We start from the raw sequence: 72,089 nt of genomic DNA, 5'->3' as shown, positions 1-72,089 counted from the left end.
GGGCTTTGTATTGCTGACACTGCTCACTCAGAATCAAAGCTCCAGTCTCGACAGGCAAACCTTTGATAGAACTGGAGCGAAGCCGCTCCGAGGTTTACGTCCAGGAAAGAGAAAAAACCTCCGAATGGAGTAAAACACGCTAACAATTGTTTCAAGACTCATCGGTTTATGACAACGTTATGAATAAAGTTTAAAAGGATTCAGTACAGCTTCTGTAGAATTAGTAACACTTGTACTTTATTACAAGTCACATAAAGATGTCCGCTACAGAAGGTGTAACGACTTTATAAACTCAAACAGAAAAACAAAGCGGTGACTTTAATGTGATCCAGGACGTGCTGACAGTTTGAACAGTCACAACATCAGAGTCATGTTGCATCATTCCGTCCAGTCGATGTTTGATGCAGACGTCAGAGTCCTCAGCGCTTCCCAGTCTTGCCTCTCCTCTTCCCCCCCACTACTGCTTTCCCTCCTGATTTCCCTCCTTTTGCAGTCTTTCCTTTGGCTTTTCCTGGCATGCTTCCTTTGCGTCCTTTCTTCCCTGCTCTCTTCTTGTACTTGGCTGCGGCCTCCTCTCGGTCCTCCTCTCTCATCTGCTTGTTGACGGCCTTGGTGACGTTCAGCTTGGGCCTCTTGCCGTCCATGAGCTTCAGGAGCTCCAGCTGCTTCTGCTTCTCGGTGGAGAAGTTCCCGATGAGCGGCTCGAACTTCCTCTTCTTGCCTGTGTTCTTCAGGGGCTTCTCTTTGGGCAGGCGGTCCTGGAACCTGCCGGCGGAAGCCGTGGAGGTCCTGGCCACGCTGGCGGCTCTGGCCAGGTCTTCTTTGGACTGTTGGGGTGTCGGGGTCAGACCCACACCTACAGAGAGACGTTTGATTACACTTCAGATATGCATTACAGCAGCAACATGTTACATCACTCTTCAGAGGTAATTGTCTATTTTCAGAGGGAATATTGTACTTTTTACTACATTTATCTGACAGCTTTAAATGATTAATACTAAACAAATAAATGATGGATTAAACTACCCAGCAGTATATAAAGTAATACAATATATATTATTCTGCATGATGAATACTTTTAGTACATTTTATGCCAATACTTTTGTACTTTCCCTGAAGTAACTTTTTGAATGCAGGACTTTTCCGGTCACAGTATTTATACTTTTACTGGATTTATATCGGCTTTAATATTAATATATTAATATCTGTGGACAGCTGTTTAGACCCCCACCTGGCAATTTGACTTTCTGCGCCCTCGCGATGTTCTTCAGCCGGTTGAACTCGTTCTTCGCGACCCTCTCCGTCTTCGCTTTGGAGCGCTTAGCGAACTGGTCCTCGTGCGGGTCCGCGGTCTCCGGGACCTCGATCAGCCACTCCTTGGTGTCGTCCCCGGCCCTCTTGTAGCCCCAGCGCCTCTTCCAGTCCTTGGCCGTCTCGTCCCACACCAGGTTGGTCTTCTTCTTCTTCTGGATGCCCTTCAGTTTGGCGAACTCTTCCCATTTGGTGGGCGCTCTGGGCTTCGGCGCGGGCTTCTCCCGGGGCAGCGCGGTGATCGGCTCCGGGAGTTTGGTCACTATCGCCTCCTCGAGCCTCTCCGTGGGCCGCTTCCAGATCTCGTTGATGAGCAGCTGCGTGTTGTCACGAGCTAACGAACGCAGGAAGTCTTCTTTCTTCTGCTCCCTGAAGTCCCGGACCTCCACGCGGTTCGTGTCGCACGCCAACAGGTTCCCGATGTCAAAGTGCAGCTCGAGCTCCTTCTGCACCGAGATGCTCTTCAGCTTCTCGGCCTCATCCTGCGCAGCTCTCACCAGCAGCTCCTCCACACTGCACGCGGCCATGTTGGTGAGTGCTGTTGAAAGTTCACTCCACGTGGGGAAAGAGAAAAATACGTTAACAGTACTTCCGGGTCACGCTCAGCGTGGAGAAACCACATGCAGCCACAAGAGGGCGACACAGCTCTATTTAATCTGTCCTGTCGTAAGAGTGACGGATATAAATATAAAAACATCCAAATATAAAATGTGCAAATATAAAAGTGAAAATATAAACAATGCACATATAATAAAATGCAAATATAACAATGCACATATAATAAAATGCAAATATAAACAATGCACATATGATAAAATGCAAATATAACAATGCACATATAATACAATGCAAATATAAACAATGCACATATAATAAAATGCAAATATAACAATGTACATATAATAAAATGCAAATATAACAATGCACATATAATACAATGCACATATGATAAAATGCAAATATGAAAACATGTAAATATAAAAGTGTAAATATAAACAATGCACATATGATAAAATGCAAATATAAACAATGCACATTTGATAAAATGCAAATATAAACAATGCACATATGATAAAATGCAAATATAAACAATGCACATATAATAAAATGCAAAAATAAAAACATGTAAATGGACAAATATAAAAGTGTAAATATCAACAGTGCACATATAATACAATGAAAATATAAAAACATGTAAATACATCATTTGCAAATATAAAATGTGAAGATACAGTGTAAATATCAACAGTGCACATATAATAAAATGTGAATATAAAAGTGTACAAAAAAAGACAACATAAGGTACAAATCCAAAACATGTATACTAAAAATCAGGTTAACAGTATGGATCATAAAAATATGTATTCTTTTCATTTAATTTTAAAGTAACATTTTAACAGCAAACCGACATTGCATCTGTAATAGCAGTGAGCTATATATATAATTTATTATCACTTTACCTTTTATGTACTTTTACAAACTGCTTACATCACTGTGTACTATACTTCTCATTATGCATAAAGCCAACATGTATTACATTCCTGTTTACATTCAGTTTATTAATTTTCAATTAGTCTCCTGCCCAATTTATATAACTTTATTTTATATAGTAGTTGCTTTGTATTTGTGTCTTTAGTGTTCGGCTGAAACAAGAGTTTTCTTCTCATAATATATTCAGTCTTTGGGTTGAATGTTTTTTCTGCATATTTTATTATATTTGAGGATAAAAAGACTAAATATACTATAATAAGAAAATGGCTGTATCTCAGCAACAATGAAGCAGTTATCTGTGAACTCATAACAAGTTGAATATCAATATCAATATCATATTTAATATGTAAGACATTTAATAAGCATCGTGTCTTGTCTCATGTTGTGCAACTGCATCTCGTTGTGCGGCTGCATCTCGTTGTGCGGCTGCATCTCGTTGTGCGGCTGCATCTCGTTGTGCGGCTGTATCTCGTTGTGCAATATAGTTTTTAGGCAAATTGATTCATAGAGCTTGAAAGAACGAAAGTGAAAGAAAAAGATTATATCTGTGACAAAACACGACAGTGAGGCCTGAAAAATAAACGTAAACAAGTGTCGGTTTTAATGGCTGCACATCATGTGAAAGTCATGGAGTTGTAATAATAGGATTACTATGGAGATTAGGTTCCCTGCAATATTATTATCCTTCCTTGTAATGTATGTGTTTCCTCAGAGATCCAGGGCTCTAATAACTCTATTTCTGTCCTCGTGTCCACTAATTTGGAGGAGGACGTGTGTGTGTGTGTGTGTGTGTGTGTGTGTGGGGGGGGGGGGGGGGGGGGGGTCCTATTACAATTGAGTGGCTGCCGGTGGCTCAAAGACGACGGTGTTATTATTTTGGTCTCCAGTAATTACATTCATCACCACACTCGCCATGAGAAGCTGGCGCTGTGACAGGCGCAGAGATAAGGTCACGAGTGATGCTGTGTTTGTGGAGGAGGGGGCGAGTCATTAGTGGCCCAAAGTCCCCGCCGTGATTTAGAGAAGGCTATAAGGTCCTCTGTGACGTGAATGTATATAGTCTAAAATCCCCCAATTTAAACACAGCTGCTCCCCCCCCAGTGTTGAAGTCTTTCTGTAAACTTCTGATCCGCCCTGAATTCAGCCAAACCAGATTACGCTCCGTGGTGTTTCTTTGATGTAGGCCGGATGTGAGGCCACGGAGAAGAAGTCATTCCCACCCTCAGTGTCTGAAATGTGCTTAAAGGATCCGATTCACAACCAGTTATCTCCACCTGTCATGTGCAAACCCTCCTCACAGGTTTCCACTTTTCTTTTTGGAGCTCAGAGTAGATTCTTTGACTCTTTTTTTATTCCAAGTTCCTGAAAATATTGAGATTTTGGACTCGCAGGAGGGTTTTAATCCGGCATTATGAGATCACAGCGTAGCTAATGCAGAGTGTTATCATCATCATAATGATACAAAACTTTATTTATAACAGCTTTCATACAGGGGAGAATAAACACAAACAGATACTGCTCCATAAAGCCAAGCGATGAAGCAAAGGAACGAGTTTGGTCGTCTCTTCGTGACTTCCCAAAAACAAATGTTGGCAGCAACTTCTGACAGGGTTCTGTCCGACCCGCAGGACCGCTGCGTCAGAGCCCAGTAGTCCTGTTCAGTAATCAGCTGCACCTGCAACAGGCGATGCCCTCGCAGTGTTTGCACGTCCTCTTTGAATGATACTATAAATATGTCTCCACACGGGGACAACATGCAAGAGAAACAAAGCCAAACGTCATCTAATCTTCAGTGAAGGAGATCCTGAAATATCTGAGACATACTGAAGACTTTAAGCACCTTTGCACATTTTTATGAATGAAAACAAGTTGGTGATGGTTCAGTAAGCAGGGACAAACCCTCTAACAGGATCAGCGCTTTGACTACAAAGACCATTCATGCCACAGATCGTATCCTATTTATAGAGTTCATGTGCAGTTACAATATTGCATTTTCCGCTTGATTTGAAGCTTTTCACGCTGCTTTTCCAGCCCACAGTATATTAAACGTATGAATCTGAATCTCTTCACAGAGAAATATGAAGATCTGCGTGCTTCACTTTTTGTTGTCTTCCTCTTTAAATACCTCCTGACTGGTGACCATCAGGATCCATGAATCACAGGGGGAAAGAAAGGACATTCATCCATGCAAACACTAGCCAGAGGCTTCAGACTTCCTTCTCCTTCAAAATAAAGTCGACCTGTTAGCATCAAAGACGAGGTGAGAGCACTGGAGGGACACATAAATGAAAGGAGGGCAAAATATTCCCCTCAGCAGCCTCCAGCATAAATCACACGTGATTAGCTGCTGACAGTTTGCTCCTGTATTTATAGTCGTTGTATTATTACGTCAAATCTACTTGGCTGGAGGACAAAAGTTGCTTTTGCTTTCAGGATTTTGTGGAATATTTTCTGTAAATTGTCTTCAAAGAATATATTTTTGTGTGCTCAAGGTGAAGCCTGCTGTTCTGCAGGAGAATAAGTGTGTGAGCATGCAGAGGAGGCGTACAGGCGTACACATATTTCCTGAACACATACAGGAGGAATCAATACAAAATGTCTGTACAAGTCAACCCTAAACCTGCTCATGCAAAACAAAAGAAATCCACATGAATGAGCTGTTAGCTGAGAGGCTTAGGCACTTTGTAGATTACATCCACTACTTCCTGTTTGCACGGCCACAGGCAGCTGCGCGTCCCCGGTGTTGAGTTGAGTTGTCTGACAGTCGAGGTCAGAGCCTCCATTGATCTGCTGGTCGGGACAGAAACAGCATTTGTCTCTGAGTGTCGTCTGCCCTGCGTGGCGTCTGGCGCTCTGACGAGCTGCAACATAAATTGCATCAGTAGATAAAGAAGCGTCTACGAGGGCTCGCAGCGTCTGCCTCCACTGCTGCGCCTCTCATGTTAATTTCAAATTGCTACAAACATGAGAGGCAAAAAGTAACTCTGTGTTTCCCCCGTACAGCGCTGAGCGGGAACAACCCGTCTCCTAGAATCACCTTCACGTGCAACTAAACTGCTTTCTCAGTTATATTTCGAGGGAAGGTCACAACGCGTCTTAAACACGCAGTAAGAAAACGATCACGGTAAAGACAATAAAGATCACGGTTTGGCTTAAAATAAGTATTTTTGTTTTACGTAATTTAAGTTGCGTTAAATTCAAATAAGTCAACGTTGACTTTAAGTTTCACACGGGACGGCTCCACCCTGAACTCGCCGCTGCGTAGACTTACGGTACGCGCCCACAGGATCCGCCATTTCCACGCTTCCCATTCATTATCTATGCCGGCAGCTGTGCAATGCATTTTGGTCGAGAGACCGGCGTCACGTTGGCCTCTCCTCATTTGCATAACGTTGAGGTCGAGGCTACGTTATCAGGCGTACAGCACGACTAGCCGCCTCTGGAAACTCTTAAAACTACTGCACCACTTATTCTCGCTTCAAAAGTTAACTGTTTTCATAATATGACAGAAAAAAGTTTCCAAACAAGCCACCATGTTGGTCCGGTCTGTCAGCAGACGGCCGAAGAGTGAAAGCGTCCAGCGAGAAGATGCGATGCATGACAGGGAACAGCTGTGGACTCCCAGAAGCGTCCAGGTGACGCAGGTGAAGCAGTTCAGCTGCTCCCAAAAAACAAGTCCTGGCCGGGTTCCTGGAAACAGCACGGCATGGAGAGTCCTTGAGATACCATTCTGAATTTTGGCCACTGATAGCTTCATGAATTGTGAATCACTTGCAATTATCTGCTCCGTCTCAAGGTCCCACTCACGAATGACATGGAGAGAACGTGTGTGTGTGTGTGTGTGTGTGTGTGTGCGTGTGTGCGTGTGAGCGTGTGTGTGTGTGTACAGAGGTCATCCCTCAGTTTGGTATTCTGCAGTTTATCGGTGACACCATGAAACTGAGAGATGATGATGAAATGATGAATCTCGTGGCTCCTTCATGAACAGCTGCTTCCTGTCTTCACATCATCATCATCTTATAATTATATCTAAAACAACTATCAGTGTAAAGCGACTGGTGACCCGCCTACAACATCTTTAGTGTATTTGATCTCTTTCTCTGTTTCTTCACTGTTGCAGAACCTTGCTTATATTTTATTATCTGCTCCAAACACTGAGAAGTCTCTTTGCTCTGATTCATTAGTGGGTTTTCTTCCCCTTTGAACAGCCATGTTCTCTGTTTCCAGTCTCTGTGCTACGTGACGGCGGTAGCTTCATGTTCAGACAGATTTGAGACCAAACCTGGTCTCTCCTTGCGTCAACTGAGAAACCCTCTTTAAGAAGCAGAAGATAAAGAGGAGGGTCTGAGGTGAGGGTCTGAGGTGAGGGGCTACTATTGGTCCCCTACTCTTCAGTCCACAGGTGCACCTCAGCGTGATTAAACTGAGCTGAATGAACGCAGACAGATTGTTCACTGACGTAGAATTCAGACATTATTTATTACAGATGAAGATGTTCAGATGTCACGTTTAACGTTTAATGTGAGCAGCCTGTGAAGATGTGTCTTATAAAACCAAAGCGAGACCCCTGATGACGCCCCCCCCCCTTCACAAGAGGGCTTTTAGCCACTAAGTGCTACTCAATTTGACGACGACTGATTTGATTGCGATGGACGACGGGGAAAGTAAGAAGAAAGAAATAGTTTCAGACCAAATATACGTCCTGACAAATGGAAGACACGTGGACACGTGGACGTGCTGCTGTCTCCTCGTGTGACAGACGTGAGACAGATGTGCAGACGTGAGACAAACGTGAGACAGACGTGCAGACGTGAGACAGACGTGCAGACGTGAGACAGACATGCAGACGTGAGACAGACGTACAGACGTGAGACAAACGTCCAGACGTGAGACAGACGTGCAGACGTGAGACAGACATGCAGACATGCAGACGTGAGACAGACATGCAGACGTGAGACAGACGTGAGACAGACGTGAGACAGACGTGAGACAGACGTGAGACAGACGTGCAGACGTGAGACAGACGTGCAGACGTGAGACAGACGTGCAGACGTGCAGACGTGAGACAGACATGCAGACGTGAGACAGACATGCAGACGTGAGACAGACGTGAGACAGACGTGAGACAGACGTGCAGACGTGAGACAGACGTGCAGACGTGAGACAGACATGCAGACGTGAGACAGACGTGAGACAGACGTGCAGACGTGAGACAGACGTGCAGACGTGAGACAGACGTGCAGAAGTGAGACAGACGTGCAGACGTGAGACAGACATGCAGACGTGAGACAGATGTGAGACAGACGTGCAGACGTGAGACAGACGTGCAGACGTGAGACAGACATGCAGACGTGCAGACGTGAGACAGACATGCAGACGTGAGACAGACGTGAGACAGACGTGAGACAGACGTGCAGACGTGAGACAGACGTGCAGACGTGAGACAGACATGCAGATGTGAGACAGACGTGAGACAGACGTGCAGACGTGAGACAGACGTGCAGACGTGAGACAGACATGCAGACGTGCAGACGTGAGACAGACATGCAGACGTGAGACAGACGTGAGACAGACGTGAGACAGACGTGAGACAGACGTGCAGACGTGAGACAGACGTGCAGACGTGAGACAGACGTGCAGAAGTGAGGCAGACGTGAGACAGACGTGCAGACGTTTGAGCTGTCTGTTGAAAGTGATGATCAGACGTCAACGTTACAGATTTGTCTTTTTTCGAAGCATTTTGTTTTATTGTGATGTTTCTTTCATCATCTTCCAGGTGAATGTTCACTTCAGTCCTCTGCATATTTTTATAATTATTATTATATTATATATATATTTATGCCAGTTACATGTTTTATTGCAAGTCTTGCACTATATTGTAATAATTTGTTATTTTACAGTCTGTCTCTGTATCAGGGGTTTAGTTTACGTGTATTTAGTTTCCACGTCTGTCTCACCTGCTTCATGACGTCACACAACATGTTAAAGATGTCCGCCGATATTATAAGTCCTCCTAAATTAATACCCAAAATTATTTCTGATTTCAAAGGTTCTTTTTACTCAAAAATATACTTTAGACTTTTTACTCAAGCTCGTCCTAAAAAGGCATCAATATCTAAATCTGCTGAATGATCTGACCAGCAACAGGTGAGGCAGCTGCAGTGTGTGTGTGTGTGTGTGTGTGTGTGTGTGTGTGTGTGTGTGTGTGTGTGTGTGTGTGTGTGTGTGTGTGTGTGAGTGTGTGCTGCACTGTGTGTGCTGCACTGTGTGTGTGTGCTGCACTGTGTGTGTGTGTGTGCTGCACTGTGTGTGTGTGTGTGCTGCACTGTGTGTGTGCTGCATTGTGTGTGTGTGCTGCATTGTGTGTGTGCTGCACATTGTGTGTGTGCTGCATTGTGTGTGTGTGTGTGTGTGTGTGTGTGTGCTGCACTCTGTGTGTGCTGCATTGTGTGCGTGTGCTGCATTGTGTGTATGCTGCACTGTGTGTGTGTGTGTGTTTGTGTGTGTGTGTGTGTGTGTGTGTGTGTGTGTGTGTGTGTGTGTGCTGCACTGTGTGTGTGCTGCATTGTGTGTGTGTGCTGCATTGTGTGTGTGTGCTGCATTGTGTGTGAGCAGGCTGATATTGCACCTGGTCCCCGGGGAAGCGTTCAGCAGGAGCGTCTGCTGTATCAGTCAGCGGCGCTGCATGAGTCAGAGCAGGGCTCATTAGTAAAAGGGCAGAAGTCACCTTGCCCGGCTCGTCCTCAGGGCTGATGTCACTTATCGCTAACGGAGTGTCGGTGTGTCACTGGCATGCTAAACATCGTGCCGAGCATCAGCAACAGGCAGGCCTTCTCTCACTCTCATGACGCGTCCCTCAAAGTCACTCCTGTCAGCCCTTTTCACTTTGTTCTCCAAAAAGTTGTGTGATCAATGTGGTGATTACATGTGGGTCACGCTGCACGCGGCCCTTTGGTCTGACGTGATGCAACAGTCACTAATTGCGAGCTACACTCACCCAACTATTCTCTCTCGTGGCATGACAGACGCCGAACAGCATCCGGGTCCCAGGGGACGTTCTGGAGCTATAAATAATATGGATCACATACATCTATGCAGGGACCCTCGAGCATCGGTATGCTCGCTTTGATATGTAAATTTAATCTGCGTTTCCTCCTCTCCGTGCCCTGGAGTTTGAGTAAGTGAAACAATTTAGAAGAATTTCGTCTCAGGTTCAGAATACCAACCATGTTGGGATGTTGAAGTTAAAGCATCAGAACTGTGTTGAAGTGATCAGGAACAACTCAAGTGACAGTTCAGAGTTATGATTATGATTTAAGACTGAGGTCCTTCTCCTCCTGGACAGAAACCCACTAACATCCGTCCTTTGTCTCAGTGCAGCTTTTACTCTCCTAGAAATGTCTCTTTGTTGTCACGGTATTCATCGGCTCCAGCTCCGATCAGCAGTGATGGTGGACACACACTCCTCACTTTAGTGGTCACGTGGTCAGTGACTCCGAGGTCAAGTTGGATAAAACCGCAGGTCGTGACCTTCAGCATGCAAAGCTCCAACGTATGGACAGACTTCCTTTCAGAAAGAGCTTTTCTAATCTTTGCAGTCAGTGCACAAAGAAGCATGAAGCTGCCGTCAGCAGCATGAAGCCTGCCCCCTGAGAAACGGAGATCTGAACATCAATGAACCTTTATGGGGAGGTTTGGATCTCAGCGTGCAAAGCACATCTCCACCTGCTCAGTCCTCCAAAGATTCTTTTCTGTTCAATAAACACAGTTTCAGGCTGTGACAGCATCTAAAGAAGGTTGGAATGTGTGTTCAAAGCAAAGTGTGACGCTGCTCCTCTCAGTTGCTTCTGCTAGTTTGTCCACACTTGCTCTTTTAGATGTGAGGTTTTGAAATGTGGGACTCCTGCTGCTCTTTTGTCAAGTTGGACTCAGCAGGACTTTGAATTATTGAAGAAAACTTTGCTTTTCTTACATACCTGCACGGTGAACATAGAATAAACTAACACGAGGAAAGTCTTGATGAATGAAAGTAAATATGTTTCTCCGGGAGGCATGAGAGGAAACACGGGCAAGTAACTGGCACACACGCACGCACGCACACACACACATATATATATTCACTCAAACACACACCTCAAAGTGGAACCAAACGTCACCACGTGAGTTTCTTTTACAGTTCAGTGATTTATTTGCAGTATAATTCTGAAGCTTCAGAGCTGATTTCAGATCCAAGTCGTGAGTCTTTACATGCAGTTGCAGGCATGTGTGTGTGTGTGTGTGTGTGTGTGTGTGTGTGTGTGTGTGTGTGTGTGTGTGTGTGTGTGTGTGTGTGTGTGTGTGTGTGTATAATCGTGTGGATCTCCGCAGGCTGTGTATGACCTACTCACTCCTGTTCCTTCTGCCCTGATTGGAAGTCATTGCCAACCGAAGTTCAACTAAACTCCACCCCCCACACCACCCCTCCCGGCGCTCTGTTAACTCGCCGCTCACTCAGGCGGATGGCTGCACACACTTGCTCTCAGCTCAGCTTTATTAGTGTCAAGTCTGTATTGTTGTGAGCACGAGAATGTTTACATGCACCGGAGTACAGAGAACAGCTGCAGCGATGACTTTCAGCTCGATGCAGAGAAACAGATTTCTGTGCCAATATCCAAATCCCTCATCTCATTAAAGTTATGTAACTCTGGCCCATGATGAGAGGGTCAATGCGCTTGGGGAAGCCCACCTGAGTGAGACGCACCGCCCAGTGAACTGGACACTTCAGGAGCGTCGACTCTTAATTACAAAACTCAGGTTTCAAAGAGCTGCACAACTTTGGATCTGCTGCGTCGGATTGGAAGAAGCCGTTGTTGTCATGATATTTAAAAATGTTTAGATTAATCATTTTTCTTGATCGTTTCTCGTCCAGCGGTGACACAACTGTAACTTAATGTGTCCGTGTGTCTTACTCTGACCACCAACATCACATTATGAAATATAAATACTAATTAGGGATCCTACATATTTAAAATTATTATGAATTTAAACTATTATTATTTTTTGGGCGGACCAATTAGAACCTTATGGCGGCCTAACTTTAGCCCATGGGCCACACTTTGTGCAGCCCTGCTGGAGTCAATGGTTGTTGTTTTATATAGTATTACTCTCCGTGTTTTCTGAGTTTATACATTTCTGACTATGATCAATAAATATCTCCGCACGAAGAAGAAACAACAATTAGCGATGTAAATGCAGGTACTCAAATATAATAACATTAATTTCTCATATTTACAGGATCCTGCAGCAGAACAACTCTGAAGCACTTAGCGAGCTTTTAAAAGGCGCTATGAGTCGTGAAAGCTCATCTAAATTCCTGTTTCGACGGGTGAGACTCACTGCCGTATAATATTAAAATCATTAAGGGACATAATGAAGAAGACTCTCAGGACTCTTCACTTCATCAATATTCACTGAATACAGAGAAACAATCTTTGATTCAGAATAACACAAAGAGCCAGAAGACGTTCAACAACTTACTTCCATATTTATAACATTAATGACGTAATCAGCAAATATGTATCACACTTGTTATATACAATATATATAAATATATAATATATATAAATATATAATATATATAAAAATATATATAATATATATATAAATATATTATATATATATATATATATATATATATATATATATATATATATATATATATATATATACAATATATATATATTATATATATATATATATATTGTATATATATATATATATAGTCTTGAAAGTTGATGAATTATGTAATCTTTGTTTTATTCTTTATCTTTTCTAAGTATTGATATCTAAAAGGGTAAGACATCTCTCTAACATTTGTGTGTGTGTGTGTGTGTGTGTGTGTGTGTGTGTGTGTGTGTGTGTGTGTGTGTGTGTGTGTGTGTGTGCGAGGGGAACATTTAAATCACCTGCGTACCTGTTGATCATCAGAGAGCGAGGAGACGTTATGTCTGTATGTCTGCTCCATTATCTGAGCGCATCATGTGATCATGTTTGACGGACTCACACTCGCTGTGAAGTGAAGGAGTTCAAGTACCTCGGGGTCTTGTTCGCGAGTGAGGGGACGGTGGAGCGAGAGATTGGCCGGAGAATCGGAGCAGCGGGGGCGGTATTACAGTCACTTTACCGCACCGTTGTGACGAAAAGAGAGCTGAGCCAGAAGGCAAAGCTCTCAATATACCGGTCGATCTTCGTTCCTACCCTCACCTATGGTCATGAAGGCTGGGTCATGACCGAAAGAACGAAAGAACGAGATCACGGGTACAAGCGGCCAAAATGGGTTTTCTCAGACGGGTGGCTGGCGTCTCCCTTAGAGATAGGGTGAGAAGCTCAGCCATCCGTGAGAGACTCGGAGTAGAGCCGCTGCTCCTTTACGTTGAAAGGAGCCAGTTGAGGTGGTTCGGGCATCTAGTAAGGATGCCACCTGGGCGCCTCCCTAGGGAGGTGTTCCAGGCACGTCCAGCTGGGAGGAGACCCCGGGGAAGACCCAGGACTCGGTGGAGAGATTATATATCCTCACTGGCCTGGGAACGCCTCAGGATCCCCCAGTCGGAGCTGGAGGATGTGTCCCGGAGAAGGGAAGATTGGGGTTCCTTACTGGAGCTGCTGCCCCCGCCACCCGATCCCGGATAAGCGGTAGACGATGGATGGATGGACACTCACTGTGGACACCGACTTCCTACACTGATGTTTCACCCTTCAGCTTCTCATCTCTATCAAACCAGAATCATTCATTTTGTTCTTACAAAGGTGCCTGCAGGCTATCGTACCAGAGCACAGGCCGAGGCGAGCATCGCTACGTCCTGCAAAACCTTAACGTTTGCATACTGTGTATAAGAAGTAGACAGAGTCCTCTTGACGTTACCCATTGGTTTGAAGAGTTGGGCGTCACCATCTTGCTTTGCTTTTTAATCAAGAGAGAAAACATTTTCTCATAGACTTCTATACAACCAGAGGAGTCGCCCCCTGCTGGATGTTACAGAGGAGTCTCCTCCTGCTGGATGTTACAGAGGAGTCTCCTCCTGCTGGATGTTACAGAGGAGTCTCCTCCTGCTGGATGTTACAGAGGAGTCGCCCCCTGCTGGATGTTACAGAGGAGTCTCCCCCTGCTGGATGTTACAGAGGAGTCTCCTGCTGGATGTTACAGAGGAGTCTCCTGCTGCTGGATGTTACAGAGGAGTCTCCTGCTGGATGTTACAGAGGAGTCTCCTGCTGGATGTTACAGAGGAGTCTCCTCCTGCTGGATGTTACAGAGGAGTCTCCTCCTGCTGGATGTTACAGAGGAGTCTCCTCCTGCTGGATGTTATAGTGCTGGATGTTACAGAGGAGTCTCCTTCTGCTGGATGTTACAGAGGAGTCTCCTCCTGCTGGATGTTACAGTGCTGGATGTTACAGAGGAGTCTCCTCCTGCTGGATGTTACAGAGGAGTCTCCCCCTGCTGGATGTTACAGAGGAGTCTCCTGCTGGATGTTATAGTGCTGGATGTTACAGAGGAGTCTCCTTCTGCTGGATGTTACAGAGGAGTCTCCTCCTGCTGGATGTTACAGTGCTGGATGTTACAGAGGAGTCTCCTCCTGCTGGATGTTACAGAGGAGTCTCCCCCTGCTGGATGTTACAGAGGAGTCTCCCCCTGCTGGATGTTAGAGAGGAGTCTCCTCCTGCTGGATGTTACAGAGGAGTCTCCCCCTGCTGGATGTTACAGAGGAGTCTCCCCCTGCTGGATGTTAGAGAGGAGTCTCCCCCTGCTGGATGTTACAGAGGAGTCTCCTCCTGCTGGATGTTACAGAGGAGTCTCCTGCTGGATGTTACAGAGGAGTCTCCTCCTGCTGGATGTTACAGAGGAGTCTCCTGCTGCTGGATGTTACAGAGGAGTCTCCTCCTGCTGGATGTTACAGAGGAGTCTCCTGCTGCTGGATGTTACAGAGGAGTCTCCTGCTGCTGGATGCTACAGAGTAGTCTCCTGCTGCTGGAGGTTACAGAGGAGTCTCCTCCTGCTGGATGTTACAGAGGAGTCTCCTGCTGCTGGATGTTACAGAGGAGTCTCCTGCTGCTGGATGCTACAGAGTAGTCTCCTGCTGCTGGATGTTACAGAGGAGTCTCCTCCTGCTGGATGCTACAGAGTAGTCTCCTGCTGCTGGAGGTTACAGAGGAGTCTCCTCCTGCTGGATGTTACAGAGGAGTCTCCTCCTGCTGGTTGTTACAGAGGAGTCTCCTGCTGCTGGATGCTACAGAGTAGTCTCCTGCTGCTGGAGGTTACAGAGGAGTCTCCTCCTGCTGGATGCTACAGAGGAGTCTCCTGCTGCTGGATGCTACAGAGTAGTCTCCTGCTGCTGGAGGTTACAGAGGAGTCTCCTCCTGCTGGATGCTACAGAGGAGTCTCCTGCTGATGGATGTTACAGAGGAGACTCCTGCTGCTGGATGTTACAAAGGAGTCTCCTGCTGCTGGATGTTACAGAGGAGTCTCCTCCTGCTGGATGTTACGAAGAATTCTCCTGCTGCTGGATGTTACAGAGGAGTCTCCTGGAGATCTTGTTAGATCGTCCGTATTGCTAAATGTTGGGATGCCCCCCCCATCCTCGCTGGATGAAGTCGTACGGTGAAGGACGCTGTATTTCCTGTCATCTCTTCCCGTCTGACGCTTCCTCTCTCACAGAGAAACGTTGTCACTCTTCATACAGTCTCCTCCTACTGGATGTTACAGTGCTGGATGTTACAGAGGAGTCTCCTTCTGCTGGATGTTACAGAGGAGTCTCCTTCTGCTGAATGTTACAGAGGAGTTTCCTCCTGCTGGATGTTACAGAGGAGTCTCCTCCTGCTGGATGTTACAGAGGAGTCACCTTCTGCTGGATGTTACAGTGCTGGATGTTACAGAGGAGTCTCCTCCTGCTGGATGTTACAGAGGAGTCTCCTGCTGGATGTTACAGACGAGTCTCCTGCTGGATGTTACAGAGGAGTCTCCTCCTGCTGGATGTTACAGAGGAGTCTCCCCCTGCTGGATGTTACAGAGGAGTCTCCTCCTGCTGGATGTTACAGAGGAGTCTCCCCCTGCTGGATGTTACAGAGGAGTCTCCTGCTGGATGTTACAGACGAGTCTCCTGCTGGATGTTACAGAGGAGTCTCCCCCTGCTGGATGTTACAGAGGAGTCTCCCCCTGCTGGATGTTACAGAGGAGTCTCCCCCTGCTGGATGTTACAGAGGAGTCTCCCCCTGCTGGATGTTAGAGAGGAGTCTCCTCCTGCTGGATGTTACAGAGGAGTCTCCTGCTGGATGTTACAGAGGAGTCTCCTGCTGGATGTTACAGAGGAGTCTCCTGCTGGATGTTACAGAGGAGTCTCCTGCTGCTGGATGCTACAGAGTAGTCTCCTACTGCTGGAGGTTACAGAGGAGTCTCCTCCTGCTGGATGCTACAGAGGAATCTCCTGCTGCTGGATGCTACAGAGTAGTCTCCTGCTGCTGGAGGTTACAGAGGAGTCTCCTCCTGCTGGATGCTACAGATGAGTCTCCTGCTGCTGGATGTTACAGAGGAGTCTCCTCCTGCTGGATGCTACAGAGGAGTCTCCTGCTGCTGGATGTTACAGAGGAGTCTCCTTCTGCTGGATGTCACAGAGGAGTCTCCTCCTGCTGGATGTTACAGAGGAGTCTCCTCCTGCTGGATGTTACAGAGGAGTCTCCTCCTGTTGGATGTTACAGAGGAGTCTCCTGCTGCTGGATGTTACAGAGGAGTCTCCTGCTGCTGGATGTTACAGAGGAGTCTCCTGGAGATCTTGTTAGATCGTCCGTATTGCTAAATGTTGGGATGCCCCCCCCCATCCTCGCTGGATGAAGTCGTACGGTGAAGGACGCTGTATTTCCTGTCACCTCTTCCCGTCTGACGCTTCCTCTCTCACAGAGAAACGTTGTCACTCTTCATACAATCACTCATGCTGATGAATGTTCTCCACCAGGCCTCACTGTCCTGCATCTTCTTCGTGTTTTCTACTGTAATCACGAGCGTCTGTTTCCTCCCTATGGTTAAGCTGATGTTGAAAGGCTTGTGACAGCGCTGCAGATTAATGTGTGTATCTCTGCTGGTTGATTCATTACATTAGGTTTATTTGACTAGTTCGGTTGATTGATGCCAAGCTCGGGAAGCTTTTAAATTACAGCCACTCAATCGAATTAATCACAGAGAACACAGTTCAGTCCAGCAGAGACTCAACTCCACGGTTTATTTATTAAAAACATATTTTTAACACAAACTCTGATGTTCTGATGTTTCCTCTCGTCTGACAGGAGACGTGTTGACATGTTGCATTAAAATCGACTTTGTTCTCTGAAGTGATAAGTTATAATTTTTGTTGTCACATTTTCCCAGACTGAGTCTGGTGTCGTCGTCTCAGTGTCGTGTCCTGCAGCCGCTCTGTTAGCTCGTCGCCGATGATCAGAAAGAAAGCAGGAAGAACAAAGACACCGACACAAAGAAGAGAGGAGATAAAGCTTACGGTCGTCTTCTGATCAGTAACACGGAGACGAAACAAAGGATGAGTCATTGCATGTACTCCGGGGTAAACATGCTCGGATAAGGAGGTCAGTTATGTGCTTTTATATTGGACAGATTTTAATTACCTTCTGGTGTTGAAAGATGTTGTTGTGAGCTCCCTCTGCAGGTACGTATTCTTTGGCCGTGTTTGCAGCTCCATCACAAAACATAACACTTGTTTTCTTCATTAGACTATTTTAAATGCACGTTTTGTAAAAACAACAATGCACAAACACAGCTGACTGCATCTTCACTGGCGTGCACCCTGTGTAGCGTGGTGGAGGACTTGCATTATGTGTGCTATATGTGGAATGTGCTCAGAGCGGTCATCTGAGAGGACTCTGAGGGCTTTAAGAGTTTGTACACATTGTAAGGCTTTCTTGGAAACACGCATATTTCAGTCAATTCAATTAAGCAGTCATGTCTCCAGCTTCTTATAGACAAAGGCCATAATTGATGTCAAATGTGCCTTTTGAAATGTCACCGCGTTTCTCTCCCGGATATCCTCCTGCTGAACCGTAACTTAGTGAGAGTAACAAAAGAAGAAGTTGCTGCACACATGCTCAGCTGACGAAAGGCAGAAAAGACCTCGCTGACTGTTTCCTCTCATCAGCGCATCCACTTGACAATAAATACTTCTACCAAAACTGAATCTGCTCTTCAAAGCAAAGCACTGGGAAGAGTTTATATTGCATAAGGAAAAGGGTTATATAACAGAAGCGTGTTGATGATTGCCACACATCCACAGACAGGAAGAAACCCTTTCATTACAGCAGTGAGGAGTCGCTGCAGTGCAAGAAAAAGAGATTTTCAAGGATGCTCAGAGACAAGCCGAGTGTAAAATAAAGAAATAAAGAAAAGCAGTTGTTTGTGTTCTCTGCTGTCTTCTGTACGCTAACTGTCCGTGTGGATGGACACCATGTCTGTCTGCGGCCCGGGTCACTCTGCCTCCTGCAGCTCATCAGACTTTTTAAAGAAAGGACAGAAATACTGACATGAATGAATTATATGTTCACATTAAAGGTTATGGTCAACGTGTTATCAAAGAGCAAAGAAAACTGGGTTTCAATTTTGGTAGAAATGCTTTGCCCTAGATTTGTCTTGAGATGGGAACCAAACAACGTGTGAGAGCGGACATCTTCTGCTTTTAAACCAAAGCCTATTCGTCCCCTATCACTGACATAAAACATCTCTTAATAGCGTGAATTACTCTGAAATCATGCTCATCTTTTCAACCTGAAACCTTCAATATACATCACATTTACTGGACATGAAACACAAGGATGAAATAATGAAAATGCTTCTAGCCGGTGGAAGAGAAAATCTACACATTATATTAGAAATGTGTAGAAAAACACAAGAAGCGAGAACATTTCACTTTGACTAAACAGTGAGGCAGACTTCCTGCGTCCGTGCTGACAAAGATGATTCAGATCACATAATTCATTTTATAGTAGAAAAGCAGGAAAGCAGCTGAGGCCGAGTGTTACCTCCAGACCGGTGACCTATCACTGAAGCTTTATAGTGCTGTTACTTTTGTTCTTTTCCACATTGAAATAAGATCAAACTTTATTTAATTTCCTCCTGGAGCTGTAAACACTAACTAGTCCTGAACAAACGCAACATTTACGCCTCTTGTTGTCGTAACCTTTGCTAAGATGTGCAGCTTGAAGGAAGTTATTGAGGCTTTTAGAAAGATGGAACGTGAGACGTCCGACAGTCCTGACGCGCTGCTGCTTCTGGTGAAGATAATGAAAACACAGAACACCAGACACATGCTGTGATTGACAGCTGGTACCCACCGTGCAGTTTAAAGATGAGCTTTTTAAATGTAAGTTAACAGGATGTTTCGTCTCACATCAGCCTTGTGAACAAACACAAAAGGTCACCTGGACACAGATTACTGGTCCTTCAGACGGTACTTCCCTCCTGTGACCCCTGTGTGAGGAGATCGGCCTCCGCTGTGTGAACCTCTGAGTTCACACCTGCACTGCTCCAAATGACACAGACACAGCGGGCGGGGGTGGGGGGGGGGTTCTCTGATGCTCTGCATTATGGACAGCTTCACCTCACACGTTCTCATGCAGGCTGCATACATGCAAACACAGGAGGAGCTCAGGACTCATTATGTCTCATTATGTCTCATTATGTTGCGATGTGCAAATATTCAGGATCTTCACAAGATGATGACAAAGTTCCTCATCTTTTTTGTAGCTGGAACTTGTCCACACGGACATTTCTTAATGCAAAGCGCTCTGTGTTTGTCTCCTTGCTCATGTTCACGTCGTGCTTCGGTTGTTTGATGAACTGATGCAGAATGGTTGTGATCGGTGCAGAGCCTGCAGCTCGCTCACTAACAACAGACCGCGTGCGTCCAAGAAGCTTAAAGTCAGAGTAAAGGATGATCCGACAGACTTCTCCTGGAGATCACTCATGTTTAGCTTGTAGCATGATGTACGAGGTGACTTGCCTCACATGACATTACACATTCTACAATGTGACTGTTGCTCATGCACACGTTGAGACATCATGCAGCCTTCGATTGAGAGCTTTAACACATTCTGTTGTATCTTTAGCTCCACTGAGGAGGTTTATTTTCGACTCGGTTCGTCTGTTTGTCAGCAGGATCACAGAAAAGCTACCGGCTCTATTTTCTGTGATTTAAGGATGTAGCCCGGGTGAAGGAAGAAGCCGTTCCATTTTAGAGCGGAGACGAATCACAGGTCAGATTTCCTGAACGTCGCCTCGAGTCGGAACAACATGTCTGAAAGTCCCCAAAAATGTTGCTACATATCTCATGGCTCACTTGACTCGTTTCCTTTGCTATTTTATATCACAAATACAAACACTCTGAGACATGACACACGTCTTCTCTGTAGCGTCCATGTTGTTTCCACTTCAGGAATTAAAGCTCATGAACACACCGAAGTCAGAAGAACGACTGGGACCATCAGAGGAGTTCCTGAATGCACCATTGGAGTGACATCCTTCAAAGGAAATGCAGAGACGTGCATCAACACAGATTAGAAACGGTTTCTTTTTAAGAGCAGCTGAGTTGCACTGAAGAGTACTTGAACATCTGGTGAGGCGACAGGTCAGCAGCTCTGAGAATGCATAATTAATTAATCTGTTTAGCCTTATAGTAATATGTAGTATGATAAAGCTTATAGTTAGGGCTGGCTCAGGTCTGCCTTGGATCAGCCCCTAGTTATGCTGCTATAGGCTTAGACTGCCGGGGGACACCTCCCTGCTCTCCTTCTCTTCCTCTCTCCTCCCCTCCCTCTCTTCTTCTCCCTCTCTATCTGTATGCATTTATGTAAATGTATGTTACTAACTCATCATCACCCCGGAGTTTCTGTGTCTTTCATGTGGCAGGTTGCCACTGATTAAGTTTATGTCAGGATCAGGAATCATGGCTGCGCCTGCTGCCCTGGTCCTGCTGGACACCGGGAAGCCTTTTTGACATTTTCCTGGATTCATCCATACTTTCTCTTTTTTCAACACAACATCATTTCTGTCAAATGTTGTATTTGTACTATGTTGTTTATCCTGTACACACGACATCTATTGCACGTCTGTCCGTCCTGGGAAAGGGATCCCTCCTCAGTTGCTCTCCCAGAGGTTTCTTCCATTTTCCCCCCTTTAATTTTGGGGTTTCTTTTAGGAAGTTTTTCCTTGTGCAATGCAAGGGTCTAAGGACAGAGGGTGTCTTATCCTGTACAGTCTGTAAAGCACACTGAGACAAATGTATAATTTGTGATATTGGGCTATACAAATAAATTGTATTTGATTTGATTTAAACTGACTGACTGAACATTTCAATATTTAAACACATCTTCTGAGCTGGTTGTATCAAAGCTTTGTGTAGTTTTGTTGTCCATTGTAAAACCAGAAAGGCCATTTCTGTAAAAATCTATCAGACTTCTATTAGAGGAGTGAGAGGTTATAAAGGCTATAAAGCAGAAGGACACCTGAGCTGCAGCGCTGCGCTCATTTACAGCCACACTGACCTTGTTTATGAAACAAGTTGGAGAACACAGGAAGTCTTCGTAAAGACACGATCAGCTGGGGAGATGTCCGATTATTCAGGAAGGGACATCTCTGCCAGAAGCACAATTAGAAAAGCAAATGATCAATTAAAGAACGTGTTGCCATGGAGAGTGAATCCTTTCTGGCAGCACTTAGAAGTGCATGAAGATCCACTCATCAAGCCTTGTCATCTCTTTGGTACTTCCTACTTGCAGGAGGTCAGACACAAAGGTTAAAGTCCCAATGTCCCGCTGCACTCATGAAAGTTTGATCTCGGGAGGAAATAAAGGGATGATGTTTAAGCCTGAGTCTCCTCCGGTGTGACGCCACAGGGAGGATTTCTCTGTGATCTGTGCAGGGACAGTGATTTGGAAATGAGTTGACATGAGTTGACCACGAGCAGTCACTCTCTGTTTTCTATTTGTGTCAGCCAACATGTGTTTCTCATGATGGGACCTGACACCTCGCCCGCAGCACGAAGAGAAGCAACGTGGAGAAACAATTTCACGCCGACTGCAAATTACACTGTGATCACTGCAAAGTAGACATAATGTGTGAGAGGAAGAATCCACCTTTTACTTTACATTTACACATTTCTCTCCTCTCTCTTAAAGTGTTGCTTTTCCGTGAGTGCAAGGTGTGTTAGTGACCTCTGCACAGATCGTATGTCTGGAACAGCATCCCCTGAACGTCTGGCGGAATGATGAACTGTCAGGGATTAATGGGAAGTTGTTTTACCACATTGTGAAAGGTGAACAAATATTTAGACTTTATGCTCAAGTGGAAGTTGACATTGGCAAATATTTTGAGAAACTGATTCTTGACCTTTGACGACCACTTTTCAACATATAAACTGCCAAACATGTTCCCCAAAACAAATACATTCTTACGTTGCATTAGTGTATTAAATATTGCTGTGACCGTCAGGATCAGACGCTGCGTGTTGTGCGTGGCGTGCGTTGCACAGGCGGAGACAAGGGTGAAGCAGGAAAGTTGTTTGACATAAAGCTTTTATTCTTTTCTGTCACATTGTCATTATTCAGATGACGTATAACTGCATACGTGACTGAAATAGAAACCATATCTTCAGTTCGAGTCCGAGTTTCATCGTGTTGCACAATCACTGAACTGAGCGAGACAAACGAGAGGTCAACTTTTTAACATCAAACTATTTAAGATTCTCATGGCTGATGTTGGATTAAGCTCTCCGTCTCCAGCCGCACAGTGACGTCCGTCAACATGCAGCAGTGAATCACTGCAGACGCACATTCACTGAATACAACGCAGGTCAGCTGGAACCTGCTGTGGAAATATTAGTGTGCTGCAATCTGCATAAACGACTCATTAGTGCATTACAGTGCTGTGGATCAAAAAGAGCAGCCACTGTTTGTCAAGTCACTTTATTTATGGAGCTGCGTTGTGCAGCGCTGTGTCACACAATGACAATAAATGATCCTAATATCACACATTTAAAACTACAGTTTACACACAGTGCTGCAGTCCAGGCAAATGTGAGGACTTACACAAGTAAAGAATAATACATAATGTTATACAATAAAACAATAACTGGATAAATGAAGTCAGGAGAAATAGAATACAATGCAGGTTGTTAGAATTAAGGAATCTAACAAGGATTAAAGGTTATTTACATTTATATAATTCTGAATGTATCATTACTTAAAGAGAGAAGCAGAAAAATAAACTTCCACTCTTCTTTCACTTTTGACTGTTTTCGTGAGAATGCAGCAGGTGTGGCACCTATAGGCCCTTTTCTGAAAGCACAGAGGTAGACGCGGGTGCACGCGCGCGCACGCTCACATATGAGTCATCTCATCTGAACTAAAGCACTTTGTCAGAGGCGTCCATTCACGTTACACGGAGCAACAACGCGCAGACTCAATCTGAGCTTGGCTATATAAGTGCATTCAGCATCTTCTCCTTAAGTAACTAGAGGCTTGTTTCTGCGAATAAGTGAAGGAGGGCGGCATCTCGCCAACTACCTGCAACCTACAAGGCTGTACTGGACTCCTCTAAAGACTGAAGGTACGAAGAGCCTTTTCTTCTGCTGCATGTATTCTCTGCTCAATGTTCTTGTTGTCTCGGCAAGATTGAACTCTCCACAGGACGTTCCTTTGTATCCGCTTTGTATTGTCTGTGAACTTGTTTATGCAGCAGGAAATAATACTTAAACTTCCACAGTTAGTCCATTACTCAGCCCGATATACAATCTATCTTTACGCGCAAATGTTCCACATTAGGGAATAATTTACCAGGACTATTTCTGTATGTAATAACTGATGATAATTAAGCTTGTATCCATAGTTACCCACCGTTACATTAATGCGATACTGTACGTGCGTAAACTCCTGATTACGCAGTACCTTCTCACCAGAGTTGTGATAATAAATAATAATCAAGCGTTTGTTTTTGTTCCCAGATTCCTGTTGATATCCTGACATGAAGCTCAATTTACTTGGCACCACCGTGATTCTGCTAGTTGCCTTCTTACCGCGCTACGAATGTCGGGCTATTGAGAGCCCTGGCGGTGCCCTGCGCGTCCCGGCTCCCCAAACCCAAATCTCCCAGCAGCAGCAGCAGTCTGGCCCCATCCTGGAGCGGCTTGGAGAGGAGTATTTCATCCGACTGGGCAACGGGGACTCTAACTCTTTTCCATCCTCGTCCATGTATCCCGGCGGATCTCCTGCCGTCTACAACAGAGCATTGCAACTCCAGCTGACGCGGCGTCTTTTACAAGGGAAAGTTGGAAACATCAGGGCGCTCATAAGCGGCTTCGGAGACCGCGGGGACGAGTCGATGGAGAGGGGAAGGAGGTCCGAGGACCCGCCGATATCCCTGGACCTGACCTTCCACCTGCTGCGGGAGATGATGGAGATGTCCAAGGCGGAGCAGCTGGCGCAGCAGGCGCAAAACAACAGAAGAATGATGGAGCTGTTCGGGAAATGAAGACAGTGCGCCAAAGATCTCCTTCTCTTTCTTTTTTCTCTATTGCAGTTCTACCATCAGCACAAAACATGCTCTGTACAATATAGTGCTGCTTTGTCACTATTATTTATAGCTTTAACCCCAAACTGCGGATCGTAAACCGATTTAAATGTTGGTGTCAAATCTGTAGAATCACACGTTCTTCATATTTGAGACATAAAATACTGCATTGACTAAAATGGCATTTTTGTTTTAGATTATGAATCCCTGTATTTATGATATTTATGTTTGTTAATAAACTTATGTGCAACCAGTCATTTTCAGTTGTGCAAGAGAACGTCTTATATCTATATTTTAAATAAAAAAATTAAAGCAATGCTTACACTTCTCTGTGGATATCCTTACATATAACTTCAAACTAACTATTCCCAGATAATTCGATCACAGACACTTTGCTAACGGTTCCTGTAGACTCACACTGCAGAGGTCTACACCGTACCTCCTCACACACACGCACACACACACACACACATACACACACACACACACACACACACACACACACACACACACACACACACACACACACACACACACACACACACACACACACATACACACAATTACCAAAGCTGTTTCTAAGGATCTCCTGACATGCAGCTTCTCTTCTCCTGAAGCCTTAATCCTCATAACACCAGCAAGAGGTAACAAAGAAGCACCACTGACAGCTAGTGTGTGTGCGCGCGTGTGTGTGTGTGTGTGTGTGTGTGTGTGTGTGTGTGTGTGAGATCGTGATCCTTGACCCACAGTGTAACTAAACAAGAGCTGTGAGTGTGAGTCATCCTCTTCTGTTTGGCCCACTTAACAACTTGGGGCTTAGTGCTGCATGGAGCTGGTGGTGGAGGCTCCGGCTCAGGGAGCCGTCAGATGGACCCCTGGTGGACCGTCTCACCGGAGTCCCGTCTCACCGGGGAGACCTGCACGTGGATGAGTGAAGGTTTGAGGCTGTCGGAGGTCGTAGGCAGAGGAACTGTGTTAAAACTCTCTGATGCTTTTTATAGATAGATTTCCTTTGACAGAAAGGAATGAAAAGAAGTGTGAAGAAGAGATAATGTTCCAAAGACACACATATCGCTAAATGTTCACTTAAATAATGCCATTTGGTATAAATCAGTGCTGCCCAACATGTGGCCCGTGAGCCTAAGTTGGTCCCCCACTAGGTTCTGTTTGGCCGGATGTTTTTATTTATTTTATAATTTCATGCTGTTGTATTTCATGTGAGGTAAAAATGCTCTTTAAATATGTAACATCCATAATTATTATTATTTTTAAGGGCACTTCATACTTCGTACCATTTTGCATCTCAACAAATTAAAATTGGTGTTTGTTTTTATCCGGCGCTCCACCATCAAGTTCAGTTCGGGTCCTGAGAGAAAGAGTTTGGCCCCCTGATCGAGGGTCTTCAGCTGGGGGTCTGTACACATTTAGACCCTGATGATAAACTGTTCCCATGAATCTGAGCTCACGACACTTCATCCCTATAGTTCAGTGCTGTATGCATCATTAAAGGGTTTAATGTGCAGTAGTTAGTGTTTGACAGGTAGACATAATTACATTTGTATATCACTGGAAATGTCATTTTTAATTCAATCTAACCATTTAACCTTACCTCTGTGGGCCACTGGGGGGCGCTCTGAGGTCATACTTTAATCCTCCAGAATACAAAAACAGCCAAAGAAAAACAAACGCTTCTAAAGTACAAATTAAAATGGACGCTTTAAATTTAGTGCACCTGACGTCGAACGTTATTCTTCTGATGAAGTGTTCACCTTAAATCTTTTTAAATCAGAGAGCGGCAGGACAACAGCTGTTTAATCTGCTAACAACCAACATGAGAAACAGGATACTGCAGGTGTTTGTACATCTTTAATGACACATCATATAGAATACATGGAAAAATTTGATGTTTTGTCCATTTAGGAAAATATACCTTTGTTACACAACAGAGAACACAGGATGTGTGAAATAGTGAAATGTCACAGTGATGATAAAGTTATATCTGTAATAAAGAAATATACGACGGGAGGAAAGCCTCTCGTCACAAACGCTAATGATGTAGTTATGAGTATCGAAAGGTCAGCTACATAACAAATGTGTGAAACAACCAAGAAACCAAAGTCATGACAGCAACTACAGAAGGAACCAAACGTGTATCTAAGCAGACAAAGCGGCTGTCACAGCACCGTCTCCTTCCTCCGGGCCTGCTTCTCCATCCTCATCCTCATCATCCTCATCTTCATCATCTGGAGAGAGAGCAGGAGAAGTCAGATTACTTCATACTTTAGCTTTAAGCTTGTTCCTGCAGACTCTGCGCTTCACCTTGCAGGAAGTCGAGGCTGCGCAGGGCCCGGCCCTCCTTCTGGAACTCCACGCTGTAGTGATCCATATTCTCATAGCCGCGCTCCACTTTGTCCAAGTGCGCCGTACTGGAAGCTTCTGCAAGCCTGAGTGTGAGAGGTGCTAATTAGCATTGTGTATGGGGGGGGGGGGGGTGTTGAATATCATTAATCTGTGTGTTTAGTTATTTCTGGATGCCACAGCTAAAGAAAGAATTTGCAACATTTCACAGAGCAGGTGTGACCTCGCTGAGCCTGGGAGAACAAAACACCTGCGACACAGAAGGAAGTGACGCCTCGAGGACTTCAAGTCCGGAAGCACTTTTAGGAGTAGAGCTGCAAAGATTAGTTTTCAAATATTAAATTAATTTAATCAGCAACTACTTTGTTTTATTTTGTATTTTAGAACAAAAGTCAAAATGATGTTTATTAAATGTGAATGTTTTCTGTTTTCCTCTGAACCTCATGCTAGGATTTAGGAAACTGATCCATATTTATTATCATTATTATTATTATTATTTTATCTTGATGTTTTTTGTTCATGTTTTGTCTCACTGCTTGTATTGCATCGTATTATTGTTGTTGAGGCCTTTAATAACCAGATGCTGCATCTAAAGGACTTCTGAATGAAACATGTTATCTTCCTCACACCGCAGACATTCTGTGTTTCCTGTTCATATTGTCCGTGTGTTGATGTATAAACACATGTACTCACTTCTTCAGGAGAGGCTTTGTGTTCTGAGAGAGAGAGAGAATAAATATCCGTTCAACGTTTGCATCAAGTATTGATAATCACAACCATTGTATATGCAGGTATCTGACCTGTAGAAATAAAGCCATCTCCGGCTCCTCCATAGTCTGGATGCCCAGCTCCACCATCTTGCAGCTCTCCTCCAGGTGGTCTCCGTACTTCTTGGTGAGGCCCCGAATGTAGTTCATCTTCTCTTCCTGTTCCACCGTCACCTTCTGGCTCAACTCCCTCTTCTTCCCCTCCAGGACGGAGTACAGCTCGTCGAACTTCTCACACACCAGCGTCTTCTGCCTCCGACCGTTCTCCTGCACAGAGACACAGGGAGCAAATATCTGAGAGCCTGTCTGCGTCGTCCTGTCAGAACATCAAAACCAAAGGTGAGGACAAAGTAAGTCCTGCAGGTGAGGACAAAGTAAGTCCTGCAGGTGAGGACAAAGTAAGTCCTGCAGGTGAGGACTGCAGGTGAGAACAAAGTAAGTCCTGCAGGTGAGGACTGCAGGTGAAGACAAAGTAAGTCCTGCAGGTGAGGACTGCAGGTGAAGACAAAGTAAGTCCTGCAGGTGAGGACTGCAGGTGAGACAAAGTAAGTCCCTAGCCAGGTGAGGACAAAGTAAGTCCTGCAGGTTAGGACTGCAGGTGAGAACAAAGTAAGTCCTGCAGGTGAGGACTGCAGGTGAAGACAAAGTAAGTCCTGCAGGTGAGGACAAAGTAAGTCCTGCAGGTGAGGACAAAGTAAGTCCTGCAGGTGAGGACAAAGTAAGTCCTGCAGGTGAGAACAAAGTAAGTCCTGCAGGTGAGGACTGCAGGTGAAGACAAAGTAAGTCCTGCAGGTGAGGACTGCAGGTGAAGACAAAGTAAGTCCTGCAGGTGAGGACTGCAGGTGAAGACAAAGTAAGTCCTGCAGGTGAGGACAAAGTAAGTCCTGCAGGTGAGGACAAAGTAAGTCCTGCAGGTGAGGACAAAGTAAGTCCTGCAGGTGAGGACAAAGTAAGTCCTGCAGGTGAGGACAAAGTAAGTCCTGCAGGTGAGGACAAAGTAAGTCCTGCAGGTGAGAACAAAGTAAGTCCTGCAGGTGAGGACAAAGAAAGTCCTGCAGGCTCAGAGGAGATGGAGCAGCTCAGGGTCTGTTGCAGTCTGCTGTGTGTAAAATGAACAAAGACAAAAAAGAACATTTATTCAAATAAACACTTCTCACTAAATGTCTTTAGTATTTCTCAGTAATATTTAACCCTCACCCTTTTTTATTTGGCAGACCTTACCTTTAATTACATGCCAATTAAAAAATAATTGCTCAACAAATCACACAATAATACTCGACACAACTTTGATCTGATCTTTTGGATTCAGAATCTTAGATTTGAATATGTAAGTACAAAGACTTTTTAAGACTTTACGTGTAATAGTTTCTGTTATCTGGACGTTAATATGCGAGGTATGCAGTACATGATGTTTTGAAATGGATGTTATTATTACTTTGAGATTTTACAGCAGAAAAAAACAACTCAGAAAGTCCTCCTTCCCACGTCTTAACATTTTAAGACTTTTCAAAGATCGATTTAAGACATTTTAATACCACATAAGATCCTCAGGGACACAGTCGCTTTCTGAGTGTCGTGTAAATACTGTAAACTACAGATGTTGTGGTGACGCTCATTCTGCAGGCCCCCCCCCTCAACGTCCAACTGTAGGACTCGTGTCTGTTCTCCCCAACAATTACACTTTTAATGTCAGCGGGCCGAGGCAGAGTGCACGGCTACAGTAAGTGCATGTGGAAGAAAATGTGGAAACACAGACAGATAAAAGCAGACAGAGTGGCAGAGACAAGGACACATTACGCCTGTGTGTGTGTGTGTGTGTGTGTGTGTGTGTGTCTGTGTGTGTGTGTGTGTGTGTGTGTGTGTGTGTGTCTGTGTGTGTGTGTGTGTGTGTCTGTGTGTGTGTGTGTGTGTGTGTGTGTGTGTCTGTGTGTGTGTGTGTGTGTCTGTGTGTGTGTGTGTGTGTGTGTGTGTGTGTGTGTGTGTGTGTGTGTGTGTGTGTGTGCAGGTGCATTAGTGTATGCACAGAGTGAGGCCTGCTGCAGTGGGCTCTGACCTCTATAGCACGACAGGCTTCCTCCAGCTGACTGACGATGCCCTGCATGCGGTCGTTATTTCCCACCATCATGGCGATGCCGTCGCTCAGCTCCGTCTGCACAGAAGCACACGGCAGTAAATACCCGACATCAAGGATCCAATCTGGGACAAAGTTACAATCAGGAGAAGAAGTATTCTGATCTTTCACTTCAGTAAAAGCAGTAATACTACAGTGTAGAAATACTCTGCTATACTGTAAAAGTCCTGCATTCAAAGTAAAAGTATCACCAAGTCCTCATTATGCAGAATAATATATATTATATTAATGTATTATAATTGATGTATTGTGTTCCTCACTTTAATGTTGCAGCTGGTAAAAGTAATGTATTCATTTATATATATATCTTATTAATATATATTATGGTAGGTAGAAGCTTTAAAGTCTATAATAATAATAATAATAATAATAATAATAATAATATCATCGTTTATTTGTTGATTATATTATTTATTATCTGAATCTGGAGTTATCCTTGAGCTCCACGAGCTCCTCGAGCTCCACGCGGCCTCACCTTCTTGCTCTGGTAGATGCTGGTGATGGGCGCCACTTCGCAGTCTTTGTGCGCCCCGAACACCTTGCACATGGAGCAGGTGGGCACGCTGTGGGTCATGCAGTAGATGTTGATCTTTTCCTCCCCGTGAACGTCACACATGGGCGACTCTTCCTTTCTCTCTGGTGCCGGCTTGCTGCTGCAGAAAGAAGGCAGAGGTGTGTTCCTGTCAGGACGCACATTTCACTGCATATTGATGTGACGTGATGTCAGCTTGATAATGTCACAGGTAAACATCTCGGGACATTATTGACCACCCATCAGTGTCGCCCTGCACGTCAGCACTGTGATCAATACGTCACTATTACACTGGGCAGTATGCAGGTGTTATGATTGATCTCTATCTTGTATGAATAACTCAGACATTGTATCCCACACATGACTCCAGATATCATCTGAAACACACATCTTTCACGTAGTGGTCCATTAAAGTACATTCCTCTATTCACTCACCTCATACTTCTGTTGTGTTACCTCTTAGTGAATGGGCTTTTATTGTGAAAGGTAGAAACAGAAGGAGAGAGGGCCCTTACACATCTGATCCCAGGGGTGCTTACATGACCCCAGGGGTTTACATGATCCCAGGGGTTCTTACATGATCCCAGGGGTCATGATCCCAGGGTCCTTACATGATCCCAGGGGTCCGATGTCTGTGTTGTATATAATCCACGACCTCACATGTTTCTTTTGTGTTTATGTGTGCTTGAACATCTGATTGATCCCTGTTTACACCTGAGATCTGTTTCACCTGCTTGACTCCTGTTTGAACATGTCGATGATGTTCTCCACCAGCAGGTTCCTCTGTAGCCCGTAAACACCGTGCCGGTCCAGAACCACCTCGTGTCTGCAGGACGGGCATCGGAAGCGTCCGCCAGACGTCAGCGAGCCGCCTCTCGTGGGGAGGTACGGGTTGGAAGCCTGAAAGCAACTCAGTTCATTTATTTTTACATTTAAATTAAATCCCCATTAAACATATTGTCGGGGTTCTGGAGGAAAATAATCATAAATACAATTATTCTCTAAAATATTTACATTTAAAAATTAGTATTATAGAAAATCAATCACAAACTTTACATTTGATGGAAGGTATGATGAGGTTTTTGAATCCATAAAATAAATCTTAATCTTTTGGGCTGCAAATAACGATTATTATGGATAAATCTGATGAGTATTTTAATGGTATATTTATATTAATAGTTTGGTCTATAAAATGTCAGAAAACGTTCCAACGTGACGTCTGTAAATGTCTTGTTCTGTCTCTTTAATGTTATTTAAAATAGAGAAGCAGCATTTAAAGTTTATTTTATCAAAATAGTAGTAATTAGTAGTAATATTAGTAGAAACAATAGTGATTATTGTTTCCAATTCTAGTTCCTAAAAACTTCTGAAAGTTATCTGCCTGTATGTTGTGATGCTGGTAAATCTTTATTTATTATTAATATTATTGAATACACATAACAAACACGTCCATATGATGATATGATAATACGAGCTCACAAAAAGAGAGAGAAATATAATAATAAATATATAATAACTCTTTGGACACAAAGATAATTAATATCCCTTCAGTAATTAATAATATTTATTAATAATACTGATCTAAAAACGGACATATACATATCTGTCATTATGTATTTTATATGTGTAGAGAGTATTTATTTATAAACTTTGTGATGGTTTGTAGTAATTATTAAATGTGTGTGATCATTATATTAATAATGTTTGTAAACAACACTGTTCAAAGTGCAGCTCTTCTGTCTAAAACTCTCCAATTATATTATATTATATATAGAATATTATTTACATGTAAACTTTGTTGTCCAAGTTTCTGATTTGGCCTTTCAAACATAAACAATGTGAAGAAGTTCCTAAACACCGAAGTTAGAGGACAGCAGCTTCAGATGCTTCTACCAAACAAAGACAGCGACGTTTAGAAAGACTTCCCACTTAAAGCTAAACAACTAATCTGTGATTTAGTTTAGCTGCTTACCTGGAAAACATCGTTGGCACACTTTCTGCAGAGATTGTGCTGACAGGGGAGGATGACCACAGGCTTCGTAAACATCTCCAGACATATGGGACAGATCAGCTGCTTCTCCAGGTTATCCATGGTGTTCATGTTGGAAGCTTTAAGATAAAACTACTAAAACCTCTCCAGACTCACAGCAAGGCTGGTGAAGGTACACAGAGTCCTGGAGAGTAGGCCTGCTGCTCCGCTGCTCTGCTGCTCCGCTGTGTGCTCGCTGCTGTCACTTCTGTTTTTAGCAGCTATTGCTGTCACGTCAAAGGTTGCCATTTTTACCCTGCCCATATTTGAAAGTGAGCAGGGCAGTGCTGAACAGCTGCCTCCCAAAGTCTGCATCCTCCTCTACACGGCTATCAGAGGGACTGTGGCCTGGTATCTGTAGCCTGGTGTCTGTGTCCTGGTGTATGTGGCCTGGTGTCTGTAGCCTGGTGTCTGTAGCCTGATGTCTGTAGCCTGGTGTCTTTAGCCTGGTGTCTGTGTCCTGGTGTATGTGGCCTGGTGTCTGTAGCCTGGTGTCTGTGTCCTGGTGTATGTGGCCTGGTGTCTGTAGCCTGGTGTCTGTGTCCTGGTGTATGTGGCCTGGTGTCTGTAGCCTGGTGTCTGTAGCCTGGTGTCTATAGCCTGGTGTCTTTAGCCTGGTGTCTGTAGCCTGGTGTCTGTGTCCTGGTGTATGTGGCCTGGAGTCTGTAGCCTGGTGTCTGTGTCCTGGTGTATGTGGCCTGGTGTCTGTAGCCTGGTGTCTGTAGCCTGGTGTCTATAGCCTGGTGTCTTTAGCCTGGTGTCTGTAGCCTGGTGTATGTGGCCTGGTGTCTGTAGCCTGGTGTCTGTAGCCTGGTGTCAGTGGTCTGGTGTATGTAGCCTGGTGTCTGTGTCTGTAGCCTGGTGTCTGTGTCTGTAGCCTGTTGTCTGTGGCCTGGTGTCTGTGGTCTGGAGTCTGTGTATGTGGCCTGGTGTCTGTAGCCTGGTGTCTGTGGCCTGGTGTTTGTGGCCTGGTGTCTGTGTCTGTAGCCTGGTGTCTGTAGCCTGGTGTCTATAGCCTGGTGTCTTTAGCCTGGTGTCTGTAGCCTGGTGTCTGTGTCCTGGTGTATGTGGCCTGGAGTCTGTAGCCTGGTGTCTGTGTCCTGGTGTATGTGGCCTGGTGTCTGTAGCCTGGTGTCTGTAGCCTGGTGTCTTTAGCCTGGTGTCTGTGTCCTGGTGTATGTGGCCTGGTGTCTGTAGCCTGGTGTCTGTAGCCTGGTGTCAGTGGTCTGGTGTATGTAGCCTGGTGTCTGTAGCCTGGTGTCTGTGTCTGTAGCCTGTTGTCTGTGGCCTGGTGTCTGTGGTCTGGTGTCTGTGTATGTGGCCTGGTGTCTGTAGCCTGGTGTCTGTGGCCTGGTGTTTGTGGCCTGCCTGGTGTCTGTAGCCTGGTGTCTTGTGGCCTGGTGTCTGTGTCTGTGTTGACCTGGTGTCTGTAGCCTGGTGTCTGTGGCCTGGTGTCTGTGGCCTGGTGTCTGTGGCCTGGTGTCTGTGTCTGTGGCCTGGTGTCTGTGTCTGTAGCCTGGTGTCTGTAGCCTGGTGTCTGTGGCCTGGTGTCTGTGGCCTGGTGTCTGTGTCTGTGGCCTGGTGTCTGTGGCCTGGTGTTTGTGGCCTGGTGCCTGTGTCTGTAGCCTGGTGTCTGTGGCCTGGTGTTTGTGGCCTGGTGTCTGTGTCTGTGGCCTGGTGTCTGTAGCCTGGTGTCTGTGGCCTGGTGTCTGTGGCCTGGTGTCTGTGTCTGTAGCCTGGTGTCTGTGTCCTGGTGTCTGTGTCTGTGTAAAGTCCTGCTTTTATAAGTTACTTAATTAAAAGTACAAAAGTATTAGCATCAAAATAAACTGTAAGTAACTAAAGTAAAAGTTCTCATATAATAATAATAATAATAATAATAATAATAATAATAATAATAATAATAATAATAATAATGATAATACAATTATACATATGTACATTATTGCAGAATTACTAGACATATGTCACTATGTTAAAATGTTCTAGTGACTTTGTAATATTTAACTAATATTGGGGAAACTTGATAAAGTATAGAAGTGAAACATGTGTGAACATCGGCCACTAGATGGAGACAAATCATCGACTCGTGTTTTCTTTAAGAAACATTTTCAACACTGTTATTGTTCTGCACTGTTAATGTTCTGCACTGTTAATGTTCTGCACTGTTATTGTTCTGCACTGTTATTGTTCTGCACTGTTAATGTTCTGCACTGTTATTGTTCTGCACTGTTATTGTTCTGCCTTTGTTCTGTACTGTTATTGTTCTGCACTGTTACTGTTCTGTACTGTTATTGTTCTGCACTGTTAATGTTCTGCACTGTTATTGTTCTGTACTGTTATTGTTCTGCACTGTTAATGTTCTGCACTGTTAATGTTCTGCACTGATATGTTCTGTACTGTTATTGTTCTGCACTGTTATTGTTCTGTACTGTTATTGTTCTGCACTGTTATTGTTCTGTACTGTTATTGTTCTTCACTGTTATTGTTCTGTACTGTTAATGTTCTGCACTGATATGTTCTGTACTGTTAATGTTCTGCACTGTTATTGTTCTGTACTGTTATTGTTCTGCACTGTTATTGTTCTGCACTGTTATTGTTCTGCACTGTTAATGTTCTGCACTGATATGTTCTGTACTGTTAATGTTCTGCACTGTTATTGTTCTGCACTGTTATTGTTCTGCACTGTTATTGTTCTGTACTGTTATTGTTCTGCACTGTTATTGTTCTGCACTGTTGCACTGTTATTGTTCTGCACTGTTACTGTTCTGCACTGTTATTGTTCTGCACTGTTAATGTTCTGCACTGTTATTGTTCTGCACTGTTATTGTTCTGCACTGTTATTGTTCTGCACTGTTATTGTTCTGCACTGTTATTGTTCTGCACTGTTAATGTTCTGCACTGTTATTGTTCTGCACTGTTATTGTTCTGCACTGTTAATGTTCTGCACTGTTATTGTTCTGCACTGTTAATGTTCTGCACTGTTATTGTTCTGCACTGTTAATGTTCTGCACTATTATTGTTCTGCACTGTTATTGTTCTGCACTGTTATTGTTCTGCACTGTTATTGTTCTGCACTGTTAATGTTCTGCACTGTTATTGTTCTGCACTGTTATTGTTCTGCACTGTTACTGTTCTGTACTGTTATTGTTCTGCACTGTTAATGTTCTGCACTGTTATTGTTCTGCACTGTTAATGTTCTGCACTGTTATTGTTCTGCACTGTTATTGTTCTGCACTGTTATTGTTCTGCACTGTTACTGTTCTGCACTGTTATTGTTCTGCACTGTTACTGTTCTGCACTGTTATTGTTCTGCACTGTTAATGTTCTGCACTGTTATTGTTCTGCACTGTTATTGTTCTGCACTGTTAATGTTCTGCACTGTTATTGTTCTGCACTGTTAATGTTCTGCACTGTTATTGTTCTGCACTGTTAATGTTCTGCACTATTATTGTTCTGCACTGTTATTGTTCTGCACTATTATTGTTCTGCACTGTTATTGTTCTGCACTGTTAATGTTCTGCACTGTTATTGTTCTGCACTGTTATTGTTCTGCACTGTTACTGTTCTGTACTGTTATTGTTCTGCACTGTTAATGTTCTGCACTGTTATTGTTCTGCACTGTTAATGTTCTGCACTGTTATTGTTCTGCACTGTTATTGTTCTGCACTGTTATTGTTCTGCACTGTTAATGTTCTGCACTGTTATTGTTCTGCACTGTTAATGTTCTTGCACTGTTATGTTCTGCACTGTTATTGTTCTGCACTGTTATTGTTCTGCACTGTTAATGTTCTGCACTGTTATTGTTCTGCACTGTTAATGTTCTGCACTGTTAATGTTCTGCACTGTTATTGTTCTGCACTGTTATTGTTCTGCACTGTTATTGTTCTGTACTGTTATTGTTCTGCACTGTTACTGTTCTGTACTGTTATTGTTCTGCACTGTTAATGTTCTGCACTGTTATTGTTCTGTACTGTTATTGTTCTGCACTGTTAATGTTCTGCACTGTTAATGTTCTGCACTGTTATTGTTCTGCACTGTTAATGTTCTGCACTGATATGTTCTGTACTGTTATTGTTCTGCACTGTTATTGTTCTGTACTGTTATTGTTCTGCACTGTTATTATTCTGTACTGTTATTGTTCTGCACTGTTATTGTTCTGTACTGTTATTGTTCTGCACTGTTATTGTTCTGCACTGTTATTGTTCTGCACTGTTACTGTTCTGCACTGTTATTGTTCTGGTACTGTTATTGTTCTGCACTGTTATTGTTCTGCACTGTTAATGTTCTGCACTGTTATTGTTCTGCACTGTTATTGTTCTGCACTGTTAATGTTCTGCACTGTTATTGTTCTGCACTGTTAATGTTCTGCACTGTTAATGTTCTGCACTGTTAATGTTCTGCACTGTTATTGTTCTGCACTGTTAATGTTCTGCACTATTATTGTTCTGCACTGTTATTGTTCTGCACTGTTAATGTTCTGCACTGTTATTTTTCTGTACTGTTATTGTTCTGCACTGTTACTCTTCTGTACTGTTATTGTTCTGCACTGTTAATGTTCTGCACTGTTAATGTTCTGCACTGTTATTGTTCTGCACTGTTATTGTTCTGCACTGTTATTGTTCTGTACTGTTATTGTTCTGCACTGTTATTATTCTGTACTGTTATTGTTCTGCACTGTTAATGTTCTGCACTGTTATTGTTCTGCACTGTTATTGTTCTGCACTGTTAATGTTCTGTACTGTTATTGTTCTGCACTGTTATTGTTCTGCACTGTTATTGTTCTGCACTGTTAATGTTCTGCACTGTTAATGTTCTGCACTGTTATTGTTCTGCACTGTTAATGTTCTGCACTGTTATTGTTCTGCACTGTTATTGTTCTGCACTGTTAATGTTCTGCACTGTTAATGTTCTGCACTGTTACTGTTCTGTACTGTTATTGTTCTGCACTGTTAATGTTCTGCACTGTTAATGTTCTGCACTGTTATTGTTCTGCACTGTTATTGTTCTGCACTGTTAATGTTCTGCACTGTTAATGTTCTGCACTGTTATTGTTCTGCACTGTTATTGTTCTGCACTGTTAATGTTCTGCACTGTTATTGTTCTGTACTGTTATTGTTCTGCACTGTTATTGTTCTGCACTGTTATTGTTCTGCATTGAATATTATGTCTTACCTGCCTTACTTAAAACGTGTCTCTTAGTTTACTGCCCTCACACACCACCTGGTGGCAGAGCGTGGTACAACATGCAGTAAATACAGACACACAGGGGGGGGGGATATTAAATGAATGTTTACGCCACTTTTAGTTTGACAGCAAAGCCTATTAGAGACGTGTTTATAAAATGTGTTTAACTCTTGTGCTTCACTTCAAAAAAGTTGCCCAAAAAAATGTCTGTGTCACAAAACTGCCATAAAAAATAACAAAATAATACAGTCTGAATTTAACCACTCATTAGTTTCCAGACTTATAACCCATTATTTACAGACATTACATCACTTTTGTTTTTTATGAAATGTAATTATTTATGACTAAATGCTCGGGGAGTTTTGAATGTTTTCTCTGAAATCTTTTGGTGGAAAACGTCGTACTGTAGGTGTTGATGTGTTCCTGAACATCTCAGCGACAGGCTGCATGTGTGAAAGGGCTATAATACAATACTGGATAGTCTCATATATAAAATGTAAAACTACACACACGTGTATCTGAGTCCAGCTGTTGGAATATAAATAGATTGTGTCCTGAGTTGTGTCTGCAGCTGCAGCATTACCTGCAGGCTCCACTAGATGGAAGCAACAGTATTTCTATCTATCTATCTATCTATCTATCTATCTATCTATATATATATATATATACACATATACATATATATATATATATATATATATATATATATATATATATGTACACATATACACATATATATTTATATATCTATATATATATGTGTGTGTGTATATATATATATATATATATATATATACACACACACACATATACATATATATATATATATATATATGTGTGTATATGTGTATATGTGTACATATGTATATATGTGTATATATGTGTGTATATATATATATATATATATATATATATATATATATATATATATATATATATATATACACATACACACACACATATATATATATATATATATATATATATATATATATATATGTATGTATATGTGTACATATGTATATATGTGTATATATATATATATATATATATATATATATATATATATATATATATATATATATATATATATACACACACATATACACATATACACACATATATATATATATCATCTTAAGTAAGCATCATCTTGAAGGTCGCCTGCTCCACACGCCTGCTGCAGCATCATGAAGCATTAGAGGAGATGACGGAGATATATGAAGAACATGAAGAGTATCTTTACTTTTATCTGTGTGCTTTGTTTTGCGTGTTGTTGCTCTCTTGGTTTCTCTGCCTCACATCAGGCTGAGTGTCCTGTGAGCCGCTGAGTCATCAGTGAACAGCCGACTAATGTTCCTGAATGTGAGCTGCAGCGACCTCAGTGTTTACATCCTCTGAAACCAGTAATTATCACATCAGGATTCATTTGTCTGGGGTACGGATGGAAATGGAGCAGATGAGAGATTGAAGCGGTGTGTGTGTGTGTGTGTGTGTGTGTGTGTGTGTGTGTGTGTGTGTGTGTGTGTGTGTGTGTGTGTGTGTGTGTGTGTGTGTGTGTGTGTGTGTGTCTGTTTTCTCCCTAGAACATTTTTCCTATTAGCACGACTGCTTAGTCTCCTGTAATAGCATGTCTATGCAGCAGCTGAGCCAAAGCTCTGCTTCACAGCAGCAGATTACAACAGTGTATGGAAGGTTTAAAATGCCTAAACTAAAGGCCCTGTCACACATATCCGTATTGCAGAAACGTATGCTGGCATATAGGAAATATCGGCAATACATTGATATAAATGAAGGGTAAATTGTGATCGTTTGAAGGACGTAGACGATACGCCGAACACGCCAGACATACGGCCTTGTCACACAGTTCCGTATGTCGGCGTATATGAAAATTTGCTCAAAATTTGTCAGAATCCAAATACGTCCAACTTTTCCACAGCAGTGTTGTAGCTGACGTACACATAACAAATTATTATACGTATGTCCAACATATTGATAGCTTATCACTTACTCATACAAAACGTATTAGAGTGTCTGGACAACGGAGCTGGAAAAGTGCCATTTGGTTCACGTCATGCTGATGCTGGAGAACAGAATGTACTCTTGTCACAGCCGCTCAGCATCCTCCATGCTCTCTGATGATGGGTTGATGTATTCATCAAGACGCGCTGTGAAGAAGTGAGGATGAGCTACTCACAGGGACCCTATATACTATATTCAAACCCCAATAAGCTCCCTGAATGCTAGCTGTACTGTAGAAACATGTTTAATAAGTTACTCCGTCGTCAGGGATAATCTTAAAGGTTACGAATAGGTTATCCACTCGTTATCAATAAGTTGGTTGTAGGGTTCACCGTCAGCCGACTTAGCCTATATCTAACGTTCCTCTAACGTAGTCACGTAGGTATTTACGTACTATATTTACGTAGGTAAGTATTCAGGTACGTATTCCGTATTCACGTATGTCTAACGTAACGTAACGTCTGCATATCTTATGAAGCACACGTCGGGTACGTCCGGTAATTTTGAACATGCTCAAAACATCAGCGTTCAACAACACACCCCAGCGTAACACAGCGAGCTCTTAACGAATACTACTTATACCTTACCTTATATCAACGTACACCAGCGTGTTGCCGATATTTTGTATACGTCATATTTTTGTGTAAGTTATGCATTTGTTGGGCATTCGTCTGATACATTTTGTATAGTAAGTGATGCTCTATCAATAGGTTAGACATGCGTATCTGTATATGTTCACTTTTCCGATCCGATGAAAAGTTGGACGTATTTTGACTCATTTCATATACGCCAGCATACATTTCTTCCATACGGATATGTGTGACAGGGCCTTTAAGCAGATCACACACACAGAGACACTGTATGTGAGGGCTGCACCTTTCAGCTTCCATTGAGGTTTCCAAATTAAGCTTTAAATGTCTGTCATCATATTTTAAGACGTCGTGGATCTTCTCATATCACTCTTGAAAAGACTTAATGTTAAAATTACTATGGGAACTTTTAAGTGGGTATGAAGCAGTCTTCTGGTGCCGCTATGATCTACATAAGTAAAGGAGACCATCTGTGAGAAGATATTTAGGCTATTTCTATTAAGTTATTCTTAATGCCAGCTCCAACATTGACGCTGCGCTGCTGGAGGCCCGGGCCGTACCGCTGGGCCCGCTGGAGAACCAGAACCAGGACTGAGTGCTACACACTGTCAGACCCTGCTGCGGTAAAATCAGAGGTTTTCCAAAGGGACTCTGTTGCTCGTAAACACTACGACCACACCATCATCAGACTGACTGAGAACTCTGCAGCCGGACACGCTGGATTATTTAGATTCACACGAGCTGTGAAGATGTAACGCACACACGGTGATGTGCAGCACCTCAGGAGGACTTATGACAGACCACCAGCTGTTCTTTACATGACAGTGTTATTATTTATTGATTATTCAACATACATGTAATCTACTCTGAGCTCACCTTCACTCCTTCATGCAGCTTCATGCAGCTTCATGCAGCTTCATGCAGCTTCGCGCAGCTTCATTCAGCTTCACGCAGCTTCACGCAGCTTTACGCAGCTTTACGCAGCTTCACGCTCTCCTGCTGACGCTCTCTGTGTGTTTCCTCCACAGCTCATCGCTCACACAGCAAAATATTACTGTTGATAAATAAACAGATATTAAAGTGACCTGAGCTCTGCTGATTTCCCTGTTCTGATAAAAAACAACAAGTAAAGGAGCAGCGGCTCTACTCCGAGTCTCTCACGGATGGCTGAGCTTTTCACCCTATCTCTAAGGGAGATGTCAGCCACCCGTCTGAGAAAACCCATTTCGGCTGCTTGTACCCGTGATCTCGTTCTTTCGGTCATGACCCAGCCTTCATGACCATAGGTGAGGGTAGGAACGAAGATCGACCTGTAGATTGAGAGCTTTGCCTTCTGGCTCAGCTCTCTTTTCGTCACAATAGTGCGGTAAAGCGACTGCAGTACCGCCCCCGCTGCTCCGATTCTCCGGCCAATCTCTCGCTCCATCGTTCCCTCACTCGCGAACAAGACCCCGAGGTACTTGAACTCCTTCACTTGGGGTAATGGCTCATTCCCTACCCGGAGTAGGCAATCCACCGGGTTCCTGCTGAGAGCCATGGCCTCAGATTTTGAGGTGCTGATCCTCATCCCAACCGCTGCCCACTCAGCTGCGAACCGATCCAGTGACTGCTGAAGGTCACAGACCGATGATGCCATAAGGACCACATCATCTGCAAAGAGCAGCGATGAGATCCTCAGGCCACCGAACTGCAACCCCTCTCCTTCCACGACTACGCCTCGATATCCTGTCCATGAAAATCACGAAACAGGATTGGTGATAAAGTGCAGCCCTGGTGGAGGCCAACATTCACTGGGAACGAGTCCGACTTATTGTCGAGTATCCGCCCACAACTCTCGCTTAGGGCGTACAGGGATTGGATGGAACTCAGAAGTGACCCCCTCATCCCATACTCCCGCAGCACCTCCCACAGTATCACCCGACCGAAAGTCCTTCTCCATAGCTTCTCCGAAATTTTCCCACACCCAATGCTTTGCCTCTGACACGGCAGAGGCTGCCGCCCTTCTAGTCCTTCGGTACCCTGCAACTGTTTCCGGAGTCCTCCCGGATAACATAATCCGGAAGGACTCCTTCTTCAGTCGGACGGCTTCCCTGACCACCGGGGTCCCCCAACCTCCACAGGGATGTCTGAAGAGCTCTGCCGGAGGTGTGAGTTGAAGATCTCCAGGACAGGGGCTTCCTCCAGACGTTCCCAGTTCACCCGCACTACCCGTTGTACTTGCACTAACAAGTTGCTAGTAAATGAAAGTATTTCTAATATTCTTTTATTGAAGAAATTGAACATTGAACACAGAAAGCACCAATAACCTAAAGAGTAGAAAACTTAAAGATATAACTGAGTGCAATATCACCATCACAATGTGTTCAACGCGTAAGTTGTGATGACGATGAAACAACGACATGTTGTGCTGAAGGAAGCAGAAGTCCAGAGCTCAGTCTGTTGATCCAGCATCAATGACTGTGCTTTTTAATCAAAGCCGAGCAGAGTTATACAAACAAAAGATGCTTATCGACACAGAAACCTTCTCGTCACACCGACTTTTATCAACGGCATAGCTGTGGAGACAGAAAGCCAATATTGGCCCTTAGGCACCGTCCTGGATGACAAAATTACTTTTGATGCCAACACGGACTCTTTCTGCAAACCAGAGGCTTTTCTTAAAAGGTTGAGGGTTTTCAATGTAATAAAAAGGTTTTATTTATGTTTTATTGAGTCACTTTTAATGTTTGCCGTGATTTGTTGGTTTGGCAACTTTATCATCTGCAACAGAAACAGGTTTAATGATATTCTGTTGGACCCTCAACACCTGCTTCAATTTTTAATTTTGAACAATCTACTCATTCAAATTCGGTATGAGGTAAAATAAAAATAATATTATCCTACTTAAAAAAGAAAAGAAAAAAAACAAGGGGATTGCGAAATCTAAAGTGTGTGTGTTTGTGTGTGTGTTTGTGTGTGTGTGTGTGTGTGTGTGTGTGTGTGTGTGTTTGTGTGCGCGTGTTTGTGTGTGTGTGTGTGTGTGTGTGTGTGTGTTTGTGTGTGTTTATGTAATTTTATTATGATGACATCTAATCAGTTGAAAGAAGAAGGATAATACAAATAATAATAATCACAGTCATATCGATAACAATATGATTGTGTGTGTGTGGGGGGGGAGGGGGCTGGTAAAGGGGCGTGGAAGAAGCAACCTTACAGGCTAACGCAGTTTCCCAGCATGCCATTAATCTCCGTCTGCGGGCCGTGTGAGCGTCACCCGGTCTGCCTTCATCCGCGCTGTCAGCCGAGCCGGAGCAGCTGATCTCTGGGTGTCTGCAGCGGGATGAGCCGCGCTCTGTGCTCGTAAAGGAGCATCTCCTCCTCGTCCTTCTCTCCTCCTCAAGCGGAGCTTTCAGTCCCCCCGGCGGAGATATGAGGAACCCACTGCCTGGCGCTGCGCTGACATTCTGGCTATTTCTAGAGGTGAGCGCTCATTATTATTATTTTTATTATTATTATCACCGTGATAATATTAGATGTTTGACAGACACGCGTGTGTGTTTGAGAGGGTAGTGTTTCCCTCTGTATCTAACATGGAGACACAATAACAAGTCGTTATCGCTCTGCTAGCCTGTGATGTAGCTCTGATACGTGCCGCCTCGTATTGTTGTCAGAGCGTTCTTCACCAAATTCAATTCAAAAGTTATATAATTCAATATTCATTCGCTTACCGCTGAAATTTCACGCATCGCAGAGGGTACAGTTTGATCTCTATGAAATGTGTGGCATCGTCTGGTAACTTCGGCATGCAAGTGACCCCACCAGGAAACACTTAATATCAATCAAATATTTAATATTGGTAGTACCACCATCTTTAATGTGATGTAGGCTAAAGGACAAATAGACATGAGTAGAGGTGATACTGCTGGCAGAATATGTGAGACTCCAACACATGTTCTGTGAGAGGCTCTGAGAGAAGCACCTGTGATCCTGTCGTCCTTTGTCCTTGTGCGCAGACTGTCACTGACTCAGTGCTGGGCCCTTAGGACACTCACAGGTGTACAGCTGCAACTCACCATTACTTTCATTATACAACAAAGGTTTGGTCTATAAAATGTCAGAAAATAGTAAAAAAATGTCCATCCTAGTTCCTCAAAGTCCAAGGTGATGTCTTTAATGTCTTTAAGATATTCACTTTAATATGATATGAAACAGAGAAAAGCAGCAAATCTCCACATTTGAGGCTGAAACAGACTTTAAAGACGTTTCTGTAGGAACAATTACTTTAACGATTAAAACAGTTGGAGATTATCTTTCGCTGCAGCTCAGTGTACAGGAGTCAGGAGACTTGATCAACTGTAGGCAAAAATATAACCTGTATATAACATGTAATATGTATGGAGGATTTAGATGGATTTATCATTACATCCCTACCTACTGTGTGCACTGTGATTTGTTAGTGTTGTCACTTGACAGATTTACAAGAGTCCTCTTCTTTACCGTGTCACACACACACTTCTATAAAGTAATTTCCTGTGAACGTTCAGGATGTCATCAGGGATCTGAGGATCTTTCAGGAGAGTCAGGGTGTTACAGGCCTCTGAAGGAAGCCGCTCCTCCTGCCAGTCCAACACTCATGTCTATCCATGTATTATTAATTCTCATCATTATTATTTTATTTCATTCAGCTGACTTAGTGAGCACATCCATTTTGAATGTGAGCAGGCGGACTAAAGGGACCTCAGCCCGTGTGCTGTTCCCTCTGATAAGTGCTTCTGACAACTTCAGATTAAGACTGCGGATGTTTCAACATCTTTCTCCAACAAAAGCGTTTATTAACATAAACAAGTTATCTTAATGTCTGTCGTTCAGTGAAACCAGAACAATGTGTGAGATTAATCTTAAACAATCTGTCAATTCCTGCCACGAGGGGGCTCAGAAGGAAAACTGCAGTAACAGCTGGAGTTTGGTGTGGTGATGGTGCAGCAGCGGTGCAGCAGCGGTGCATCATGGGAGTTTGATGTGGTGGTGCAGCAGCGGTGCATCATAGGAGTTCTTCTCTCCTCTGATTCAAAGGTTAAACATCAGAGTTCTTCCTGCACGCTGTTCGGCTGCCGCTAACGTTTGTCAGCTTGTTTCTCTGAGAACTGAAGATCCAGACGTCCAAGAATTAAAATCCTTCATCCTTCAAATATAGAGTTAAAAATGCCAAGATGTAAAAAGTGTCTTAAAACTGGATAAAAAGTCAGTTTATGAAGCTTCTGGCTACAAACACAACGCTGACGCTGCTCAAAGGGGAGACGCCGCCATGACAGGAGAGAGAGGAAACGTTACCTTCAGGAACATTACACATTTCTCTGTCTCACTACATATACAACACAGGACTGATGACACCATGACAGGAGAGAGAGGAAACATTACCTTCAGGAACATTACACATCTCTCTGTCTCACTACATATACAACACAGGACTGATGACACCATGACAGGAGAGAGAGGAAACGTTACCTTCAGGAACAATACACATCTCTCTGTCTCACTACATATACAACACAGGACTGATGACACCATGACAGGAGAGAGAGGAAACGTTACCTTCAGGAACAATACACATCTCTCTGTCTCACTACATATACAACACAGGACTGATGACACCATGACAGGAGAGAGGAAACGTTACCTTCAGGAACATTACACATCTCTCTGTCTCACTACATATACAACACAGGACTGATGACACCATGACAGGAGAGAGAGGAAACGTTACCTTCAGGAACAATACACATCTCTCTGTCTCACTACATATACAACACAGGACTGATGACACCATGACAGGAGAGAGGAAACGTTACCTTCAGGACATTGAAAACCTGCATTTGAACAGATAATGTGGATTTAAACTGGTTCAGTCCAGAGGGACTTCCACATGTCTCGTGGAAACACTGGAAACACATTATTCAGGTTTCACTTCAGGTTTAGATCCATATCATCTTAATTAAGCGTCGGAGCTGCTGCAGCACAAAGACTTTTAATTCACTCTGTGAAAACACTTGTCAGGGGGTTCAGGTGACTGATAAAGGTTATCTTCATCCACTTTGTCTCAACAGTGATATTAGAGTCAAAGCGCTGCAGGATTAAAGGTGTGGAGTCTCTGTTGTCTGCAGCCGGTGTTACACACCACAGATGGACACACACAGGAGTGTATTCAGTGTGAGAACAGCTTGTACCAGTGACAATATGTATTCTCATTAATATTAGTGTGTGTGTGTGCGTGTGTGTGTGTGTGTGACATCCAGAGAGAGGTTTCCTCACATTGAAGCGGATTAATCCCTCGATATATGACGATCCCAGATCACCTGTTGGTGGAACAGAGAGGGATCTGCTCTTCACTCAGGGACCTTTTATAGGTCAAGATGTTTCCTCGTTGGGCGGATGATGATGATGATGATGAGGAAAGAGACACTGCAGAATGTGTTGCACCTTCAGACTCGGACCAGCGCTTTACACAGAACTGCAGACGGTTACGTTCAGTGCTGAGTGCAACATCAGCTGGAACTTTACCAGTTCAGAAGCTTATTCAGTCTGGTGCAGGACACACACACACACACACACACACACACACACACACACACACACACACACACCACACACACAAGGTTTTAAAGTTGTGATAGTCGTGTGTTCACTGCAGGAGCTGATTCTGCACACTTCTACAGGAAACATGTTTTAATGGTGAGTTTAGAGTTTGTGTTATTTATCTTCTATAACTCGTCTTCAAATCCACATTCAGAGTTTATTTACGAACTTTCTGTGTCTGTAGATTCTCCTAAACTTTACATAATGCCTCATTAACATATTTAAACTTAACATTTCATCTAAACTTGTAGACATCAGTATAACTGAACTCTTCTCATCGTTATACGTTCATGTCTCTCAAAGCTTTTAGGTTCTTCTGGTTGATGATCTCACGAATTGAAGACAAACATCTGTCTGATATTTTTGTCTAGTTGTCTTTTGTCTTCCTGTTTCTTCCTCGACTAAGAGGAGCTGTGACTTTGATTTTCCTCGTGTCGTCCTCGTGCTGCTTGTGTTCAGTCATCCACTTAATAAACATTCCCCGGCTCTTTCTGTGCCTATAATTAGAATATAATTGCATTAACACGCAGCTTTATGATAAAGGTTCATTCTCTGCTGTTTTCTCCTACATCATCACTCTGTTTATGATTTTCTTGTTATACAGTGAAGATAAAATGCTGCCGGAGCCTCACACATTAAAGTAAATGTTTGATGGTCACAGCCTCCTCCTGTAGGTTCATTTCAAATATTTAAAATCACATCAACATGTGACATCGACGGGGAGAAAATCCTCCATTTCAAAGGGACATGTCCCCTGCGTCCCCTGCGTCACTTGCGTCCCTTGCGTCCCCGGTGTTAATGACACATCTGACCACAAACATCGCTTCTCCAGTTTGCAGAATCCACCATTTAAATAGCAAAGTGCTCGGAGCACCTGACGGCAAAAACACACCTGTGATGAATAAGAGAACAAATACAAATACTTTGCTCACTCAGAAAAGTGTTGTAGACTCTTTCACACGCACACACACACACACACACACACACACACACACACACACACACACACACACACACAGAACCAGTCTGCGCTTCTACATTCTCTGGTTGCGTAACGGTCATTTCTGTCCTGCAGGATCTCAGAGGGACACTTTCCTCTGCTGTCAGCACTTTCACTGAGCTCTAATTAATGAAGGACAATGAACAGAGCTGAATGGGGACCGCTGCCGGCAGAGTGGGGGGGTCACCATAACATTTAGGTCCAAACTAACGGAGATGGAAAACAACAAATCAAGAATTGTGAAATTAAAGTCATAACTTTAGTGAGATTGTGTGAGGAGGTTGATGCAACCCTGCAGTGAAACATGTGGTTCCCGACAAAAAGGGAACCACTCGTGACTTTAATTTGAGAGAATTTCATGTTTTGTATTCGTTGATTTATAACTTTATGCTCTCTGAGAATATTCAAACTGTTTTCTCTTAAATTTAGAATTTTTGTTCTTAGATCTTGTAAACTGTGAGATCTTTCTTTGAACACACACTCCTCTCCAGGCTCCGTCATTACTGTTAACCCCCAATACACCATCATTCTATTGTGTGTGTATTCCTATTAGAAATACAGTTTCGATTTTATATATAGGAGCACGGCTGTGTCATATTTCTTTGCATATTATTTCTCTTTCATCTCACATCCGTCCAGACAAGTGAGATGATATCTGAGTGCAGGGAGGAGGTGGATAAATGCTACTTAATGCAGTTGATGGCTCGAGCACTTGTTTAATATCTCTGGCTGACTTTAAGCTTCACGTTCACATTTCTGCTCTGCATGTCTGACCTTTGGTCCTCTTATCATTCGCTCGAGCTCTGCTGCAAGAATCACAACGCAGAACGTTGTCCACATTCTGTAAAGATTTCGGTAACGCAGTTCAGCCGCAATAGAAACAATCTGGAACGATAACATTTATACTATTCTGATGATAAATGTTGTCTCCCTAAGATATTAATAAGATGGTCTCAGTTAAACGTCTGTAATCTGTTATTGAACACTTCACAGCTACGTTATGTAACGCTGCACATGAAACGTTCTCTCAAAAGTTGCTTCTTTTTATTTCCTCTTTTTTTTTTATCCCCACCAGCAGTTAACTGAGTTCAGTGAGTGAAATATCAATTTCATAACCAAACGCTGAGTTTCTTCCTTTGCATTGGTCCTGCAGTCTTATGTTAGCGGTTATGCTGTGTGTGCTGTCCCCCCGAGGACAAGCGTGTCCCTGCAGCATGTCTCCTGTCTCCTCACATCCTCTCCTGCTGTGAGAACTGTGAACAGCCTCTACACGCCGCCACCAGCAGCGTTATATCAAAGGCAGTTCATTAAAAGCGATGAACAGAAGAGGAAGTCTGATGCACGGCTCTGCAGGTCGTTGTGCAAGCCATATCAATTTACACAAAGAAAATGTTTTTAATAATCCTTCTCTCTTTTCGTTACAGTGTGTCGAAGCCAAAAAGTACTGCTGGTACTTTGAAGGCGGATACCCCATCTACTTCATGTGAGTACCACAACCACTCAGTACCACAAAGTGCTGAGTGTGCATCATTAAGGCTGCAGCACAGAGACGACCATGAAGAAGAAGTGAAACCACACAATCCACTCTTTAACATTAATCTGCCACAAAGAGAGGAAGTGAAGCTTTGTGCTCAGCGTCTACTTCAGAAACACTATTTTGATAATAGTTATGTGACCGAGTTTATCGCTGTATAAATAAATCATATCTCAAGATGGAAATATACAAAACCATCAAAGAGACAAAGAAGTGAAATGATACTCAGATGTTGTTTACAGGTAGAGACATTTATTCATCAGCAGAGTGCAGCTTCAGAATATTAAATATAACTCATGATGATAACTCAACAACTCACTTCAATCAAAGCCTCCTTCATGTAAATATTCACCTTCTCTCAATACTTATGAAACCATTGAAACTACAACATGTAGAGTTGCACTCGGATGTGAAGCAAAAGGACTCCATGAGCAGAAACACCTGAAATCTAAAACTTATAAAACCCTAACCCTGACAAACATTGTAGACGGCAGGTGTAACTGTCGGAGATGCATTAGGTCTATGTTGCTTCACCTTCTCAGGTGTTGTATGTGGGTGTGGTGATGGTCGAGTGGTCCAGCTTCTAAATGCAACACCAGAAGGTCGTGAGTTCAACACCAGAGCTGCACCGTTGAGCCCCTGAGCACCTTCACCAGAGACACACATATATATATATATACATCTACATAGTTATCTGGATAAGTCTGCTAAATGTAATGTAATGTGTTCTTTCTGTTGACGCCACATATAAACATTTACAATTTATTACACTGTTAAATAAAAAACACAGCCCTAACATTTCACATGAACGTAAAAAAGGAGACGGAGAAGAGAAAAATAAGAAATAATGAATATAATAACTAATCATCAAGAAACGTTGCAAATATCTTCCAGCTGCAGAATGAAAGTCGTGCAGCAGAGATGCTGCAGCAGGTGAAAGGACAGGTGAGCATGTCGCTGTCTGTGACTGGCAGCTGCTGGAGGCTGAAGATACCTGAAAACATTTAAGTGAACACAGACTTGATATTTTTAGGTTAATTCTGACAGAATATCTTTATCTCTAATATCCATAAGCTTCCAAAGTAACGACTTCTCAGCAGTGCAGAGCCTGCCGGTTGAGAGGAAGCTGCTTATTTCATTTGTGCTACTTCCATGTTCCAGTCCTTTTCTATGTATTTATTAATTAACCTGGCGAGTCGAGAAAATAAATAAGTAATTAAATAAATCTTATTTTCAAGGAAGGATTAGTATATCCACAGGTCCGCTGCTAACAGACGCTGCTAACATGTACTGCTAACAGACGCTGCTAACATGTACTGCTAACAGTGCTGCTAACAGGCGCTGCTAACAGCTGCTAACATGTACTGCTAACAGTGCTGCTAACAGACGCTGCTAACAGGCGCTGCTAACAGTGCTGCTAACAGGCGCTGCTAACAGTGCTGCTAACATGTACTGCTAACAGACGCTGCTAACAGTGCTGCTAACAGGCGCTGCTAACAGTGCTGCTAACATGTACTGCTAACAGGCGCTGCTAACAGTGCTGCTAACATGTACTGCTAACAGACGCTGCTAACATGTACTGCTAACAGGCGCTGCTAACAGACGCTGCTAACAGACGCTGCTAACAGGCGCTGCTAACAGTGCTGCTAACATGCGTTGCTAACAGACGCTGCTAACATGCGTTGCTAACAGGCGCTGCTAACAGTGCTGCTAACAGACACTGCTAACATGCGTTGCTAACAGTGCTGCTAACATGCGTTGCTAACAGACGCTGCTAACATGCGTTGCTAACAGGCGCTGCTAACAGTGCTGCTAACAGACACTGCTAACATGCGTTGCTAACAGTGCTGCTAACATGCGTTGCTAACAGACGCTGCTAACATGCGTTGCTAACAGACGCTGCTAACATGCACTGCTAACAGACGCTGCTAAACCGCTTCGTAAGACAAATAACAATAACAGGAGTGTAAAATTTGTCTTTTTTTCATGTTGACATTTTCTCAGAATACTGAAGTGAATTCACCAAAGAAAGAAAATAATTTATCTGAGAAGTATGACCTGCGAAAACATCTACTGACTACGAGTTAAGGATCCTGTTGTACACGTATTCAATGATCCACCGTGGATCATATTTATAACATTTATGCAACCATGCGGGTGTCTGGCCGGGGCTGGCATCTGTGTGGCTCGCTGCACACACACACACACACACACACACACACACACACTTTGCCTGAAAGATTTTGTTTACGAACCACAAATCGTGAATAAATCAGGATCCAGTTTATTGTCACATATGTTTTCACAATTAAGGGATTTGTTTTGTTTCATACAATAAGCATTGTAAGACAACATACAAATCAAAGTCAAGAAACATATACGAAGAAATTACGGTAAAAATATAAAACAATACTTATATAAAAAATATGTATCCTGCCGGACGGGAGTAAACAGTACAGTTTGTGTCGGGGTGGGGGGTCAACCACGATCTTCCCCCCCCAGAGAGACGGCAGCCGGTCAGCCTCTCCGCAGAGTGAATGTGTGTGATTGAGGAAGTGACCAGGGACTTCATGATGGCACTATAAACGTTTAAGTTGAAGGTTGAACTTCTTCAGCTGCTGCAGAAAGGCAGAATACAGTCGAAGCCTGTGTACGTATGTAATCGTGTTGTTGCTGAACAGTCGCTGTGTGACTGTTGCAGATGTCGCTCCTATGAGGACTGCTGTGGGACTCGCTGCTGTGTGAGAGCCCTGTCCATCCAGAGGCTATGGTACTTCTGGTGAGTTACAGTTAATACATAAATGTATATTCATTTATTTATATATCTAATTATAGTTTATATATTTCTAAATATATGTATTTATAGCATGTTGAAAAAAAGCAGAAAAGTCTTCAGCCTGATTTAAAGAAGTGAGCTGCAGTTAGTTCCACATATGTGGATCATAAACGCTGAACGCAGCTTCTCCGTGTGGAGTTTAGACTCCGACAGAGCAGACGACCTGAGAGGTCTTCATGTTCTCAACGACATAACACTTTATGATACACAGTCATGAAAAATGTGAAATAATGTCACAGAACAATGTAAAGAAGAAAAAGGTCATGATGCAGTATGTCATATGAAACATAGTATTGTAAATCATAAGTCTCGTTTCCCCCTCAGGGTGCTGCTGATGATGGGAGTGTTGTTCTGCTGCGGGGCCGGTTTCCTTGTGCGCAGGAGGATGTACCCGTCCCCTCTGAGAGACGACCCAGCCTTCAACGTGTCCTTCACCAGACACCCCGCCACCTCTCCAGGTACACTTCACAAATACACACGCTTCAATCCTCAGAGCTGTTCTGATACTAAGTCAAAGTTTTCTTTGTTCTAGTCTCCCAGCAGCCAGGGAGCATGCAGGGCTTCGGGGTCAACGGGATGACGGGGGGTGACCCGGCTGTTACTATGTCGCACCCGGCGTACCCGGCACAGCCTGGCTCCGCCCATATGATGATGAGCTCCTACCCTCCACCTCCGTCCTACTGCAACCACCCGCCGCCGTCCTACGAACAAATATTTCAAAACAGCGACAAGAAGTGACGTCTGCGGGGAGCGAAGGATTGGAAACTAAATAACGAGAAAGTGAAGGAGATGAATTATCAACAAGTTCAGAGGAAGAGGAGGAAACCTGCCAGCTGTTTGGAACTTTGTGGATGTAAAACTTGTAAAACAATCTCCTGTCCTGTGGAACACACTTACACACACACACACAGCTTCATCTTCATCGATGTGGATATTTGTGTACACTGATCGTGCAGACCAGCAAGGATGCACCCTTCGGGTTTAGGATGCACCCACCGTCACCTCCACCCTCCCAACAGCTGCAACTGTGCAGAAAACTCATGTTTTAAATGCTGGTTTGTTTTAATAATTATTTAGATATATTTCAAGCTGAAAAATGTAACAAAGTGAAACACATAGAAATGTACACACCCTTGTTAAAAGCGGTTTCACAGATGACTGATTTATTTCCCCACCAGGATGGACTCTTTACTAAATGATGAGTTCCTGATACATTTTGTATTCGTACAATATGATTACACAATGAGCAGCTCCAGCACGCTCCGCAGCTTCAGGTCAGGACTGAGTGACGCTGCGATGGAGCGTGTGCTCGTGTCCCACATGAAGGTGACACAGAGCTCGGGCCACTCGGTTTTCTGATTGCAACATAGTCTGAAAAAAAAGGGAACGAATAATCACATTTTTGTATTGAACAGACAAATCTGAGTTTAATAAAGAACGTGACCGGCCAGTGATGCGTCACTGATGATGTGGCTGCTGATGTCATGTCGCCCGCTGACGTCTTCACAATCTGCCACATGCACACATCTTAACGCCGTAACATTAAACTCAGAGACGTCACTGACCATCACGATACGCTTCTGGCAGCTAACCCAGTGAAGCTGCACATTAGTCCTGTACAGAGAGGTTAAGAAATACTTGACCCCAAAATAAAAATATTAAAATATATGTATAGAAAACTGGAGAAACGATCCCGAAAGATCCTAAGATCATACATCTTCTGGCAAACCGCAAACCGATTTAAATATATTGGACGTCAACAGATTTTCCTGCTACAAAAATGGGATTTACCGTTAAAAATAAAACGCTGACCATCAGTTGATCAGTTTCTCCATACTGTCCTGTCACACCAACAGGACAGTATGGAGAAACATTTAGGTCTCCATCAATACATCTGTGTATAGATGTTTATCAGGCAGCGGGTTGAGAGGAGCAGCCATTGTTCTGTCTGACAGGTGCACAGTGATCGCGCCTGGTTCACCTCCATGAAGACTGACCAGATTTAACATCTTAGTACATGTTCGGTGAAACACTGAATCATTTATAAGTATCATCAGCTGCCAGGGAGGAAAGATCCTCAAGTTTAGCTGCAAATGTGTTGAAATAGAAAGTTTGCCTCCAATATTATGTCTTGCATATTTCGCCAAATATTGAATGCAGAAATCACGAGTGTTGCTGCAGAACAGTGGAGGCAGCACGACACGACATCTATCACCGTTACGGTGAAGACGTTTCTTTGTGAGAATTAATAACAGCTTTAAAGGTAAGCTGTGTAAAACACGACACAGGAAGTAGTGTGTGAACTGTTACTACAGTAGTGTGTAACGGTTATATTTTAATTAAAGTTTAATTCCAATAGGCTGAAAGTTTCATTGTTTAAAGTCTTACAGATGATTTATCTTTAAGCGAAGTGCACATGACTCTCTTGCATGGCTCAATAAAGTTAAAAACATTGCTAATGTTAGAATGTTTCTGTTCTTGATGTACATGTTGACCTGATGCGGTGCTAAATAAAGTGAAAACAAAGTTTCATTCTTGGATACAGTAAATGCAACATTAGAACGTATTCTGATTAATTCTGTCAAACTATGCAACAGGAAATTAAACATCTTGTTTGTTCTGCTTTCAACAGGAAATTAAACATTGTGAAATATGTAAATAAACTTCTGATAAAATGTGACGTTCTGATTCACTTGTTCACCGCAGTATTAATAAACTGTAAAATAAAAAGGCTGTTTTATGACGATTCTCAATTTACAGAAACAGAAGAAAAAACATCACAAAAGAAGCTTTGACGTTTCTTAAATCTACTTCGAGGGATTTTTTAAATAAAATCTTCGATTTGAAATGTTAAGAGTTGAGACACTAAGATAATTCTGTGTTCAACGCAGAGACGGAGAACAGATTCAGTGTTTTGGAACATGCTCCTGCAGAGACAAACAATAAAGATGAACTGCTTTCTTTTTAACTATAAACTTATACAAATTGACAACATAGTCAAGCAACTGTGAATGAATTAGCCTGTTAGCTTATCCGCTAACCTGCACAGGGAAGTGGAAACAATGAACAAGAAGCTTTATTCATTCTTTATTTCCAACAGACGTTTCATGAATGTTTGTAAAGAATTACATGAACAAGAAGCTTTATTCATTCTTTATTTCCAAAAGACAGTTTCATGAATGTTTGTAAAGAATTACATGAACAAGAAGCTTTATTCATTCTTTATTTCCAAAAGACGTTTCATGAATGTTTGTAAAGAATTACACACACACACCCGACGACACGTCTTACATCATGTGACTTTGTCCTCATGCAGAGACACTGAGCCGCTCTGCCGGACGATGAGGCGTTCATGTGCATTCATGTACTGTCGGGAATATTGGATATAATATTATATACTATTTATTATTCAAACTTTTAACCATAGATCAGGCTTTTATTTGAGCTGTGTCTGGAAGCGACACATGATCATTCGCTAACTTTACTTTTGTACCCCGTCTGCTAAAGATTACATTTACATGCAAAGAACTGCATTTTCATCTCAAGTAGGTTTGAGTCGCATTACAGTTGCAGATTAAACACGTGGCTGACGTTTAAATGAAACAACAAAACTGCTTTATTCTCAGTACATGAGATCACAATCACAAACAATGTTTGTGTTTGTGATACACTAACGAGCTTTAAGCTTTTCCAAACAGACGAAGACAAACTCTTTACTTTGTGTCACACTGCTCATGTCCCTACGGGACTTTAAAGGGTTATTTGATGTTATTTTTAGGCTCCGACAGGAAGCTGAACCTAAACTGTCTAGTTTCTAAAAATAGTTGTTCACAGAAGAACCAAAGTGAGGAGAAGTTGAGAATAAAACACGATCAGCACGTCTGGAAGCTTTAAGGCCAGTTAAAAAACAACAAACATTTCAGGCCGTTTCCATTAAAGCCTCATGTAATGAACTCAAATCTATCAAACCTACAACTGAAGGATTCATCTTCAAACCAAGCTAACATGCTAACAAGCTAGCATGGTTTCACATTCTTTAGCTAAAGGACATGTAAACACATGTTCAGCACTCTTTTACTTTTATATCAATTCAAACACTTCATGTGACACTTTGTGAAACATCACCATCATCTGAAACAGCAGCTACTGAACCAAGCTAACTGGGAATCAGTGCTAACGTTAGCAAGCAAGGCTACTTTCAGAGAGAACGACGACTGAACAGAACGAAGTCCATGTTGTAACATTTGGCTGGAATTACAAATTATTGATACAGAACCAAAAGCTTTAGACTCAACACTTGTACACTTCACAATAAGAAGCTCTTCCTCAGATGTAAACGCAGCGCTGCCATGGAAAACTTATTATATGTGATAAGTTCAACGTCACAGCTGATAGATGAAGATCTGAAATACTAATTAAAGGTTTGAGAGACAAATACCTGCAGAAGTGAAACCGAGACAAGAAATCATCTCACACACACACACACACACACACACACACACACACACACACACACACACACACACACACACACACACACACAGGGGAGTTCAGTTCCATCTTCAAGAAGAGAAATGTTCATCGACATTACTTCTCACTGGATCAATATCTTCTGCTCCGTCAGTGTATCTATCTCTGTCTCTACTCACTCATGACTACAGGGCGACGCTGTGTCACAAACACTTCCTTTACTTGTCCAGCTTTCAAAAAAAGACTCTTCATCATCCTCGTCCATTAGCTGGCAGGTCAAAGTTCAAAGGCGGGGAAGCAGGAGGCTTCAGGCTGTGCCACCTCGGACAGGTAGAACACGGCCCCGGCCATACCTGAGAAGTGAAATCATACTTATTAAAATACATTTATTCTTTGGTTTTCAAACAGCCTTTCAAGATGCACATGGAGATTTATTCACACACACACACTTATATATTTTGTCTATCACATCCAATCAAGACACTAGTGTGAGACACGTCATCATGCCTGGATGTTCCCGCTCAGCTGATTCATTAACAAGGTGTGAATCTCTGTATCAAAACGTATTCTGGATTTAGAACAGCGTGTTTTATAAGAGCTCATTAAAGAAGACAACACACATCTCCTGCTCATGTGGAGCCTCAGCTGCTCGTCAGGTTCACTTCTGCTCTGGAGGAAAGTTAGTGATAAATCTTTGGTACCTTCAAACAGAGAGTAGGGTCTGTCTGGGATGCGACAGCCGTGAGTCCCGTAGGCCAAACACCACTCGGCAAACTGCAGGGAGAGAAGCAGAGATTATCATTAACTCAGTCCCTTAACTGGAGATCATGTGTTTACTGAAGTGACTCTAAATGTGGCGGTTGAGCCGATGAGCTTCCTTCAGTTTGAACCTTTGCTCGCCGCTTGTCTTTGTCGATCTGAGGCAGGCGCTTGTTCTCACCTTGCAGGCGCGGTACAGGTGTTTCTTCTCCTGCGTGAGCTTGTAAAGGGACAGGAAGGCGTATCCGTTGCCGGCGGTGCCGTGGCAGATACCGTAACCTTTCCTGAGCAGGCCGCGCTGCCAGATCACCTCGGCACAGTCTGCAGCCTCCTTCAGGTACTTCTCCTCTTTAAACACCTGCAGACACACAGAAGAAGTCCTGATATTTACCAGAATTATAACCCGACACCGGCTCCCTCATCTTCTGATATGATGATGATGATGATGATGATGATGATGATGATGATGATGATGATGAGGAGGATCCTCCTCCCTTCTAACTGTTCACATCGTCACAGAAACCTTTGCGGACTCTGCTGAAGACTGTGGACAGTTTCATCTCTTTAATGCTGCAGATCAGAAGCAGCTGAATGTACTTTAATCTTTTATGACTTCCTTGTGTTTGTTCCTGCAGCACAAACACAAGGAAGTCATAAAAGAGTCAAGGAATATATTCAACATTATCACATATTTATGTGATAATGTTGAATATCGTGATAACAATATTAACTTGCGATAAATAAACAAATATTGAAGTTTATTCTGTTGTGATAAAATGTTGATGAGACTGAGTGGATGTGAGTGTGTGACGGAAACAGGAAGCAGAGTTTAGAAATCTGCAGCCGGCTGAGGAACGAAAAGACAACGAGACGAATGACATCCTCAAAAAATGTGTTAATCGATTAGTTGATTGACAGAAAATTAAATATGAACCATCGTCAGGGCGGGGCGACTCCTCGACATAATCAAGTCATGCATTAGGGAAATACGATTTGCATAACTTACTCTTCATCCGCACCAAAGCCTGATGTATCACCATCAACGTGTTTCTGTAAACAGAAGTCACTTAAAATAGATTTTCTAAATGTCTCTTCATCGTCCTTCATGTTAAAAGTAATTTCTGCACCGCTGCTGTGACACAATGCATCATCTAATATTATATTTTCAGTTTACTTTAAAACCTCTTAGAAGGTGGGCGAAAATACCTACAAACGACATACCCAAAGTAAATTGAAAGCTGCTCTTCAACCATTTGCACCAGCTGCATGATTTCGGTCTCATTCAAAAGATAACTCTCTTATTGTTCTTGCAAAACAGTGAAGAATCACTCTAAGTGCTTTGGCACTCAGTAATAGTGGTCTGAATATACTGAATTTGAAGAAAATATACTCTGCCAGAATTTCTTTGTTGAAAAAGATGTCAGAAGATGGGTATAGCTGGTAGAGCTGACATACACAATAGAAACATAGAACCAAGTGTTATCAAGTTCACCACCAAATTTCAGATAAAAAGGATAAAAACTTAATTTATTAGACAGGTTTGTCTAAGAGTAACACCAGGCGTACACCAACTGTGCAATATGTACATGTACATATTATAATATTTATTAATTAATGTTATTTTTATCTATTTATAAATAACTATTATATACCCATATTCCCTGTTAGTGGTAATCACACAGAGTAAGTGAAGTATAAAGACATTTTTTTCTAATATTTTTATGGTTTTTTTGTATTTTTTTCTGTACAATAAATAATAAATATTATTTTGGAAATACATTTTATTTTGAAAAAACAAACCAAGGGAAGTGACGCATCTAACGAAAGAGGCGCACATTTCCTTTACGATGCACGCGCCACCAGGACGCTGAGCTGATCCAGGGTCAGTCTGTAAGAAAAGAAGTGGGTGGGCACTTTCTTATCAAGTTGACACTCATTGGCTCATGAAGGTTGTAAAAGACCCATCGAAGCTCCGATTGGCTCAAATGAAGTGTCAATCTGATGCTGAGAGCCCGCGCTAAAACCAGGACGTGTCTGAACCGTGATGAGAGCACAAGATATTCGTTATGACTGTTGATCACACAATGTAAAAATCGATCAGCTGATTTCACAGATTGCAACACCTGTTCATGGACTTTTATCGATGTGACGATGTTCACAGTGGATATCTTTTTACCGGAAACGAACGTGTGGACCTCTGGCAATGTCTTAAGAGATCTTTTTCAAAATATTGCTGAAAAGAGGATATTTATGAGGCTTTATAGGTAAGTGGGCTCAAAGTTATGATTTTGAGTGTACTTGCTAGTTTGAGGAGCTGATTGTACCGCTGTTGTGATTTTCATCTCCATATTAAAATAGACGAAATTCTAAGCTTTCCAAAAATATATATTTTTTAAAATGTACATGCACAGGCGCAATAAAACTCCTGCCCGCCGGTGGGCCCGCACACTCTATGAGGTTTAAAGCTCATGTATGAGTTATTACAATCTGTGAGCGTTTGTGGCAGTGGGGTGTGGTTAGGGCGCTGGCTGCTGGGGAGAGACAGGAGTGTCCCAGCTGGAGGCCAGACAGCTGAACATCAGGTAAATCGACGAAGCACCTGTCTGTGACCACCGCTTAAACGTGTCAATTAAAAGTAAAAAATCTCTTCTCCGATCATCATTCCCTCGACTGTGGATAGGTGTAGTCTACAGCGTTGTAACATGAAATGCTCGTCCTGCAACAACAGAAGAAAGATCTGTTGCAGAGAAACAGTGATGAGCTTTGTTCTGCTGCCACAGTCTCTGCATCAGCTGCCAAGTGGCTCCCTCATGAGCCAAGGAAACAAGAAATTAGCCCACAATGCATTGCTGTAGTGTGTGTGTGTGTGGGTATGTTTAGTCTGGGAGGATTCATTCTCCATCTTTGCTCTAATCTCACAAGTGCAGCAACATGATAAAGTGTGTGTTTAATAAGTATTCACTTGTTTCAAATATCTGCAACACATTAAACTTCCACACGGTGCCGGACATCATGAAGCAGGCAGACACACACACACACACACGGTGGTACATAAAGCAGCCTCACCTTATAAGCCATGATGAGCATGTGTATGACTCCAGGAGCTCCGTGGCACCAGTGAACCAGCCGGTCGCTCTCGTTACTCAGCGAGGACGGGAAGTTCCCCGAGCGGAACTTCTTGCGGCGGACGTAGTCGATGCTGGGACGGATCGACTCTGACAGAACGTCTGGATGGACCTTTGCTCCGGGCTGGAGAGAGACAGAGACCGAGTTAGTGACTGGGACTGGAGCACCAGACTCCATTGACAAAAACAGTGATTTTAGCTTGAAGAACACTGCACTTGTTCTCCCACTGCCTCGATTAGTTACATCCTTTGTGTTATTGTGTGACTTTGGTTAGTTCAGATTCACAAAGGTTGTCTGACAGCGAGATGGTGGTCTAAAATACGTCCGATCTTACCCCTGCTCCCTTTAACACATGAGCTCATGCAGGAACTGACTGCATGTGTTAAAGTGAGTAAATATTTGAGCATTTCTTTGGACCTGTTACCTGCATGAGCATGTAAAAGATTCCTGCCAGACCGTGTGCTGCACCGATGTACTGCTTATGGTGCCATTCATAGAGCAGAGGGCAGCGCTCTGTCTTCTTCTGCTCCGCTGACATGCTCTTCCCCGAATCCACGATGGCCGTCACCACCTGAGCACCGAGAGGGAGAGACAGAGGACACAATTCAGAACGTTTACGGTTGAAATAACTTATTTACACACATTCACATGGGAAGTTGTGCAGCCGATCAGCAGGCTTCCTACAGCTTAAGGAAAGTTAGATTTATGTATTTTTAATGCCACTAAGAATCATGTTCAACTATTACGCAATCTGGATCTTTGTGATGTTAATGCAAAAGGCATTCGGTAAATTATTATTTTAAATATATGTTATTATTTTAAGTTTTTACAACGGCAGAGAGAAAATCTGCAATTATTGAAAAATCTAAATCTTCTGATTCAGCTTCTTGAATATTTTCTGGTTTCTTTCCTCCTCTAGGAATCTGAAGGTCTTGAGGACGACTGCAGGTTCTGAGTCAGCAGGTTCTGTTCACACACACACTCTCTGTTCTCAGTCCCCACTGAGCAAGTTGTGCTCCTCCTCATGACAGAGCAGATCTACAGCCTCTTCATTTACACCACCATTCACTCCTATCCATCCATATAAAGAGAAAAGTGTGTGTGTGTGTGTGTGTGTGTGTGTGTGTGTGTGTGTGTGTGTGATGAACGGCAGCGCAGTGCTGCAGGAAACTGGAGCTTTAAAGCTTCACAGTTTTATTCCTTCATCCGTCATAATAACACCTCGATGTAAGACTTGAGAGTGTGTGGGCTGCTGCCTCCTCTCTCAGCCCGTCTGTCACACTGTGTGTGCGTACAGTATTTGTGCTTTGGCCTGGCTCTTTACCAGAGGGGACAGCTGGCCCTGCAGTTTTCTGCAGTGAGTGTGCGTGCTTAAATAAATGAGTGTGGCGATTATTATCCACTGTGTGTGTGTGTGTGTGTGTGTGTGTGTGTGTGTGTGTGTGTGTGTGTGTGTGTGTGTGTGTGTAACAGATGGTTATTACAGCATTAGTGTTGCAGGATATCACAATACTGCCTGACGTTAAAAACACCATCTTATTAGTATCAGTATTAATATAATGGGTTATAAGAATAACAGTTATTTAAAATCAGAGCAGTTTTTAAGGGTTGACTGCAGCATAGGAAACACTGATACGCACTTTGCAAATACAAGAGCTCGTGCTTGTGGACAAAGCCGACTCAGAGCAAAACATGGCACCAAAGAGTATTGGAGGGTTACGAGTACACTTACTGTAAGCAGTAGTACTACACAATAACAACAAACTCTGTTATTGTTCCCACACTATCAACGACAGCAGCGCTGCATTACAGTCAATCCTTCCTGAAGTTAACACGAGCTGGACCCATAGACCGAACACAGAGACTGAACACAGAGACTGAACACACAGACTGAACACACAGACTGAACACAGAGACTGAACACAGAGACTGAATACAGAGACTGAACACAGAGACTGAACACAGAGACTGAACACAGACTGAACACAGAGACTGAACACAGACTGAACACACAGACCGAACACAGAGACTGAACACAGAGACTGAATACAGAGACTGAACACAGAGACTGAATACAGAGACTAAATACAGACTGAACACACAGACTGACTACAGAGACTAAATACAGACTGATCACAGACTGAACACAGAGACTGAATACAGAGACTGAATACAGACTGAACACGGACTGACTACAGAGACTAAATACAGACTGAACAAAGACTGAATACAGACTGAACACACAGACTGAATACAGACTGAACACGGACTGACTACAGAGACTAAATACAGACTGAACAAAGACTGAATACAGACTGAACACACAGACTGAATACAGACTGAACACGGACTGACTACAGAGACTAAATACAGACTGAACACAGAGACTGAACACAGAGACTGAACACAGACTGAATAGACTGAATACAGACTGAACACAGACTTAACACAGACTGACCATACTGAATACAGAGACTAAATACAGACTGAACACAGACTGAACACAGACTGACCATACTGAATACAGAGACTAAATACAGACTGAACACAGACTGAACACAGACTGACCATACTGAATACAGAGACTGAACACAGACTGAACACAGACTGCAGAATATTTTCTAGATTAATGGTTTTGGTCCATAAAATGTCAGAAAATAGTGAACAATGTCCGTGTTTCTTAAAGGTGACGTCTTTAAATGTCTTCTCTCACTTTAATATAAAACAGAAATCTCCACATGAGGCTGTAAACAGCATTTACTCACATGTGCATTAAAAGCTTTTTTTGATGAACGATTCATCAAAATAGTTGATTATTCTTCCGTCTATCGATGCAGCTCTATAGATCCGTGTCTCATAAGGCAGTCCAAGCCCAAATACACTTTGTTTGTGCTTCATGATGCCGACAAACAAAGAATTACAAGTTAAAGATAAAGATAAAACGGTGCGTTACCTTTGTAATGGTGCTCTCGTCCACCGTGTCAGCACCCATCTCTTTGTTAACGTAGAGCAGAGCGTAAAGGTAGCCGGCCCGGCCGTACAGCAGCTCATCGGACATCTCCGAGTCCGGACTGAGCACCGCCCGCTGCAGCTGGAGGAGCCTGACACACACACGCACACGCACACGTTACTTATAGCTAATGTGTTGCTTCTCTTGTCCACAGCCCCGGCTGCTCACCTGGACAAACAGTCCTGGCTGTCAGCAGTGTTGTTCAGCTTGTGGTGAACCACGGCGCCCACCGCCAGCGGCCCTGCGTCGCCACACAGGAAGGTCACTTTGCGGCCGTTCAGGATTCTCATGGTCCTCTTCACGTAGTCCAGAGCCCTCTGCAGGTGTGAGGCCTCCTGGGACACACGGTGCAGCTGCAGGTACAACAAGGCAATGCCTGCAGAGAGACACAGGGGGTGAGTGATCAACCCAGTGTGTCCGCACAGTGTCATCGTACTGGAGACACACCTGTCCAGCCGGTGTAGGTGGAGAAGTCATGAGGGTCGGCCGTCTTCAGGCCCTCCTCCATCTGCTGGAGGAGATCTTTGATCTTATTCTGTAGCTTGTTGTGGAAGGATGAGCTCACCTGAGGAGAGAAGAAACACGTTCATACACCTCAGGCAGCTTCTCAGAGGAAAACATCTGCTGCCTCCTGACATCATTACAGCTCCGCCTGCACAGCTGCACCATGCGGACACTAATCTGACTGCTGCTGTGAGCTGCATGTCTGCATCTGCCTGCGAATTTCAGAGGTCATAAAACACCTGAAAGTGTGTCCGGTCTGTCAGTAACCTAATAATCTCTCAGATATCTCGCCGCAGGTTACATCATTAAGATTAATTTCAGGAAACACACATGGTAATGAGTTCATTTCCCACAAGGCTCAGGGCTACATTTACCCTTTACAGATTTAACAGCATGAGTCAGAGAATGCTTCATGCTTCATGCTTCATGCTTCATGCTCCATGCGTCATGTTTCATGCTCCATGCTTCATGTGTCATGCTCCATGCTTCATGTGTCATGCTCCATGCTCCATGCGTCATGTTTCATGCTCCATGCTCCAGTCACATTCAGCCTGCAGTGTGAACTGTAGAACGAGAGGATCTTCTCTCACAAGGAACACAGGAGATGTTTGTACTCCTTTCACTAGCCTGATAACTGAACAGAGAGAAACGGTGTCTCAGCTCTGACCTCTGCTGCGGACAGTGAGAGACCCTCATGTGCACAAAGTGTTTCACACGCTGCAGCCAGACTGCATCTGCAGTCACCATTTTACTCAGTGACCGAGAGGATCTCCGGCTGGGTAAACTACCAGAGGCCCTCACTGACAACTACTGTCAGAAGTGATTAACATAATCATAGCTCAGCACCGTCACAAGCTGAGAAACAAAAAGCTGAGAGACAAACAGTGACTATGTTTACATCGACACGATTATTGAACTATTATTCTGAATATGACAACATCATCCTCATGTAAACAGCATGTTCTGTTTGTATATTCCGTATTAAGCCTTATTCAGATTAAGACACGCAAACATGGAGTCTGCTCGGCTGCATGCAGACAGAATATGTTCATCTGCAGTAGTCATGTAAACAGCTTGGTAGGAATATTGTCTTTTTAGGAATAAGGGCAAAAAACTGCAATATTTTATTGTATAATAAATAAACGTGCCCATCAAACTTTATTTTGATGGGCACAGCATGAGGTCAATCACATGCGAGGACAGACTAGGATCATGCCATTATGTGAAAGAAGGAAGGGGGGCAGACGCTCCAACGACAGCGAGTGTAGTGGTGCAGACCAGATACACACAGAGCGACAGAGAGACGGGTATTTAAATGCAACAGGTCGGGAGAAAGTGAAGAAATGAGCGAAAACCGAAAAAGAAGCACTGCACTAAAGACTTTTAGTAATAATAATAATAATAATAATAATAATAATAATAATAATAATAATAATACATTAGACTTGTATAGCGCTTTTCTTGTAACTCAAAGATGCTTTTATCTAAAGTGTCATAATGTTCAGACTTTAGCCTCTATTTATTTGATTTGTTTGCTGTGACACACACACACGCGCGCGCGCACACACACACACACACACACACACACACACACACACACACAAGCTAGCTGTAGCATCTGTTAGCACGTCAGCGCGCGCTGTTTAAATGGTGCCGCCGGACCTCTCACCTTCCCTTCCTCGTCGAAAGGCTCGTTGTAATCTTTCTCCGCCCCGGAGCTGGAGGAGAGGCCCCCCTGGTCCCAGTCCGGGTACGGGTTAGTAAACGAGCGCTCCTCCATCTCCGCCTCTGTGGCTGAGATCAGCTTCAGACGCTTGGACACGTTATCTCCCATGGCGACGGCGGCTCGGCGGGGACAAAAAGCCTCAGGCACACGGTACTGACAATAAAGAAACCGCGTTTGCGAAAATGTAATGTTTAAATATATTTTAAAAACAAACCACAATTAATAAGATGAGAGTGGAAAGTGGTCCTACTAATGTGTATTAAAGTGTTTAAATGCTAAATTATATTTATTCCCCATCATGCAAAAGAAACACAAGGATTCAGTGAATTTACAACAAGTTAAGTAGAAAAGTCAAACCTTGTTCAATCCTGTTGGTTAGAGAGAATAGAATAACAACAATATGCAAAAGTGACAACATACACTTTTATTTTGTAGGCAATATAGCTCATACAGCTTTATTGTAATGACCATATTGTATATTCTAATATTCTCTCTACACTGTTTCCAGGATATTCACGTCGAGCACAACGTCGTGAACATTTGTCATTAAAGGTTATTATTTAACCAGGGAATGATTTTGGTTGTGGTTCACATATTAGCACTTTAGGAAATCAGGAAAAAAAAGTTTGCACAGCTAAACAAATCACATAATTTCTTAACAAATGTAAAAGACTATTGATCTTTGAGGCGACACCTGAGGGGGGAAACTTCAGCTCACGAATGTCACCTTGAGTAGGCTAAGCTTTCCAACCAGGCCCTGCCAATGGTTAATATATCAAATACAAACACATGCAAAGCCTTTTTAATGGCTGCATTTTAACACCTCTTTTGTTTTGGCTCAGAACAAATTGTGAGTGAGAACAATGCCGATCCAACTGCATCACTGGAAACACAGAACAATTGTTGCTGCTGTAAAATTGATCATTTTATTAGCAGCCTTTAGCTACAATTACTCGTGCCCTTTGTTTTAATGCTGCTATCACTGCTTTTATTGATCTGTTTTTTATTTAACTGCACGGAGAGAAGCCTTGCAACATTTCATATACCTCCAAGACAATAAGAGGATTCTGCTTCTAAAACACTACAGGGAACAATGAAGCCAGATGGGGCCAGGCTCAGGCTTACCAGCAGGCTCTGTGGTCAGCAGAGCTGGTTTGTCCTGTGATCCTGCTCGGTGGTTGCTGCAGCCTCCCAGCAGCGTCTCTCTGCACCCCAGCCTCTCCGGTGTCCCGGGGAATGGAGGGGGAAGCCGCAGTCAGAGCATGCAGGCGGTGCAGGCTGCCATGTGTCTCCGCATCACCGCGTGTCTCTCCTCTGCATCCTCCAGCTCACAGTGCTGCTGCTGCTACACAGTAAAACCCTTCCTCCTCCTCCTCCTCCTCCTCCTCCTCCTCCTCCTCCTCCTGCGCTCAGGCTTCAGAGACAGACCCGTGCAGACCACAGGCTGCAGCGGGAGGAGCCCTACCCACCCACACACACACACACACACACACACACATCGCCAGTGCCTGTGATAGCAGTGGTGACAGATGGTGTTGGTGTGTGATGCAGCCGGATTACACCTCCCTCTGTGGCTCCTCTCTGCCTCCTGCTTCTCACTTTCTGCTGCTTCAATCTGCACCATCACTGCAAACATCCTGTAATGCCAGGCCGGTCGGTTTGCAGACTTCTCTGTCTCTGCCATCATTTATGTTAGAATATTCTAACCTGCAGCTAATGAAAGGTTCAAGTCTCAGCTATAAATACAGATGTGTTCATGTGCGCAGATGTTTTCTTACATTAGGAGATCTGTGATTAAAGTCACAGACAAATCCATTTAACCTTTATTATTCATTGGAAATACATTGAGATAAAGACCTCATTAATAATAAAGCAGATTTAAAAAGAAAAAAACAACTAAAAAATAACAATACATCCACATCATCAATAACTTCATAACAAATAAAGATAAAGAATTATGATGAGTTATGATGAATTGTGATGAATTATGATGGATTATTATGAGTTATGATGGATTATTATGAATTATGATTAATTATGATGGATTATTATGAGTTATGATGGCTTATTATGAGTTATGATGAATTATGATTTATGATGGATTATTATGAATTATGATTAATTATGATGGATTATTATGAGTTATTATGAATTAGTATGATTTATTATGAATTATAATGAATTATGATGAGTTATGATGGATTATTATGAATTATGATGGATTATGATGAGTTATGAATTATGATGGAATATTAGGAATTATGATGGATTAAGATGAGTTATTATGAGTTATGATGAATTATGATGAAGTATGATGGATTATTATGAGTTATGATGAATTATGATGAGTTATGATGAATTATGATGAATTATGATGGATTATTAATTATGATTAATTATTATGAATTATGATGAGTTATTATGAATTATGATGAGTTATGAATTATGATGGATTATTATGAGTTATGATGAATTATGATGGATTATTATAAATTATGATGAAGTATGATGGATTATTATGAATTATGATGGATTATTATGAGTTATTATGAATTATGATGGGTTATTATGAGTTATGATGAGTTATGATGAAGGGTGATGAGTTATGATGGATTATTATGAATTATGATGAGTTATAATGAATTATGATGGATTATGATGAGTTATGAATTATGATGGAATATTATGAATTATGATGGATTATTATGAATTATGATGAGTTATGATGGATTATTATGAATTATGATGGATTATGAATTATGATTTATTATTATGAATTATGATTTATTATTATTATGAATTATGATGAGTTATGAATCATGAGGGATTATGATGAGTTATGATGAAGGGTGATGAGTTATGATGGATTATTATAAATTATGATGAAGTATGATGGATTATTATGAATTATGATGAGTTATGATGAGTTGTTATGAATTATGATGAGTTATGATGGATTATTATGAATTATGATGAATTATGATGTATTATTAATTATGATTAATTATTATGAATTATGATGGATTATGATGAATTATTATGAGTTATGATGAATTATGATGAGTTATGATGGATTATTATGAATTATGATGAGTTATGATGGATTATTATGAGTTATTATGATGGATTATGATGAGTTATGAATTATGATGGAATATTAGGAATTATGATGGATTATGATGAGTTATTATGAGTTATGATGGATTATTATAAATTATGATGAATTATGATGAAGTATGATGGATTATTATGAATTATGATGGATTATTATGAATTATTATGAGTTATGATGGATTATTATGAATTATGATGGATTATTATGAGTATTATGAGTTATGATGGGTTATTAAAAGTTATGATGAATTATGATGAGTTATTACGAGTTATGATGGATTATTATGAGTTATGAATTATGATGGAATATTAGGAATTATGATGGATTATGATGAGTTATTATGAGTTATGATGGATTATTATAAATTATGATGAATTATGATGAAGTATGATGGATTATTATGAATTATGATGGATTATTATGAATTATGATGGATTATTATGAATTATTATGAGTTATGATGGATTATTATGAGTTATGATGAATTATGATGAGTTATTACGAGTTATGATGGTTTATTATGAGTTATGAATTATGATGGATTATTATGAATTATTATGAGTTATAATACATTATTATGAGTTATGATGAAGTATGATGAGTTATGATGAAGTATGATTAATTATGATGAGTTATGATGGATTATTATGAATTATGATGGATTATGATGAGTTATGAATTATGATGGAATATTATGAATTATGATGGATTATTATGAGTTATGATGAGTTATGATGGATTATTATAAATTATGATGAAGTATGATGGATTATTATGAATTATGATGGATTATTATGAGTTATTATGAGTTCTGATGAATTATGATGAGTTATGATGAGTTATGATGAGTTATGATGGATTATTATAAATTATGATGAGTTATGATGGATTATTATGAATTATGATGGATTATTATGAGTTATTATGAGTTATGATAGATTATTATGAGTTATGATGAATTCTAATGAGTTATGATGAAGTATGATTAATTATGATGAGTTATGATGGATTATTATGAATTATGATGGATTATGATGAGTTATGAATTATGATGGAATATTATGAATTATGATTAGTTATGATGAATTATGATGGATTATTATAAATTATGGTGAAGTATTATGGATTATTATGAATTCTGATAAGTTATGATGGGTTATTATGAATTATGATGGATTATTATGAGTATTATGAGTTATGATGGGTTATTATGAGTTATGATGAGTCATCATGAATTATGATGAGTTATGATGGATTATTATGAATTATGATGGATTATTATAAATTATTATGAGTTATGATAGATTATTATGAGTTATGATGAATTCTAATGAGTTATGATGAAGTATGATTAATTATGATGAATTATGATGAAGTATGATGGATTATTATGAGTTATGATGAATTATGATGAGTTATGATGGATTATTATGATGGATTATGATGAGTTATGAATTATGATGGAATATTATGAATTATGATGGATTATGATGAGTTATTATGAGTTATGATGAATTATGATGAATTATGATGGATTATTATGAGTTATTATGAGTTATGATGAATTATGATTAATTATGATGGATTATTATAAAGTATGATGAAGTATGATGGATTATTATGAATTATGATGAGTTATGATGGATTATTATGAATTATGATGGATTATTATGAATTATTATGAGTTATGATAGATTATTATGAGTTATGATGAATTCTAATGAGTTATGATGAAGTATGATTAATTATGATGAATTATGATGAAGTATGATGGATTATTATGAGTTATGATGAATTATGATGAATTATGATGAGTTATGATGGATTATTATGATGGATTATGATGATGGATTATGATGAGTTATGAATTATGATGGAATATTATGAATTATGATGGATTATGATGAGTTATTATGAGTTATGATGAATTATGATGAATTATGATGGATTATTATGAGTTATTATGAGTTATGATGAATTATGATGAATTATGATGGATTATTATAAAGTATGATGAAGTATGATGGATTATTATGAATTATGATGAGTTATGATGGATTATTATGAATTATGATGGATTATTATGAGTTATGATGAGTTATGATGGATTATTATGAGTTATGATTAAGTATAATGGATTATTATGAATTATTATGAGTTATGATGGATTATTATGAGTTATGATGAATTATGATGAGTTATGATGAAGTATGATGAATTATGATGAAGTATGATGGATTATTATGATTTATGATGAATTATGATGAGTTATGATGAGTTATGATGGATTATTATGAATTATTATGAATTATTATGAATTATTATGAGTTATGATGGATTATTATGAGTTATGATGAATTATGATGAGTTATGATGAAGTATGATGAATTATGATGAAGTATGATGGATTATTATGAGTTATGATGAATTATGATGAGTTATGATGAGTTATGATGAGTTATGATGGATTATGATGAATTATGATGAATTATGATTGATTATTAATTATGATTAATTATTAGGAATTATGATGGATTATGATGAGTTATTATGAATTATGATGGATTATGATGAGTTATGAATTATGATGGAATATTATGAATTATGATGGATTATTATGAGTTATGATGAATTATGATGAGTTATGATGGATTATTATAAATTATGATGAAGTATGATGGATTATTATGAATTATGATGGATTATTATGAGTTATTATGAGTTCTGATGAATTATGATGAGTTATGATGGATTATTATAAATGTTGATGAGTTATGATGGATTATTATGAATTATGATGGATTATTATGAGTTATTATGAGTTATGATGAATTATGATGAGTTATGATGGATTATTATGAATTATGATGAGTTATGATGAATTATGATGGATTATTATGAGTTATGATGAGTTATGAAGAAGGGTGGTGCGTTATGATGGATTATTATGAATTCTGATCAGTTATGATGAAGTATGGAGGATTATTATGAATTATTATGAGTTATGATGGATTATTATGAGTTATGATGAATTATGATGAGTTATGATGAAGTATGATGGATTATTATGAATTATGATGAATTATTATGAATTATTATGAATTATTATGAGTTATGATGGATTATTAGTTATGATGAAGTATGATGAATTATGATGGATTATTATTAGTTATGATGAAGTATGATGAAGTATGATGAGTTATGATGAGTTATGATGAGTTATGATGAATTATGATGGATTATTATTAGTTATGATTAAGTATGATTAATTATGATGAAGTATGATGGATTTTTATGAATTATTATGAGTTATGATGGATTATTATGGATTACGCTGCCAGGCAGAATATAAAACAGGTGAAATAAATTCCACTTTACCAGCTGCAACATTAG

General features: G+C 42.0%; 5 protein-coding genes across 5 annotated transcripts in view; 2 read left to right on the top strand and 3 right to left on the bottom strand.

Moving 5' to 3' along the window:
• Positions 1-1,897, bottom strand: part of rrs1 (ribosome biogenesis regulator 1 homolog) — a 2,260-nt gene extending 363 nt beyond the window's left edge. Inside the window, exons 1-2 of the mRNA XM_029457939.1 lie at positions 1,232-1,897; positions 1-856 (exon numbers count right to left, since the gene is read on the bottom strand). The exon at positions 1-856 is cut by the window's left edge and continues 363 nt beyond it. Of these exons, the coding sequence (XP_029313799.1) occupies positions 420-856; positions 1,232-1,838 (1,044 nt within the window). The 5' untranslated portion in view covers positions 1,839-1,897 and the 3' untranslated portion in view covers positions 1-419. The remainder of the gene's footprint in view (positions 857-1,231) is intronic.
• A 21,386-nt stretch (positions 1,898-23,283) lies between these two features.
• crhb (corticotropin releasing hormone b) lies at positions 23,284-24,645 on the top strand. Its single transcript, XM_029457948.1, has 2 exons — positions 23,284-23,428; positions 23,823-24,645. The coding sequence occupies exon 2, from the start codon at positions 23,843-23,845 to the stop codon at positions 24,347-24,349; it is 507 nt and encodes a 168-aa protein (XP_029313808.1). The 5' UTR covers positions 23,284-23,428; positions 23,823-23,842; the 3' UTR covers positions 24,350-24,645.
• Positions 24,646-26,242: 1,597 nt separating this feature from the next.
• trim55b (tripartite motif containing 55b) lies at positions 26,243-32,399 on the bottom strand. The gene is made up of 8 exons (XM_029457940.1): positions 32,149-32,399; positions 30,907-31,076; positions 30,120-30,297; positions 29,567-29,662; positions 27,547-27,780; positions 27,440-27,462; positions 26,708-26,832; positions 26,243-26,631 (listed from the first exon to the last, which is right to left on the bottom strand). The coding sequence occupies exons 1-8, from the start codon at positions 32,275-32,277 to the stop codon at positions 26,543-26,545; spliced, it is 1,044 nt and encodes a 347-aa protein (XP_029313800.1). The 5' UTR covers positions 32,278-32,399; the 3' UTR covers positions 26,243-26,542.
• An 11,013-nt stretch (positions 32,400-43,412) lies between these two features.
• vopp1b (VOPP1 WW domain binding protein b) lies at positions 43,413-54,666 on the top strand. Its single transcript, XM_029457947.1, has 5 exons — positions 43,413-43,463; positions 49,041-49,099; positions 51,852-51,929; positions 52,311-52,444; positions 52,519-54,666. The coding sequence occupies exons 1-5, from the start codon at positions 43,413-43,415 to the stop codon at positions 52,722-52,724; spliced, it is 528 nt and encodes a 175-aa protein (XP_029313807.1). The 3' UTR covers positions 52,725-54,666.
• Positions 54,667-55,195: 529 nt separating this feature from the next.
• Positions 55,196-66,902, bottom strand: lancl2 (LanC lantibiotic synthetase component C-like 2 (bacterial)). The gene is made up of 10 exons (XM_029457937.1): positions 66,707-66,902; positions 65,525-65,734; positions 63,799-63,916; positions 63,520-63,727; positions 63,295-63,442; positions 60,766-60,912; positions 60,282-60,464; positions 57,397-57,573; positions 57,158-57,230; positions 55,196-56,809 (listed from the first exon to the last, which is right to left on the bottom strand). Exons 2-10 carry the CDS (start codon positions 65,687-65,689, stop codon positions 56,733-56,735), a joined length of 1,296 nt encoding a protein of 431 aa, XP_029313797.1. The 5' UTR covers positions 65,690-65,734; positions 66,707-66,902; the 3' UTR covers positions 55,196-56,732.
• Positions 66,903-72,089: the final 5,187 nt, after the last annotated feature.

The sequence above is a fragment of the Cottoperca gobio genome, chromosome 20 (assembly GCF_900634415.1).
Source record: "Cottoperca gobio chromosome 20, fCotGob3.1, whole genome shotgun sequence".
In the NCBI taxonomy this organism is placed as follows: domain Eukaryota; kingdom Metazoa; phylum Chordata; class Actinopteri; order Perciformes; family Bovichtidae; genus Cottoperca; species Cottoperca gobio.
This window is presented reverse-complemented; position numbering and strand designations above follow the sequence as displayed.

What these genes read in the sequence shown, in the direction of transcription:
- crhb (XM_029457948.1), top strand. Translation starts at nt 23,843, where the DNA reads ATGAAGCTCAATTTACTTGGCACCACCGTGATTCTGCTAGTTGCCTTC.
- trim55b (XM_029457940.1), bottom strand. Translation starts at nt 32,277, where the DNA reads ATGAACACCATGGATAACCTGGAGAAGCAGCTGATCTGTCCCATATGT. An exon ending in AAGCCTGTCGTGCTATAGAG is followed by an intron (nt 27,781 to 29,566) that starts GTCAGAGCCCAC and finishes GTCTCTGTGCAG; the next exon opens with GAGAACGGTCGGAGGCAGAA. An exon ending in ACAAAGCCTCTCCTGAAGAA is followed by an intron (nt 26,833 to 27,439) that starts GTGAGTACATGT and finishes TCTCACACTCAG; the next exon opens with GCTTGCAGAAGCTTCCAGTA.
- vopp1b (XM_029457947.1), top strand. Translation starts at nt 43,413, where the DNA reads ATGAGGAACCCACTGCCTGGCGCTGCGCTGACATTCTGGCTATTTCTA. An exon ending in GGATACCCCATCTACTTCAT is followed by an intron (nt 49,100 to 51,851) that starts GTGAGTACCACA and finishes TGACTGTTGCAG; the next exon opens with ATGTCGCTCCTATGAGGACT. An exon ending in ACACCCCGCCACCTCTCCAG is followed by an intron (nt 52,445 to 52,518) that starts GTACACTTCACA and finishes TCTTTGTTCTAG; the next exon opens with TCTCCCAGCAGCCAGGGAGC.
- lancl2 (XM_029457937.1), bottom strand. Translation starts at nt 65,689, where the DNA reads ATGGGAGATAACGTGTCCAAGCGTCTGAAGCTGATCTCAGCCACAGAG. An exon ending in CTTTCGACGAGGAAGGGAAG is followed by an intron (nt 63,917 to 65,524) that starts GTGAGAGGTCCG and finishes TTCTCTCCTCAG; the next exon opens with GTGAGCTCATCCTTCCACAA. An exon ending in AGCCAGGACTGTTTGTCCAG is followed by an intron (nt 63,443 to 63,519) that starts GTGAGCAGCCGG and finishes TGTGTGTGTCAG; the next exon opens with GCTCCTCCAGCTGCAGCGGG.